At 41.6% G+C, this 71795-nt stretch overlaps 4 protein-coding genes across 6 annotated transcripts; 1 reads left to right on the top strand and 3 right to left on the bottom strand.

The window, feature by feature from the left end:
* The first annotated feature begins 13971 nt into the window (after positions 1-13971).
* Positions 13972-14889, top strand: LOC139911352 (uncharacterized). Its single transcript, XM_071898871.2, has one exon. It carries the CDS (start codon positions 13972-13974, stop codon positions 14887-14889), a length of 918 nt encoding a protein of 305 aa, XP_071754972.2.
* A 4634-nt stretch (positions 14890-19523) lies between these two features.
* On the bottom strand, positions 19524-35125 carry heg1 (heart development protein with EGF-like domains 1). Of its 2 annotated transcripts, none has more exons than XM_071898873.2 (14): positions 34654-35125; positions 29361-30480; positions 28160-28647; positions 26692-26805; positions 25314-25436; positions 24966-25069; positions 24776-24831; positions 23987-24147; positions 23141-23275; positions 22522-22564; positions 22393-22430; positions 22125-22212; positions 20876-21053; positions 19524-20611 (listed from the first exon to the last, which is right to left on the bottom strand). In XM_071898873.2, the coding sequence occupies exons 1-14, from the start codon at positions 34970-34972 to the stop codon at positions 20468-20470; spliced, it is 3111 nt and encodes a 1036-aa protein (XP_071754974.2). In that variant the 5' UTR covers positions 34973-35125; the 3' UTR covers positions 19524-20467. The 2 variants fall into 2 exon arrangements, with proteins under 2 accessions (XP_071754974.2, XP_071754975.2); XM_071898874.2 differs by having other exon boundaries at positions 34678-35125.
* Positions 35126-37605: 2480 nt separating this feature from the next.
* slc12a8 (solute carrier family 12 member 8) lies at positions 37606-58443 on the bottom strand. Its single transcript, XM_071898881.2, has 14 exons — positions 58346-58443; positions 56550-56693; positions 55380-55526; positions 54021-54212; positions 53265-53496; positions 45977-46090; positions 45629-45716; positions 44342-44429; positions 42524-42670; positions 40050-40710; positions 39847-39944; positions 39590-39707; positions 39010-39070; positions 37606-38497 (listed from the first exon to the last, which is right to left on the bottom strand). The coding sequence occupies exons 2-14, from the start codon at positions 56685-56687 to the stop codon at positions 38329-38331; spliced, it is 2253 nt and encodes a 750-aa protein (XP_071754982.2). The 5' UTR covers positions 56688-56693; positions 58346-58443; the 3' UTR covers positions 37606-38328.
* Positions 58444-61543: 3100 nt separating this feature from the next.
* Positions 61544-69327, bottom strand: znf148 (zinc finger protein 148). 2 transcript variants are annotated; one of them, XM_071898877.2, is made up of 7 exons: positions 69255-69327; positions 67027-67401; positions 65747-65878; positions 65433-65556; positions 65084-65167; positions 64873-64991; positions 61544-64223 (listed from the first exon to the last, which is right to left on the bottom strand). In XM_071898877.2, the coding sequence occupies exons 2-7, from the start codon at positions 67375-67377 to the stop codon at positions 62580-62582; spliced, it is 2454 nt and encodes an 817-aa protein (XP_071754978.1). In that variant the 5' UTR covers positions 67378-67401; positions 69255-69327; the 3' UTR covers positions 61544-62579. The 2 variants fall into 2 exon arrangements, with proteins under 2 accessions (XP_071754978.1, XP_071754979.1); XM_071898878.2 differs by having other exon boundaries at positions 65753-65878.
* Positions 69328-71795: the final 2468 nt, after the last annotated feature.

Genomic DNA, 71795 nt, shown 5'->3' with positions numbered 1-71795 from the left:
ATATCAAACTAATTATGATACATCTTTACATACAATCACTCAAGGAGATATAATACTTCTGATCATTCCGGTGTGTTAAATTCCTTGTGTACACACACACACACACACGCATGCACACACACATACACTGTTCACAAGGACCAATACCTTAGAGGCACGCACACACACACACACACACACACACACACACACAGGCACGCACTTCTGTTGAACAGTAATGCTGACTAATACATATTGTGACCCATAGTGGGGGTGTGCAACAACTATAAGCACTTAAAATGTTCTTATCAGTGGACACTTCATGCAAATGGCCTATATATTATTGATAAGCTTTTACTACGACTGCACAGCACTTTATTGTGATCAAATGTGTTTCCTCTTGACGGACATTGTGATACCTTGCACAGATAATTTATAATTGCTTTACTGTCTTAATGTGTCTTGTTATGTTGTCTTGTTTTATGTGTCTTTTATATGGAGCAACTGTATGCAGCATTGTGCCTGAGACTAATTTCCCTTCTCGGACAATAAAGTATATTCTATTCTATTCGATGAGTTTCATTTGTGTCCATGGTTACAAATCACAGCAGTGGCACGCACATATTCATATTTTATACAATTTAACATGTGGCCATGCAAAAACACACTCAAAAACATTTAACTTGCATAAGTGTGCATTTACATAATATGCACACACACACACACAGTTCCATGTCTACACAGGGACATAGGGACATGCATAATTAGTGTGCGACCCAGAATGCTCTTGGTCAAATGGGTTCCCCAGCTCAGTCCAGCTGGATGTCCGATGCAAATGCAAATAAAGTAAGATGCAGTAAAACAACGCCACTGCGACAGAAAACCACCATGACATGACAACCATCAGAGCGAGACATGGTAAGGCTCCGTGTGTGTGTGTGTGTGTGTGTGTGTGTGTGTGTGTGTGTGTGTTGGGAAGAGGGGGGTAGTTAGAAGTAGTCTCTTCGTGAATCGTCGCTGATGAAGGAGGGGTTCCACTGGGCGGGGTAGATGCACGAGTGGCAAGAGCCCGGCAAACTGGTGAACGGGATAAAGGCCGTTTCTCTCCAGGTCCGAGTTACACAACGCAGGCTGGGAGAAAGGAGAGAAAAGAGGGGAAAATGAGGGATGAGAAGTGTCTTTCTCTCACCCGCACTCTCTTTTAAGTGATTCATCATTTGTGTCCATGTACAAGTTAAACTCAGCCTTAACCTAACCAAGAAAGACAGAGGGAGAGAGAGAGAGTGAGAGACAGAGAGATCAAGTCAGCACAGAGAGAGATAGAGGAAAATTGAACATGTTAACCCTACATCCCTCCACTAGTATCAAGAAAATGACACCTGATTTGAGACAATTCTTGAAACAATTTGATTTCCATTGGAAACAAGTGAAATTATGTCACCCCACTGGCAGATTTTTTCACTTGTTTTAAGACAGAACTCTTAAGACTCTATACTGGACTAAATGACTTGTTAAAGGATAAGGCTGGTGTTTTTTAATGCATTGCTTACCGTCAACAAATCCTATGAAAATAACAAAATCAACAATGCGTTTGCTCTACTCCCGTTACTTTCTGACTTCCCACGTTCCCTCTTTAACCTTCAACCCAGAAGCCATTTCAGTCAGCTCCAATTGTAAGCTAAAACTTTTAAATACAGCTCACAAAGACACAGTTTACATTTTAAAAATCGCTAACTGTTACCACGAAAAGTCAGGCTGTTGTAGCAGGGGCATTGTTAGGATTTCAGAACATCCGGGGCTCAGCCCAGAGGAAGTCACAGAACCATAGTAGGGGGGAGAAAATTTTTCAAATTTAAACAGCAAAATGCATCAGTCTGGTGTAATTTGACATGAACATACATGGGTGTAAATGAAGCAGCATAGTAAACAATGTGAGCAGCACTCTGTACAGGCCAACAGTGATACAGTATATTGTAGTCTGTCTGTCTCTCTCCTCAGGCCTGCCTCCTGAATTCTTCTCTTGACACTTATTTGTCTCCTCCTCTCATCTCTCTTTGTCTCTGTCTCCTCCTCTCTCTTGTTCATTTCAGGTTTTGCAAAAAATGAACAGACACAGTTATCAATTAATATATAAAACTTTAAATATATATGATATACAGTATGTGCTCCTCACTCCTCATCTGTCTCTTTACTGTAAAAAAAAAAAATCCAATCCAATCGTAATCCAGTGAGTTATATTTAATCAAAAGTTATATTTCTATATATTTCACTACCTATATCACTATATTACTACAACCTAATAGTGAGCTACTTTGGTTTGTTTGTTACGTATGGAAACGACGGCCTAACGCCGCCGCTGTGTTGTAGTTATTACAGAATCAAATTCAAATGGGAACAAATTCTTCATTATGCCGGGGACTTTTTTCGGTGCTACTTTCCTGAGATCGCAAACGTGTTTACAGCCGGCAACGGCATGGCTCTGTGACGTGTTTTAATCGTTTTTTTAATACAATGGAGTTCTATGGCTGCTGGGACATGGCTGCATTGGGCACCGGCTACATGGACGAGACTTGTTGGCAAAACAAAATCATTGCTGATTTTGTTATTTTCATAGGATTTGTTGACGGTAAGAAATGCATTAAAAAACACCAGCCTTATCCTTAAAGGTGGACATTTTCTGCAGTCTGTTGACTGTTGACATCTTGGCGAACATATTTTACATCTTCTGCATGGTCTGTCCACACAGTAGAGAAAAGATCAAGCAACCTCTGAAGCTTCTCCTGTGGTCCTTGATTTGCTGCACAATTATTTACCTGAATTCACACAAATACATGAAATGAACACGAACTCTGAAACACTGATTTACGTGCTGTGGACAGAATAACTTATTCCACCACAAATTTAATTACATTCAAAAGGTTGGCTAACGGTTAAGTTTAGGCAAGTAAAACAACTTTGGTTAAGGTTTGGGTTAAGGTTATGGTTCTGGTCTGGCTCTAGGAGTTGGCCCCGGTGTCCCATTCCAGGCAAGGTTCCCTAGACCAGGAGCACAAGACTCCTGACAACATTGGTCCTAGGGACACTGAGGCTCAGAAACCCATCCACCACAGTAAGGTTGTGATTCCAGGAGGGGAGACTGCATTTAGAACCTTGGAAATTTTTCAGAAAGCTGCATTTTTTTCCCAAACAAGTAAATGATGGTGTCAATACAATAAAAGTTTACTTGTGCTAAATGCATACAAAGATGTGGCATGGCAAGACAATAAAACTTATTGGGACCGAGCACAACATATCCAGGAGAAGACAAATAAATGGACAGAACAGGACACAGGAGCCACATAATAGCATGAGATCCTTGTCCATTACAATTGACAACACACTAAATGACACAGGTAAGAATAAAATACAGGTCAGGACACATTTTGATATAACCTATATTGTATTTTCAAATAATATTATGCTTCCAGTCAAACTTATTATTTAATGTCTAAACCTCCACGAGAAAATCATTTGATCAATCATCAGTCTGGAAACTTGGACAAATGCTGTAATACGAGTGTTAATGTGTTTCCAGGTGATTTCAGAGCAGAAGCAGAAGCAGAAGTAAATTATTTGCATTTTCCAAGTTGTACTTAATGCAAATACCAAAGGTATGCCACACTGAGCATAGTTTTCCTCATCAGTTCCCCAAATAGTGTACAACTGCAGGCTTTGTTGTTTGCAGCACCACAAAGGAAGAAGACACCAAAGACAGACACAGCCAACAAGATGGAGATAAAGATGGACCCTCTGCTGTGTGTCCTAATTAACGGGCCTCTCATTGTTCTCAACATCTTGGCTAACATATTTTACATCTTCTGCATGGTCTGTCCACACGGCAGAGAAAGGATCAAGCAACCTCTGAAGCTTCTCCTGTGGTCCTTGATTTGCTGTACGATTATTTACCTGATGTCAGTTACTGCGAAGTTCTTCTCTGGGATGGATGGCAATTTTAACCTTGCTGCACATGTGCTCGGGCTCTATACTTTGTCCACTAGTTTAACCTCTTCTGTTTGGCTGAACTTCTACTACTACACCCAGATCGTCCCTGCACAGCGAGCCGTCTTCATCTGGATAAAGAGGAATATCAAATCCATCATCTACTGCATTTTGCTTGCTGAAAGAGTGTTCTCTTTGTTCAGATTTACTGTTACTCTTGTGTGGAATACATCTGATGAATTCAATCACAATGTCACAGTGCCTGGTAATGTGACGCTCATATCTTCATTTCAAACAAAGCTGTACAATGCACATAGGATTTGTTTGTTCATGGAAACGGCTCAGTCCTTTTTCAGTTTGTGTGTTATGGTGGGGTCCAGTGGTGCCACTGTAATCTACCTGCACAGACACATTAGGCGTATGATAGCAAGTGGCACTCCCTGCCCACGGCTCCACAGTCAGATGAGGGTCACCATCACTGGGATCATACAGGGAGTCATCTACCTGCTCTGTGTTGTGTGGATTCTGGTCTATTTGTATTCTAACCATTTCAGTGACTTTATCTTGCACACTGTCATCATCCTGTACATGTCAGTCACAACAGTCAACCTGGGAGTCGGTCAGGCTGTATTCAGACAGAGGGTGGCTGATGTCTGGCTCAATGTGGCAAAGTGCTGTGTAAATGTTAACTGTCTGAACAAGGAGGATGAAAGTCAGACCTGAGGACCAGTACCAGTCCCCAGGATGGACTTGAGATGTCCCTGATTTAGCTGACATATAGGATATTTTCTTAAATAAATCTATGCAGATGTTACTTTGATGTAAACTGACCCTGAACCAGGGAATACTATTGGACACCACAAAGGCAAATAGGAGTAAATGCATTTTGTGTTTAGAAGGTCAAAGGACTTACTAGGGCTTAGACACAAATTACACCTATAAATGTTATTTATTGATTTACAATCTATTACTGTTCCAACAATAACATTGTTAGGAAACTTTTTCTCCGTTACTGGTCTTTGGCTTTTTAGTGCAGCATTGCTCTCCAATGTGTTTATCTACTTTATTCTATGAATTCCTCATTTTGACATTTTAACATTTTTGCAACAGGAAATTGTGTGCCATAGCTTATTAGCTTTAATTCTGTTATTTATCTGCATACTTGGCTGTAAAAAATGATGGCTTTTTGTAACTACTAGGATTTTGTAACACCCCATGTACCCGTTACCTCACCTTAAGTGCAGTAATCCTAAAATCCTAAAATAAAGAAGTTTGTGGGACTGGTCAGTTGTTTAATGTGTGTTTACTGTTCATAGCCTATGGTCCCTTTAAAAACCTGTCCGTCGGTGTGTACTTAAAGACAACGTAAACAAACGTATATTATGGAAACGATGTGTTCATGGTCTGAGCACCTAATAATCTTACTACATTCTAAAAGGCTTAATGTGATAACGGCTTAACGAGGCTAAAAAATATTTAACGTTAAAATGAAATGAAAAGATGGTGGTGAATAATTAGGACAACCTCTCCTTCCCTGCCGCCCCCGCCACTGGGTCCATCATTACAAACGCAGGTTGCACAGCCAAGCTTCATTCAAACCCACAGAACTTTATTTTAAATTCTAGTCAAGATAAGCTTTCCAAACACACCAAATGTGTCATGCTGAATTACAGGGAAATGTGTATAAAATCATGCACAAACATCTAGATTTTTTCCATTTGATGTAATGGTGCAGGCATAAAAACATGGCGTCTTGTATTTTAATATTTCATTCAATATAAGCAGCTAGAGCTTCAAGAAAAAGTTGGAACGAGCAGATACAGAATATGGATGTGACATTGTTGTACAGTTGGGAATTTTTTTTTTTCTAATTTTGAACTTTGATTTCATATTTTTCCTCATCAGTTTTAGGTAAGTAAACCACATTAAGCCACATTAACGCAGTCATTTCCATTCATTTGCAACTGGGTTTGTTGTCAAAGTTTTTTTGACCATGTTACTGATTTATTTTTTATTTGGTTGAAATTTACACCACAGTATCTCCTTGTATCCCCCTGATGCCTGAATTAAATAAGAATTTTCAACAAGTTTCATTTGTATCCATGGTTACAAATCACAGCAGTGGCACGCACATATTCATATTTAAACAATTTAACATGTGGCCATGCAAAAACACACTCTAAAACATTTAAGTGTGCATTTACATAATATGAACACAGACACACACACACACGCACGCACACAGTTCCATGTCTACACAGGGACATAGGGACATGCATAATTAGTGTGCGACCCAGAATGCTCTTGGTCAAATGGGTTCCCCAGCTCAGTCCAGCTGGATGTCCGATGCAAATGCAAATAAAGTAAGATGCAGTAAAACAACGCCACTGCGACAGAAAACCACCATGACATGACAACCATCAGAGCGAGACATGGTAAGATTCTGAGTGTGTGTGTGTGTGTGTGTGTGTGTGTGTGTGTGTGTGTTGGGAAGAGGGGGGTAGTTAGAAGCCTTCGAGAGAAGGGACCACTACTCTTTGCCATCCTTCTCATGTGTCTATACAGGTAGTGCAGCATAGAAAATCTAGAAACCATGATTACACCCAGAGGAAGGTATAGACCTTGATGACAAAGAACCAAACTTCACTTGTGTGGTACAGTTCAGTTCTTGTACTGTTGGTATACCTGGCATTGCTGTCAGTATTCCCAATTACGAACTCTGCAAAATCCACTATAGCACTGAACAAAAAGATCATCCTGTCAAAAAACAAAACCATGTAGATGATGGCTTTGATGTTCTTCATCACCCAGATGAAGAGAGCTCGCTGGACTATCTTGGTGTAGTAATAGAAGTTCAGCCAAACATACACATTGTATATCACAAATCAGTAATAACCCAATGTAAGGTTCAAGGCGTCTGCTCCCCCAAAAAACACACAGTACACTGTAGTGAGGGAGATCAAACAGTTGTGCACCAAACCAGAAATCCCAATGGTATCTTTAAAGGACGTTGTTGCGTTGTGGAAGATCAAGCAACATGCAAAGATTTTTGCCGCAAAGTTGAGAAAGACAAGAGGGCCATTAATGAAAATAAAAGCCAAGTCACTCATTTCAATGTATTTACGTGCTGTTTCTAGTTCAGTAAATTCAAAGTACCAAAGCTCACTCCTAAACATCACCCATATAGGAAACAGGAAACCAATTTAAATGGACCAGAAGAGCCATACCTTGGGCACATGTAAACAGCTGTATCCACAAAGGCAAGGCAAGGCATCAGCGTAGCATAGCCTTCTGTCTGTAGAAATCAATGCACTCTCCCTGACAACAATACTTGGAAAATGGTTGGTGCCAAGCCAATAAACATTTGCTTGTGCTAAATGCATGAAAAGAAGTAGCACGACAAGACGATAAAAACTTATTAGGGCACGACATATCCAAGACATGACAAATAAATGGACAGGATAAGACAAAAAGACAAAGGGCAGGACACAGTAGCCACATAAACACTTCCAGTCAAACTTATTATTTAATGTCTAAACCTCCAGCCTCATGCCAAGAGAAAATAATTTCAGTCAGAGACACTTACATCAAAGGAGACTGGAGCATTTATAGCACAAATGGTTAAATAGTTGTATTTGGTGGAAAAGGCTCTGGTCTTGAGGATGCTCCCCAATGAATCCAAGCAGCATGCAGGGTCCAAAATTAACTTTTTGGCTTACCTGCCAAGGTGGCTGGTAGATGAAAAAATGTACCAGCCAGACAGATTTTTTACCAGCCAAAAATAATAAATTGCTTTTTACTATTGCAATTTGCTATTAGCATGTCATCTTGGTCTCATATGCGATTCTCAATCAATATTATAGTAGTGTGCAGTAATAATAGTAGTAACATTAACTGTATGCAGAAATATTAATTCAACTGTTTCAACACTAAAGTGTAACACATTTGAATTAATAAATTCAGTAGTATTCACCTTTAAGTGCAAGAAGGATCATTTATTAAGGAGTTTGAGAATATAACAATTATAGAGGAATTAACAATAACAAGTAAAAATAAGTAAAGGCCCATTCACATCTAGAACAATAACTATAAAGATAACTATAACTATAAAAAGATTTAAATCGTTATAAGTAAATAGAATGTCTGTGACTATAAAAACATCCAAAACGACAGAGCGATTTTTCTTGCGGTAGAGACAACGATAAAACATTTTCAACCAATCAAACTAAAGTTCTACAAAGAAGGGGTGGGAGAATTCAGTAATTCACTGCAGTGATGGAGCTGCTGCTGAGGAACTGATGACAGAAGTCCAGAGGAACCCAGCGCTGTTTGACAAAGACCACCGCCTCTAAAAATGTTGAAAAGAAACGTGACATCCTGGTCGGGATCGGAACAGCTCTTGGGATTAGCGGTAAAGCTGTTTACTGACCTGGAAGCTAGTTAAATCGCTACCTTTTGCTAGCATGATGCTAAAAAAATAGCATAATCTCTTGGCTAACCTGACCGCAAATGCGCTATTATCCTATGTTTTCAATAGGACCGGGAGGGACCAACAGAGCCCTCCAGTATCCTGTTGAAACCCGTTTAGCCACGGTGACGTTACAGGTGTTTCTCTCAACATGGGCTACAGGAGACTTGAAGCACAATAATGTTATGAAAGCGCCATAAAAGAGCATTATTATCTGCCATCTCCTCTCTCTTTTGCGGCAATGCGTGAACCCAAATCCTTCGGCTATGTCGTTATTTACTTTAGCAAGCGAGTAAAATAAAAGCACGTCGGTAAAGTAATCATGCTCCATTTTTTCTCGGAATATTCGGCGCCGATATCGTTGTAGTGTGAATGGCCTGAAGTTCGCCTGTTTTTTTTCTCTTTCCTGGGGGCTCCACTCCACTCCCACAATAAATCTCCACATGGCTGGGTTTGTTTCAACTGCCCGGATGACAACTGGACCTCACGTACTGTAACAAAAAAATCGTGCGGTTTGATGACTGACGCAATTACGTACTACGCACGACACAGGCAGCACGGCAGATCTAGCAGATTGAAGTGACAGCAAACCAGCAGCTTTCTCCAGTGCGTGTAGGAAATTCATTTTTTTCTACCGGCCAGAGTGGCGGGTGGTCTCCATAATTTACTCGCCAAAGACTAAATTTACTCCAATTTTGGACCCTGCGAGAGATTCTGCGGGGGGACGGAATAAAACATATCATTAATAATATGCAACCAAAATAAAACTTGCACAACCATCGTGTGAACAGATAATAACAGGAGGAGGTTGGGGTGGTGGAAGGTGTTTGTATCAGCAGTGGCATGAATGAACAGCAGTGTGAGCTGGCAGATTATAAAAACTGCCTCAATGACTTGTTTGAATGTGGTTGGTGATGAGAGTCAACTGTTGGATTGGACAGCTGATAGCCAATCAGCTGATAGCGTGCATGACTTCAGTGTTCTGCCTGAACTAACGCAATGCTCCATTTGATCAATCATCAGTCTTGGTCAGTTTATACACTGGCATCTGGAAACTTGGACAAATGCTGTAATGAGTGTTAATCTGTTTCCAGGCAATTTCAGAGCAAAACTAATGCGTTGCTTGGTGAATGAAGTCAATTATTTGCATTTTCCAATTTGTAGTTAATGCAAATACCTCAGATATGCCACACTGAGCTTAGTTTTCCTCATCAGTACCCCAAATAGTGTGCAACTGCAGGCTTTGTTGTTTACAGCACCACAAAGGAAGAAGACGCCAAAGACAGACACAGCCAACAAGATGGAGATAAAGATGGACCCTCTGCTGTGTGTCCTAATTAACGGGCCTCTCGTTGTTCTCAACATCTTGGCTAACCTATTTTACATCTTCTGCATGGTCTGTCCACACGGCAGAGAAAGGATCAAGCAACCTCTGAAGCTTCTCCTGTGGTCCCTGATTTGCTGTACGATTATTTACCTGATATCAGTTATTGCGAAGTTCTTCTCTCGGATGGATGGCAATTTTAAGGTCAACCTTGCTGCATATGTGCTCGGGCTCTATACTTTGTCCACTAGTCTAACCTCTTCTGTTTGGCTGAACTTCTTCTACTACACCCAGATCGTCCCTGCACAGCAAGCCGTCTTCATCTGGATAAAGAGGAATATCAAATCCATCATCTACTGCATTTTGCTTGCTGAAAGAGTGTTCTTTTTGTTCAAATTTACTGTTATCCTTGTGATGAATACATCTGATGAATTCAATCACAATGTCACAGTGCCTGGTAATGTGACGCTCATATCTTCATTTCAAACAAAGCTGTACAATGCACATATGATTTGTTTCATCATGGAAACGGCTCAGTCCTTTTTCAGTTTGTGTGTTATGGTGGGGTCCAGTGGTGCCACTGTAATCTACCTGCACAGACACATTAGGCGTATGATAGCAAGTGGCACTCCCTGCCCACGGCTCCACAGTCAGATGAGGGTCACCATCACTGGGATCATACAGGGAGTCATCTACCTGCTCTGTGTTGTGTGGATTCTGGTCTATTTGTATTCTAACCATTTCAGTGACTTTATCTTGCACACTGTCATCATCCTGTACATGTCAGTCACAACAGTCAACCTGGGAGTCGGTCAGGCTGTATTCAGACAGAGGGCGGCTGATGTCTGGCTCAATGTGGCAAAGTGCTGTGTAAATGTTAACTGTCTGAACAAGGAGGATGAAAGTCAGACCTGAGGACCAGTACCAGTCCCCAGGATGGACTTGAGATGTCCCTGATTTAGCTGACATATAGGATATTTTCTTAAATAAATCTATGCAGATGTTACTTTGATGTAAACTGACCCTGAACCTGGGAATACTATTGGACACCGCAAAGGCAAATAGGAGTAAGTGCATTTTGTGTTTAGAAGGTCAAAGGACTTACTAGGGCTTAGACACAAATTACATCTATAAATGCTATTTATTGATCTACAATCTACTACTGTACCAACAATAACATTGTTAGGAAATTAGATAAACTTTTTCTCCGTTACTGGTCTTTGGCTTTTTAGTGCAGCATTGCTCTCCAATGTGTTTATCTACTTTATTCTATGAATTCCTCATTTTGACATTTTAACATTTTTGCAACAGGAAATTGTGTGCCATAGCTTATTAGCTTTAATTCTGTTATTTATCTGCATACTTGGCTGTAAAAAATGATGGCTTTTTGTAACTACTAGGATTTTGTAACACCCCATGTACCCGTTACCTCACCTTAAGTGCAGTAATCCTAAAATCCTAAAATAAAGAAGTTTGTGGGACTGGTCAGTTGTTTAATGTGTGTTTACTGTTCATAGCCTATGGTCCCTTTAAAAACCTGTCCGTCGGTGTTAGGGCTGGGTATCGGTACTCGATACCTTTAAGGTATCGACCAAAATAACCCAGTACCAAGTAGTATCGAAACTTCTCCAGTCAAACGATACCTGCATTCGATACTTTTTGTACACAGATCTAGAAAAAAATGACTATTTGTATGGTTTTGCTCGCAGCCAATCACCGCAAGCGTTCTTCAATTTAATGCGACGTGTGATTGGCCCACTACCACAGCAGCTACAACCCATACAGTCTGTGGTGGTGAAGTCGAGCGCGGTGTATGTGACGGAGTTGGCAGTTCAGCATGCCGAGATGCCACCAAAACGTAAAAAAAAAGGTATCGAATGAAGTACTCTATTGGTATCGGTATCACTTTAAGGGTACTGGCATTGGTACTGGTATCGTAATTTTTTAAACGATACCCAGCCCTAGTCGGTGTGTACTTAAAGACAACGTAAACAAACGTATATTATGGAAACGATGTGTTCATGGTCTGAGCACCTAATAATCTTACTACATTCTAAAAGGCTTAATGTGATAGCGGCTTAACAAGGCTAAAAAATATTTAACGTTAAAATGAAATGAAAAGATGGTGGTGAATAATTAGGACAACCTCTCCTTCCCTGCCGCCCCCGCCACTGGGTCCATCATTACAAACGCAGGTTGCACAGCCAAGCTTCATTCAAACCCACAGAACTTTATTTTAAATTCTAGTCAAGATAAGCTTTCCAAACACACCAAATGTGTCATGCTGAATTACAGGGAAATGTGTATAAAATCATGCACAAACATCTAGATTTTTTCCATTTGATGTAATGGTGCAGGCATAAAAACATGGCGTCTTGTATTTTAATATTTCATTCAATATAAGCAGCTAGAGCTTCAAGAAAAAGTTGGAACGAGCAAATACAGAATATGGATGTGACATTGTACAGTTGGGAATTTTTTTTTTTTCTAATTTTGAACTTTGATTTCATATTTTTCCTCATCAGTTTTAGGTAAGTAAACCACATCAAGCCACATTAACACAATCATCATTTCCAAGTTTCATTTGTATCCATGGTTACAAATCACAGCAGTGGCACGCACATATTCATATTTAAACAATTTAACATGTGGCCATGCAAACACACTCAAAAACATTTAACTTGCATAAGTGTGCATTTACATAATATGAACACAGACACACACACACACGCACACAGTTCCATGTCTACACAGGGACATAGGGACATGCATAATTAGTGTGCGACCCAGAATGCTCTTGGTCAAATGGGTTCCCCAGCTCAGTCCAGCTGGATGTCCGATGCAAATGCAAATAAAGTAAGATGCAGTAAAACAACGCCACTGCGACAGAAAACCACCATGACATGACAACCATCAGAGCGAGACATGGTAAGATTCTGAGTGTGTGTGTGTGTGTGTGTGTGTGTGTGTGTGTGTGTGTGTGTGTGTGTGTTGGGAAGAGGGGGGTAATTAGAAGCCTTCGAGAGAAGGGACCACTACTCTTTGCCATCCTTCTCATGTGTCTATACAGGTAGTGCAGCATAGAAAATCTAGAAACCCTGATTACACCCAGAGGAAGGTATAGACCTTGATGACAAAGAACCAAACTTCACTTGTGTGGTACAGTTCAGTTCTTGTACTGTTGGTATACCTGGCATTGCTGTCAGTATTCCCAATTACAAACTCTGCAAAATCCACTATAGCACTGAACAAAAAGATCATCCTGTCAAAAAACAAAACCATGTAGATGATGGCTTTGATGTTCTTCATCACCCAGATGAAGAGAGCTCGCTGGACTATCTTGGTGTAGTAATAGAAGTTCAGCCAAACATACACATTGTATATCACAAATCAGTAATAACCCAATGTAAGGTTCAAGGCGTCTGCTCCCCCAAAAAACACACAGTACACTGTAGTGAGGGAGATCAAACAGTTGTGCACCAAACCAGAAATCCCAATGGTATCTTTAAAGGACGTTGTTGCGTTGTGGAAGATCAAGCAACATGCAAAGATTTTTGCCGCAAAGTTGAGAAAGACAAGAGGGCCATTAATGAAAATAAAAGCCAAGTCGTTCATTTCAATGTATTTACATGCTGTTTCTAGTTCAGTAAATTCAAAGTACCAAAGCTCATAAAACTTGCACAACCATCGTGTGAACAGATAATAACAGGAGGAGGTTGGGGTGGTGGAAGGTGTTTGTATCAGCAGTGGCATGAATGAACAGCAGTGTGAGCTGGCAGATTATAAAAACTGCCTCAATGACTTGTTTGAATGTGGTTGGTGATGAGAGTCAACTGTTGGATTGGACAGCTGATAGCCAATCAGCTGATAGCGTGCATGACTTCAGTGTTCTGCCTGAACTAACGCAATGCTCCATTTGATCAATCATCAGTCTTGGTCAGTTTATACACTGGCATCTGGAAACTTGGACAAATGCTGTAATGAGTGTTAATCTGTTTCCAGGCAATTTCAGAGCAAAACTAATGCGTTGCTTGGTGAATGAAGTCTCAATTATTTGCATTTTCCAATTTGTAGTTAATGCAAATACCTCAGATATACCACACTGAGCTTAGTTTTCCTCATCAGTACCCCAAATAGTGTGCAACTGCAGGCTTTGTTGTTTACAGCACCACAAAGGAAGAAGACACCAAAGACAGACACAGCCAACAAGATGGAGATAAAGATGGACCCTCTGCTGTGTGTCCTAATTAACGGGCCTCTCATTGTTCTCAACATCTTGGCTAACCTATTTTACATCTTCTGCATGGTCTGTCCACACGGCAGAGAAAGGATCAAGCAACCTCTGAAGCTTCTCCTGTGGTCCTTGATTTGCTGTACGATTATTTACCTGATATCAGTTACTGCGACGTTCTCCCCTAGGATGGCTCACAATTCGATGGTCAACTATGCGTTCAGGCTCTATACTTGGTCCACTAGTTTAACCTCTTCTGTTTGGCTGAACTTCTTCTTCTACACCCAGATCGTCCCTGCACAGCGAGCCGTCTTCATCTGGATAAAGAGGAATATCAAATCCATCATCTACTGCATTTTGCTTGCTGAAAGAGTGTTCTTTTTGTTCAGATTTACTGTTACTCTTGTAGGAAATCCTACATTTGATGGATCCAATCGCAGTTTCACAACACATGGTAATGTGACGCTCATATCTTCAACTTCATTTCAAACAAAGCTGTACCCTGTGTGTGACATTTGTTTCATCATGGAAATGGCCTACTTCTTTTTCTGTTTGTGTGTTATGGTGGGGTCCAGTGGTGCCACTGTAATCTACCTGCACAGTCACATGAGGCGTATGATAGCAAGTGGCACTCCCTGCCCACGGCTCCACAGTCAGATGAGGGTCACCATCACTGGGATCATACAGGGAGTCATCTACCTGCTCTGTGCTGTGTGGAGTCTGATCTATTTGTTTTCTCAAAAATATTCTAATACCCATTTCAGTGACTGTATATTTTGCACTGTCATCACCCTGTACATGTCAGTCACAACAGTCAACCTGGGAGTCGGTCAGGCTGTATTCAGACGGAGGGCAGCTGATGTCTGGCTCAAAGCAGCTCAATGTGGCAAAGTGCTGTGTAAACGTTAACTGTCTGAACAAGGAGGATGAAAGTCAGACCTGAGGACCAGTACCAGTCCCCAGGATGGACTTGAGATGTCCCTCATTTAGTTGACATATAGGATATTTTCTAATTACGAAAGTGGGAATACTATTGTACACCACAAAGGCAAACAGCCGTAAATGCTTTATGTGTTTTAAAGGTCAATTGACTTTACTATATTTGACTTTAGATTTAGTATCAACACAAATTACACCCATAAATGCTGTTTATTGATCTACAATCCATAGCAGTACCAACAATATTGTCAGGAAATGAGATCAGTAATTTTTCTCAGTTTCACCACTTTCAGTTACTGGTCTTTGGCTTTGTAGGGCAACATTGCTCTCTAATGTGTTTGTTATCTACTTGATTTCTATTAAATCCTCATTTTGACATTTTCAGTTATTAATCTGCATTACTTAAGTCATATTTAATATGCAGTAATCCTAAAATACTGAAAGGAAGATGTTTGTTCACATAGTCAGTTGTTTAATGTGTTTACTGGTCATTATGGAGTGTGCCAATCTAATTATTATAGACTAGTTCAGTGATTAATTATTATTGATTAATTAATAGATACAGTTACATTCACATGAAAATGATGCAATTAAAACAAACTTTCCAAAAAAGTAATAAAATGCTCATTAAATGTGTCAATTAATAATTCCATTTCACTCTTTAAATGATGAAAAACGAATTTCTAAATGGATTTGTAAAATTATTTTTAAAAAGGCATTTAAATTTTACTTTTTGTTATTCCTTTTATTAATGTGTTTTCCTATTCATTGTCCATCGCACAATTCACTTGTCTCCTGCTTTACTGTTTACACTTTCTGTTTGGGCCACACTTTATTTTAGATTTTGAGAACCCCTCTCCAGAGCTGATTCATAATGAGAGGATTAAGCAGGTTCCATCCTACAACTATCTGAGAGTTTATGTAGACTCTATCCTGGACCACACACACTGATTATGTCTGTAGTAAACTGCAACAACGTCTTTATTTTCTTCGTAGATTAAAATACTTCAGAGCAAGCAGGCATATTTTGTTATTATTTTACAGTTCTGTAATTCAAAGCATACTGCATCATTTATCTTAATAAACAATAATAAACATAGAAAATTTGTCTCACAACACTTACTTCCGTCTCTTTCAAATTAATGGTGATAATGTTACGTAACATAACGAGTGTCATGTAACAACCAGTTGTCCAGTCCGGTTCTGGTACACACTACTCTGACTGACCGAATCCACTCTCAAATTCTGTAGTCAATACCTGAATTTTCAGTTAGTGAGTTCGGTTGTAGAATGCGGTTGTCACTCTCCTTAATAACCGAACTGTGTGTGAACGCAACAGGATTAAGCACTCCAATGAGGAGTGACAACTGTATTTAGTTGTAGTGTGTACGTAGCCAGAGTGTGTTCGAAGATTCTGTCCAAGTCAGCAGCTAAACAGCTTTCTGTTCGTGTGCTATTTTGTCAGAAAATCAAACCCGGAAGACAAACAAACACAGATGTCCTGCAGCTTAACACGCTAATTTGACTAACTACAGTCAAACAAATGTTGGGTTACTCTGGCTAACTACAAACTTGTTATGAAGGAGCAGCTATGTGTTTTGTTATTGTTGACTGACACAAAACTTTATTTTTCGCCTTGTTGAGAAGGTTAAAGGTCACGTTCTTAACATCAACATCATGCGACTTTGGAGGGTGTTCATGTGAAATTTCCAAGTAGGAAATTAATTTTTCCGATATGTCTGATAGCTACGGTGACCAGACGTCCCGGTTTGTCTGGGATTGTCCCGGTTTCAAGATGGGTGTCCCGAGTCCCGACAAATATCTGTAAAACACTAAATTGTCCCGGTTTTCACCACAATTAAAATAATAATAATAGTATTATACTTTTTTTCAGCGCTTACATAGACGTTTATCATGTTCTGTCGCGCTCATTATTACCTAACCCAATCAAAAAACAATGTGTGTCAATCAATCAATGTGTCGTTGTCAAGGCTGTTGCTAGCCTATGACGCTTGTGGCTCTGTCTGACAGAATCTGTCAGTACGCTAACGGTTAGCTGTCATGCCGAAGAAAAAGTCGCTCTTTTCTAAAGACCTCCAGAAGGCTTACTCTTTTCTTCATGAAGTAGCCGGCAACGAAAGTGCTACGTTCTGCACACACTGCAAGAGTAACGTTACATTTTCGGTCGCGCACGGTGGAAATGCCGACATAAAAGATCATATTAAGACGGCCAAACATAAGCGGTGGCTACAAGCTAGTAGTAGCACCGGTGCGACCTGCTTCAGCGGGGCAAACGCCGGTGACAGTGATCTGAAACTGGCAGTTTTGAAAGGTATCTGACAATCAATAAATATGTTACATTACACCAGTGCAATCCTTGTGTTTTGTGTTTACTAGTGTTATTATACAGTTTTCAAATAAACTATGTTTTGGTGGATTTTTGGAGACAAAACATCATTTTTTGTTTGCTGAGGCGCTGTCCATGGTGTTGAAAGGTGCAGTCACTAGGTGTGCTAAGCGCTGAAATAATTGTCCCCCATCCTGATGAAAACGCCTATGGTGCGTGTATAAGCGCATACATGTGCGCGTGCATGAACGTGCGGTACACTTAAGGGTCCCGGTTTGGGGGTTTGAAAATGTGGTCACCCTACTGATAGCACATGAACGCACAATATACATACATATACGCATACGATTTGAACCTGCAATAAGCGATTTCAGACCCTGTTACCAATCCTGAAACTAACGCTACATGCAGATTCCTGTGAGACATAATGATATAAACAAATAGCCACACACCGGACCAGCTGTGTTGTTTTCACCTCTTTCCTAAAGATTGTTGTCAAAGTCGGTCCGAGTAATGGCGAATCGATGAAGCGAGCTAGTAAACGTTTTCAACTAGTAAACTTGCTACCTGCCTCTTCACTTGTCATTGTGGGACATGTAACCTTCAGCAGGAGAAAAATCTGACAAAGCGAGACTGGTAACTGGTGATATTTCTCCGTAGGTACGTTTACTTTAGCCATTAGCCTTTATGCACGGTTTGTCTTTAAGGGCTTCCGTCGCCCAGTAGCTTTGCTGTGTGTGTTTACAAAATGTGTTGTGGTTGCTGTCACCCTCTAGTGGTCAGAAAAAATCGCTTAGTGTAGCTTTAAGGTTTCTTTTATCGCAGTCTATTCGAATGCTGAATGTGAAGTCAAGCAAACCCTGCATTCAAGTATGTCAGGTTGCACTTTTCTCTGAGTCAGGAATACGTCACAACTTGGCCGTCAGAGTAGGTTGCATTCACATGCTTTGTGGTCGGAAAATTGGAGACAAGATGGAGGCGAGTCTCTGCTGTTTACACTGCGTATACTGTATACTATACACATTGCCAGTGTGCTAGCGATAGCCTAGCTAGCAAGCAATCTGCGGCTATTTCAGGGGGTTATGAATGTAAATAATATAGGAAATTGCATGCCGTAGCACTAAAGTTGTCAAGGAACATTCATGCCCTTTAAATTTATACTTGTGGTTCATTTTTGTCTTTATTGTATGAAACTTGTTACTGTTCATGTACGACTCTGTGCTCTGTTCAGCCATGTTGGAAAGAGCGACATCACAACTCGGCATCTACTCCAATTTCTCCGACTTGATCATCCAACACAGTAAGGTGTTCGTGTAGCACTTCCTGGTCGGAAACTCGTTCCGACCGTAAATCCGACAGCACTTGAATGCAAGGAAAGTCTTTTCAACAGGCAGTGTGCTACAAGCAATGAGCGCCGTGTGCTCCATTTTGGCATTTCAAAATTACACTACTGGCCTGATGGACACAAAACATGCTACACACATCCAGCTGTCCTTACAAATTACACTGATTGTCCTAATGAGGACGCTATAATTAAAGGTAGCAAATTTGAACCCGTACACCATAAGCCCAACTGACATGAAAGTTGCTATTCAAATCCAGATATCCATATAAATTACACCAATTGGCCTAATGTGGGCCTCATTTTTTAACTCAAACATATGTCAGACACCACTGGTCCAATTTTGACAAAACATGGCGGGATGATCCACCTTGTTACTGACTGCATCATTTGTGAAGGATGACATGTTTCACTTGTTTTACTATAAAGGTGCCTTAGTCCTTATGTATGTACTCAGTCATTGAGAATTCAGCCACCGTTTATCTTTAGTATACAGCCATGTAAGATGGCTTTCAGCTGAAACATTGATTTTAGTAATCCTCCACTAAAGAGACTGTTCTAAGCTTCACTTGAATTTGATGTCTTATTTGTCTTACTGATAACTTAAATGTCAAAGTAATGCCAAAGTACCTTTTTTCCAGTTCTAAATATATTTTTTTTATTTTATTGTATACTTTGTAATATATTTTAATTAATATATTTTAATCCTCCCATTCATCAAAAGATATAAAATGCAATACCACCTTTGCAAAATATGTTTGATTTTGAGGACATTTTGACAGTGAACATTTTCAAAGTAGAGATGCATTTAAACTAATAGTTACACAATGCAAACTGCTTCCACTATCAAATAAAAACTGCAATGATTTGGAAAATGTGGAGTTCATTTTCATTAGACTGGAGCTGGAGACAAACTGCAGTGCAACACTTTTATTTAAATAAACAGGTCTGACTAAAACGCCAGAATTAACATGGTATTCATACACAAAGGAAGAAAATAGTTGCATAAAAATAATATTCCATCGAGAAAATATCAAACTAATTATGATACATCTTTACATACAATCACTCAAGGAGATATAATACTTCTGATCATTCCGGTGTGTTAAATTCCTTGTGTACACACACACACACGCATGCACACACACATACACTGTTCACAAGGACCAATACCTTAGAGGCACGCACACACACACACACACATGCACTTAAAGCCATAAGTTTATCCCGCCTAGGTCACTCAGTGTGTATGTGAGAGACGTCCATTATGCTACATGTCAAAGACATACAGGGAATAAATTAACACAGGCGTCATATTAAGGTCATTCATCATTTTCCATTGGCATTAAAAACACTTTTGTGCATCTAACACCTTCAGTGGTCTGTTAAATTCTTGTTCCATCAATACTCCGTCCTCACCGTATGATCTAAGAAGAAATTAGTCATAGGTCTGGCAGCTATGAGTTTCATTTGTATCCATGGTTACAAATCACAGCAGTGGCACGCACATATTCATATTTAAACAATTTAACATGTGGTCATGCAAAAACACACTCAAAAACATTTCACTTGCATAAGTGTGCATTTACATAATATGAACACACACACACACACACACACACAGTTCCATGTCTACACAGGGACATAGGGACATGCATAATTAGTGTGCGACCCAGAATGCTCTTGGTCAAATGGGTTCCCCAGCTCAGTCCAGCTGGACGTCCGATGCAAATGCAAATAAAGTAAGATGCAGTAAAACAACGCCACTGCGACAGAAAACCACCATGACATGACAACCATCAAAGCGAGACATGGTAAAATTCTGAGTGTGTGTGTGTGTGTTGGGAAGAGGGGGGTAGTTAGAAGTAGTCTCTTCTTCGTGAATCGTCGCTGATGAAGGAGGGGTTCCACTGGGCGGGGTAGATGCACGAGTGGCGAGAGCCCGGCAAACCGGTGAACGGGTACAAGCCATTTCTCTCCAGGTCCGAGTTACGCAACGCAGGCTGGGAGAAAGGAGAGAAAAGAGGAGTTGAATGAGGGATGAGAAGTGTCTTTGTCTCACCCGCACTCTCTTTTAAGTGATTCATCATTTGTGTCCATGTACAAGTTAAACTCAGCCTTAACCTAACCAAGAAAGACAGAGGGAGAGAGAGAGAGTGAGAGACAGAGAGATCAAGTCAGCACAGAGAGAGATAGAGGAAAATTGAACCATGTTAACCCTACATATATTGTAATCTAGCTTTGTACTCTATGTGGCGTCTCCTTACAGAGTAGTAAATGTCGGTCATCTGCAGCAGGTTCTTGGTGCTGCCGTTCTCCTGCATCTCGATGGTCTCCCTGCCCCACTCCATAGACACCCGGTTGCTCTTGGGGAAGTCGGCGTACGGAGACATCTGCAGGTCTCCGCTCTTGAAGATGATCTTGTTGATGTCATTCTTGTCTTTCCTGGGAGACAACGCAACCGTGTCAGTTCACTAAAACCCCAAGCTATTGCAAAGCCCCTGCATTTAACATCATTTGCCACCAAACTTTCAAACCAAAATTATGGGTGACAGGTGGAGCAATGACTGATAACTGACAAGATTTTATTATTTGGTCAGTGTGATAAATAGGTCACCAAACTATCAGCTTAGAGGGAACACTGGTCCTGAATGCTGTTAATTATTTTTGTATGGCTTCCAAGTAAATGACTTGTGACTTTTTGCTTGATCATTGTTCTCCTTTATGATGATAAAAAACCTATAAGATCAAATTTGGTCCCACCATGCCACCCATGATCTAACATCCATGAACTCGTCAATTTAAAATGAGTGGTTCAGAGTGCAAAAGCTGTGTTCTGCATTGTCCAGTTGATTCAGCGTGGTGTATTTTATTTACTAGACATTCAAATTGGCCGACAGTGTGTTACTATGTTATTACATGGGAGTCTCCTGTCCGTTTTCATTGTTCAGCAGTCAAGGACACCATAGTGTTTCACATTAACTGTAAATATCTGAGCAGATACTCCTCAAGATACTCCTCCTGAGCACTCAACATGTTTCATGCATGTGGATTTCAGTTCGTACACTGCAAAAAGTGTCCCTTTTAACAAGAGGTTTCATATTCAAAGTCTTAAAATCTTATTTTACTTAAAACAAGAATCTTCAGTCTCAAAATCCACTTGTTTTCAGTCCAGTTTCAGGAATTTTTGTGTCTATCTTGAAACAAGGTAGAATTAGGCAGATCACTGCACTAGTATAAAAAATGACACCTGATTCGAGACAATTCTTGAAACAATTTGATTTCCATTGGAAACAAGTGAAATTGTGTCACCCCATTGGCAGATTTTTTTTTTAACAAAAAAAATATTTTCAGACTCTATACTGGACTAAATTACTTGTTAAGGTGGATATTTTTTGCAGTGTGTTGAGTCTCGGTGAAGTTGAACTCAAATGCTAGGGAGCTACTGGAGCCTGTCACTGCAGCTGTGCCACTGCATGGCAGATGTGTTATGGTGCTTATTGGCTGTATCCTTACTTGCAGCAAGTGACAATGAGAGCGATGATGAGGATGAGGAGCACGGCGCCCCCTGCAGGCGACACCACCACTGCAATCAGCTTGTAAACTGCAACATCAAGGACAACATGTTAATACTACAACACTACAACCATACATCATGTAAACATCATGTGAACTACAACATCAGCAGGGAATTATTAAATATATATCACACAAAAGCAATTTGCAATTTGAAATTGAGCATGTTATACATTTTGCTTGTTCAGGGATTTTAAATGCCACTTACAATTTCCACAGTTGAACCCTCCAAATCCAAACATGCACCTGAAAAGTGGAAACAAACAATAAAATTTACAATAAGAACAGGACTTTGACACTAAAGGAAAAAGAAATTTAAAAAAAACTCCATGCTTACTGGACACAGGTGCCGTTTTCCAGCTTATAGCCATCCCCGCATTCTGCAACAAAAGATAAGTCAGTCAGAAAACTTCCAGTTACACAAAATGTAACAAGTGTTCAACTGGGACTCGATATGGGAGAGCCAATAGCCAATATTTTGTGGCAATATTTAACATCTTTAACCTCTTCAACCCTGCCGGTCCCACCAGTCGATCCACCATTATCAACGCACAGCCAAGCTATGTTCAAACCCACAGAACTTTATTTTAAATTCTAGTCAAGATCTCAAGGTTTCCAAAGATACCAAATATGTCAGGCTCAATTACAGGGAAATGTATACAAAATGGTGCACATTTGATGTAATGGGGCAGCCATAAAAATATGGCGTGATGAGTTTGAACATTTCACTCAATATGAGCAGCTATAGCTTCAATGAAGCGTTGGAACGAGCGGATACATAATATGTGTGTGACTTTGATGTACAGTATGGAAAAAAAAAATTCTAACTTTGAAATTAGGAAAATCAGAGTTCATGGGGTTAAATTTGCATTTCCTGTAGTTGGTTTGGATTAGATTCTCATTTCTAAGAAAACGCACCGCAGGAATAGGACACACGCAACACACACACAGCTTACCTATGCAGGACAGGTCTTCGGGGTTGTGTTTGTAATAACCTGGCAGACACTGGCAGTAGGCTGTGCCACTGTTGTCTGAGCAGGTGGAGCGCTCCGTATCGCACTGAGCCTTCTGGGCCAGGCACAGACTCTCCACTGGGACACAAATGTGGACAGTATTAGACATGAGTATAACAAGTGGGCTAATTGATCATGAGTGTCTGAAAAGTCTGGAATCATAGGGAAGTAAAGGCATACATTTTATTTCCTTGTTTTCAGACACCCTATATATTTAATGAGTGATACTGGCATATATTTTTCCCTCAGTATAATCACTATAATATTAATGTAGGAACTTACAGTCTGTCTGTAGTACTCAATAGTGAGTTTATAATGACCTTATTGTACTTTATGGTTCTTTTTATCTCCTATGGTATCTTCATAATATTCCTACAATATTCCTATAGGGACTTATAGTGTGTCTGTGCTATTTAGTACTGAGTTCTGGGTTTTTTTTTTAACTCCTTTGATATTATTATAGGGTTTCCTGTGGCTTAATTTTTTGACCTATTACAGGTGCATGGTATTTTGAGGTTTTGCTGTGATATTTGTATAGCATTCTTCAGAAAATGTATGATAGTATTGTTTTTTCACACAGGTAGCTCACTACTTGTGGTGAAACTGTGCCCTCTAGGGGCTTTAAATGTATTCACAATAAATTTTGCAGCAGTAGATATCAGTAGTCTGCCTTCAATAATGTTTAATGTGAGTCTTTTGGAAACAGAAGAAAAGTGCTGAAAAAATATTATAATTTCATTTGATGATGATTATGATGTTGCTGATGAGGAGGAAAACTGATTAAACTACCATGGTAAGTGAGCTGGTGGTGCAGGACCATCCTGCAGTGGGCCGAGGAGGAGCTGCAGTTGCTGATAGACCTCTGGATGCTGTTGAAGACCTCAGCGCTCGTCACTTCGGTGGAGATGGAAAACATGTTGACAGCAGAGATACGCACTCCGTCCTCCTGTCTGTGGGGAGGACAGAGGAGGTCAGAGGTCTATACTGAAAAATGTCCATCTTAAGTCTCATATTCAGTCTTAAAATCTTACTTTTCTGAAACAATTCTGCCAAATAGGTGAGATCATTCCACTTGTTTCCAATGCAGTTTCACTTGCTTCAGGATTTTTTCTAGAAACAAGTGTCAATATCTAGAAACAAGGCTGAATAGGCAGATCACTCCACTAGAGTCAAAAAATGACACTTGATTTAAGAAAATCCGTGAAACAAGTGGATTTGCATTGGAAATGCAAGTGAAATTATCTCACCCTGTAGGCAGAAATACGATTTTCTGACTCAATACTAGATTTACAAAAGAGAAGAGAAGGCCAAAAACCATCAATTCAAGGGGGTAAATATAATCATCATAACTATTTTCTTATGTGATTTTGAAATCCTAACAACAGTAGTAGTCACGGAAGGCTAAGATATTTCAATTCAAAAATTAAAAACAGCTGTCAATTGATGGTACTTGGCCTTTCTAATGCTAAATGACTTGTTAAGATGTCTGTCTGCTGTCAGAGCTTTTATCGGAAAAGTCCACTTGCATTCCTTGTTTATGTACATTGCAATTTCAGATGCAGTGATGCAAGAACTTACTTCTTACTCAGAGTTGAGCGGCTGTAGCCACGCAGAACCGACAACGAGGCATTGAGCTGAGGCAAAGAAAGGAAGAGAGTATAAATCCAGAGTATATTTAACATGTCATGATACACATAAATATGGTGGACATTTTCTCACAAATCAGTTGTTGATATGCAGAGATGCAGCGATGTGGAGCGCCTCTCACCAGCTGAATGATCTCTCTCTGGATCTCATGCAGGGTGGTGCTCTTGAAGATAACAGGGTCATGTGGGAGTCTGTTAACACTGAAGGTTCCCAGAAACGTCTTTGCTAAAGGACAGGGGAAAATGTACTGTCAGACCCAGACTTAAAAAGAAGGACAAGAGGGAACGAACTGGGACAAGGAGGGACTTTCCTGGAAGGAGTAAATATAACAGTTAATATCGAATTTAAGTTTGCGTAGCATTTCCACACCTGTAAAACACTGCAATGTTTGCACAGAGGCATATCTATTGATCAACTGACTGATTGATTGACTGTTGTGATGTATTCCAACAGAATAAAGGAGTTGTACCTCTGGTGCAGGTGCGTCCGTCCTCCAGGTCGAAGCCCAGTGGACATTCACAGCTGAAGGACCCTCGCGTGTTTACACACAAGGACCCGAGGGGGCAGGGGTACCTCTCACACTCATCCGCATCTACACACACACACACACACACACACACACAGGTGCAACTTGTATTATTATACTTGTGAGGGCTTTCATTGACTACATTCCCTAACCCCCAACCCTATTATTAACCCTGGTAGATAGCTCTCTAAGTGCGCATGCTAACGCTTTAGCATACAGTATGTTACGTAACCGTAGACAATTAGCATCGTAAAAGTGAGAAAATGAGCAGCAGCTTTAAGGCTGGATGGTTAGTTAATTTTAATGACAAGCATCTAAACCTGCCAGGCTTGTTTAGGGATTGGTAAAATAGATCAAATTTGAGAAAAAGAATGAACTTTCAACGGTGAGACTTCAAGCGTAACTTGTTTTCTTTACACAGGAAGTGAGCGAAGTTAGCTAGACAGCTAAAGTTCAGTAATGATGAAGATTGAGATTTTGTTTCCAGAAGTTATAAATCTACATAAAAAACAATACCAACTTTGGATTACTTATCTTCATACTTTGGATAATATTAGCCTCCTACAATTACTTAACACACTGTATGTTAACAACTATCTACTGGAGACACAGAGATGATTTTGGTACCAGTCCTCTCGTCAGATATTGAGTAAGGTGAGGACATGGTCCTCATAAGAACAGAAGTGCAAGAACACACACAGCACATCATGAAGGCAGATTGGCTAATGATGGATAAATATAATCCTCCTATCATTTACATTTTAGGCATTTATCTGACTCTCTTATCCAGAGTGACTTACAATGAGTGCAACAATAGACTAAGCTTCAATTCCTTGATCGCCAACATTACAAGCAACCAAAAATGACAATCTTCTTCAATCTTCTCTCAAATAAGAACAAACTGCTTGAAATGAAATACAGTAAGAGCTAAGAAGCTTGAAGTGCTTTGTGATACGTTACAAGCAGATTACAAGCCTGTTAGAAGCAAAGATAAACTTTTCTTACAATATAATGATCAGACAAACATATTCAATTGAATATGTTGTTATTAACTACGCATTCAACCCCCTATTTTATTTTGCATATTTTGTTTATTATATGATACTCTGATTATAATAATCCTGCTTATGAGCACCACTTCAAGTAAAGTGTTACCAGGGATTTTTATTTTAAATCCTAAAGAAAGGTCCTGGCGTAAGTCTTTAAATAAATGTGTGGTGTCTTATATGAACTATTTGAGATTATATTCTTAGGAACATTGTAGCAAACAACCTGGGGTGTTACAATGTTGTTGAGCTGACATGAGGACAGACTAGCTCACCCTGGCTGCAGGTCGGCCCTGTCCATGCCTGCAGACAGTGGCAGGTGAATTCACGGCCTTCGTAGCTCACACACGTCCCTCCGTTCATGCAGGGGTTTGGTGCACAGGGGTTTCCTGGATTTTCGGAGAAGAGAGAATGATTTTAGAGAATGGTTAAAACGAAATAGTAATTCAGTACCTAGTTGTAGGCTGGATATGTTACCTCCATCTGTAAATTTGATTATGTGAATAGTTTACAATGCACATTTACACATCTGGAAACATTTTCTGTATATTTGTTCTCCCACCTGTACACCAATAATGTGAATAGTTTCAACACTTAAAAACGTCAATGAAGACGCTGTATCTGTATTTATTTATCTGTTGTATTTCAATATATTCGATTGGTGTGATTACTTGTATTATCCTGAGTGCTCACTATTTGCCTTATCTATATCTTATCTTATTCTCTGCTGCTGCAACGATGCAATTTCCCCATTGGGATCATTCAAGTTTCATCTAATCTACTCTAATCTAATAAAACCTTATCAAATCTAACCTAATGGAAATGGATGAGAGACATGAGAGGGGGAAGAGAGTAATGAAAATGATCTGAGTCAGGACTTTGAACCCAGGCTACTAGACTCAGATAGTCTAAAAGCAAGACTACTGCAGCGTAATCGGGACGCAAACTGAGTAGTGCTTGTCTCGCAATGTAAGGAGGAGCTGATTCATTTTATGGTGCACATTAGAGAAAGTCCATAGAAGTACATCATGTGCAGATCTACCAACTAAAAGTCAGCCCCTATATTCTACAGACCAGGGAGAACTAGAAATAGTTTTTTGAAAACGGTTAATCTTGAACATACTACTGCACAACTTAACGTTGTACAGTTGTATAGTACAAGACTTGGACATTTCTGCCATCAGTATACAGTATATCAATTTTATCCAAAGTATGATTTGAGTTGTATTGTTGAGTCCACTTTTTCCCAGCTCTGTATGCTTGTGACCTAATCTCTCTGTCTTGTAAATGTTTACCAAATTGTCTGTTGCCCCTGTGTTTTGTGAGTCCTAACATTTTCATATAAATAAATGTGTGTTTTGCTACTCTCCATCACAATATTGATTCAAGCAATAGCCAGTTCATGAAAACTATTACATTTGCTGTTCTAAACACCCGGTGTCTGGTGGGTCTTCCTCAGGAAAAATATTTTTGTGCACAGGAAGTGATGCATTTTACATTTTTGGTTTGTTTTGAATAAATAGAAGAAGTAATGTGTAGTTACCCCCAACCCTCCTCTACCTACCCCTCCACCCCCCCAGCCCAGCAGCAGCAGTACCAGCCCTACCCAGGGGTCGCCCACCCAGGGCACCAGCGACAGCCACCGTGGCTGAACAGACAAAGAACAGAGCGGCACGTATAGAAACTCAAACCACTATCTCAAGGATTACCACTTTAAATGAAGAAAGAGGGTGAACTACTGACTTGGTGGTGCCTTGGTGGGCTGGACTTCAATGGGCGCTGTTGTCACCGCCTGCTCCGTGGTTCCCCTGTCAGTCTGCTTCCCCGTGGTGTGAGGTGTCACGGTGCTCCTGGTCCGGGTGCTGTGGCTGTAGGTGGCGGTGGTGTGCTCGCTGTGGGCCGTTGTGATCCCCGGAGTGGCCGTGCTGGTCTCCTGCTGGAAGGTGGTGACGTCTGTGGGGCTCGCCGCCCCCGTCGAGGGCCCCTGGGTCTGGCTGGGCGACAGGCGCTGAGGGGGGGCCGCCGCGGAAGTCTGCTGGCCCAGGGTGGAGGCTGTGGTGGAGGGCGTAGTGTGCTGGATGGTGCCCTGGGTGGGCGACCCCTGGGTAGGGCTGGCACTGCTGCTGCTGGGCTGGGGGGGTGGAGGGGTAGGTAGAGGAGGGTTGGGTGTGGGGGTGGTGGTGGTAGAGGCAGTGGGTGTGAAGGTCTCCTCCTCCTCTGTTACCTGAGATCTGTTCAGGAGTAAATGAATGAATGTATCTGTGAATCAATCAGTCAATCAATAAAGCAGTCAGACTTGGCTTGTTGATCACTTTTAAAGGAATACGGCAAGTTTTTGGGAGATGGACATGTTGGTCAACATAGACAGAAAATAGACTCTGAAATCAGCCATATGTCCCCGGTAGACCTGTGGCTCCGGTGCTCCATGCTAACACTTTAGCATAGACTATGTTGAGTGATAGTAGGCTACTAGCATTATGTCAAAGGTGAGAAAATGAGAACTTGTAGCTGTTCTAAAGCTAAATGGTAAGTAACCTTAAATGATATGCTGCCAAGTTTGGCAGCTTTGTGTAGGAGATTGGTAGAATTTACATGAAATATGATACAAAAGTAACATACTGTTTTGAACTAGCAGGGACTACTTTCCCTGTTTCCAAAGCAAGTGAAGGTGGTGGGCTATGGTAGACTGTGTACAGCTAAAAGCGGATGAATACATGGTTTCTCAACTGAAATAGTTACAAAAACAAACCTGGCTACATCAGCTATATTGAGTTAATATTACATTTTTAAAATGTATGAATCTACAGGCCAAATAGTAAAAATCATGGACAACTTTTTATTACTAAATGTCACATATCTTCATTTGGATAATGTTGGTGACCTGCTATTACTCAACATAGCGTATGCTAAAGTGTTAGAGTTACATTACAATGTCTAAAGGTACCTGTGTGTAACGGTGACAGGCGTGGTGGTGAGGAAGACCTCGGTAGCCAGCACTGGCCTGTCTGTCTTGGGGATGAAGGGCGACTGACTAGACAGGAACCTGGTCAGAGAATCATCCTGGTCCGTCACACTGGTTCTGACCGTAGGGGGCACTGTGGTCAGACCCAGTCCTGTGCTGGGCTCTGACCCGGTCTGGGATGACACCACTTCTGTTCCTCCCTGGTTCTGGCTGCTGGAGTTCTGAGCTCCAGTAAAAGACTCGGTGGAGGTCCCATCGGTGGAGGTCCCAACGCTGGAGTCCGAACCCTGGATTGTCCCTGAGGTATTGGTAGGACCACTCTCTGGTGAAATGACAGGGGGTGTGGACGAAACCGACACTTCCGATTGGTCAGTACTGTGGCCCGTCACTCTGAGAGGTGGGGTTGAATTGGGAGTCCCTTCCGACGCGAAGGTGGGTTGATGCTGGGTTATGTTAGGCTGTCCCGTTAAAGTGTGGGTTCCCCTAGACACGCCTGGACTCTCAGTCTCAGTCTCAGAAGATGTCCCCCTGGAGTGCGTGAGATGCTGGTCTAAATGCGTCGTATCCCTGTCATCAGCCCTGGTGGACGCGTGACTATCAGTATAGTCTTCAGATCTATCTGTCCCCCCGACCGGGATACCCCGTGTGGAGGGGGGCTGATGGGAATTGGAGTCCTCTGTAAACACGGAGGAGGTGCTGTTGCCGGAGGCGGAGGAGGTGACGGACAGCAGGGTCCTCTCCCCGGCTCGGCTGATGGTGGTGGAGATGTAGGTGCTGTCCGTGTGGACGGGGACCCCCTGGGCCGTCCCAGAGGCTGAGGCCGAGTCTGTGGCCGAGTCTGTGGCATCCCCTAGTCGTAGGGTGCTCTCGGGGCTGTCCCGGGGCAGCCTGGCCTCTTCCGTCACCGTCCAGGGCCTGGGCTCCAGGGAGAGGGCAGGGGAGAAGTCCGGCAGCTGGTCTGGGGTGGGGAGGTCCTCCCAGTCGGTGCTGCTGGCCTCAGTGGTGGCGACGATGGTGGAAATGAGAGGCTCGGTGGACGGGCCGGCCGTCTTCTCTAGTGACCAGCTGCTTGTTTCTGTGAGGGCTTGTGTTTGCTCAGTGGCTGTGGAAAAATGAAACAATAAATAATATTATTACACGGCTCAATTCTGATTGGCCAGTGAACACATTCTGAGGTCTGTTATTTCTGCTTCACATTGAATCACATCACTCCACAGTGAAGAAGTCTGGTCGATTTTATTGATTTCTACTAACTGGTCCTGCTGGTCAATTTTTTTTGGCAGAAGCTTACAAGTTACTTTAGCTTTAAATAAAATCATTTAAAATCAGTATTTCATGTCAAATGATGAATGTCTTTGGTAAATATCTGTGTAATAAGCAGGATAATGTACAGGGAGTCAATGCAACATGTGCAACATGTGGCCACTAGAGGGAACCCAACAGGCTGTGTCTGGCCTATATGGACTGCAGGAGGGGGAAGATGCTGTCAGAAGTAGCTTGCTGCGGATGTAATGATTTTGGGTGGAGAACAATTGGCAGCCGGGCCCGTCTACCCTAACAAAGGCCCGAGGCCCTAAATATGGCGGCAACTGTGTCTGTTGGGAATCGGCCATTTCCTTCCTAAAGCTGAGCGAGCACAAGGCCCTGGTAGAAAACTGTCACTGTGGTTGTGGGCGTCCAGCTAACTATTCATGTCCATTGTGTGTGGAGAGTTTTCACCCTGGCTCATTGTTTGTGTGGAATATAGTTAAGTTGTATGGTGCTAACAGACGTGAAAATGTCAGATGAAAAAAGCAACATTTTGCTTTACAATAGGAATTGCTTATAAAACTTTGTCTAAGACCCACTGTCATACGTACATAAGGCTGTGGCTTCAGTATCAAATTGTGAATCATCTTTTAATCATCCCATTATAGATTACATAACCAGTGTGGAGCTGGCTTTGTTTTCTTAGTTTGGTTGTATTCTAGCTTCATGACAGGCTGACAAGACATTTGTTTGATAATAAGTGTGTGTGAGAAATGAACCTCACCCGAAGTCAGTCAGGCTCTGGGGATAGGGTGTGGGTGTTTCTGTGTGCATGTGTGTGTTTGTATGTGTATGTGTGTTTATGAGGTCTCTTTTTCTGACCTAGGATTTTTCTCTACCTAGCCCTGATGGCTGTGCTGTCTGAGAGCCTGTGAGCTGGCCGGCCTCCAGCAGCCCAGAACTGGAACAACGGCACCCTGAGGATGAGCCTCGGCGCTGGACAGCATCCCAACAGCCAACACATACCAACAAGAAGCCACCATCCAAAACCAATGGAGGGGAGAGTTCATCTGCAGAACAGCCTGTCCGCAGGGAGGCTATGAAGGGAACTGGGCCACTGGCCTCTATTTCTCTCCCTCACTTCCTCTGCATGTGTCTCTCTCAGTCTTTCATTCTCTCTCTCTCTCTCTCTCTCTGGATCCAGTCCGAGCAACCAAACTCAGACTGGAACGTGCTATTGGCACCCGGTGACGGACCCTCCCAGATCCTCTGTTGTTTATCTCTCCGCTCTCCACCATTAACACAAGCTCTGTCAGTGTCTTCCTCTCACATCCGCTATGCTTCAAAAACTCAGCAGCAGGGCTATGGCTGGCATATTAATTTCAAGCAAATGCAATACGTTCAGCATATCAATCAGCAGAGAGGTGATGGTAGCATGTAGGAATGTTATGAAGAGAATGGGTGAGATTCTATTGTTTACAGGCCAAATAGATGGTTATGGCCAACGTTGCTAAACGTGACGCAGACTGTTGAGCTGTGTGTGTGATTCACAGCTTAATTTGTGGGTTTTGTAGTCAGAAGATTGCCAGCTTGAATCCCTGGATGAGGGTGTGGAAAGCGAATCTAGGTGAAATCTGTGTGAATGAAAGGAATGGAAAGTAAAAGAGGAGCACTTTTTCCTTCCTCAGCAGCATCTGTGCCCTTGAGCAAGGCACTTAACCCTCCAGCTGCTTCAGTGGAGTTGCTCACAGGCCAACAGTAGAAGACCGTGGTTGTGCTGGGCAGCTCCCAGTGTGAATGTGAAGCAGGGTGTTGCTGGAAAAGATCATAAAGCTCAGCAGAACCCTCATAACAGTCTGCCAAAATGGCCTTAGGTTATCATTTATACATCGTAAAACTTTGTGTCTGGATGCCTAACAATAGCCGCGGAGTGTTGTGTGTAAATAAAGGCTTGTCCCCAATAAAAGTATGGCAGAATTACTAGAAAGCACTCTAAATTCATACAATAGTCACAGCTTAAAATGTAATTAAAAATCCAAAAATATCACAAAATATATTACAAAAGGAGACGTTGCGTGCAGTGGAAAATGTGATGTGTGTGAAAATGTTTATCTCGTTTGATTCACTTTTGTGGCTTCATTCTGTTTTGATGCTGCAAGACTGATGACTATGTTCTGTTAGCCTACTGCTATGTTACCAATAATAAATCACATTTTCTAATAAAGTAGTTCATTGTTTTGTGTGACTTTGCATGAGAGCAGTAGCAGCGGCAGCAGCAGCAGAAGCAGTAGTGGTAGTCGTAGTCGTAACAGTAGTAGTACTAACAGTAGTAGTAACAGTAGTAGTAATAGTAATATACCAGTCTATAGTAAATTCTATCACTTTTAGGCAGACCAGGTACTGTAGACCTGCCAAAAGAAATAATGCTCTAAAAAAGGCCTGATGCTCTCTTTTGTTAAGGAAAATGAATGCCCATTTAAGTTTAACTGCAATTTAACCACTTGACTATCCTGCTGCCCCTACAAAGATAAGTTTATTTTATTTAATGAAACCACCTGTTCTTGTACCGTTTTCTCTTTGGTTTCTGGATTTCAATACTAAAATCAGACTTGTTAAACCTGTGGTCACAGAACGGCAGTTGTGGTCATGCTTTGAAACATGCTGTCCTGAGACTACATCCTATCAGAAATAAGGGTGACTTGTCACTTCCAACTCAAATGACGAAGGTTTTCTTAGCATGATGGTTGATGTGGGCCTGGTGTGCAGGGACCAGGGTTCAAATCCCACTCCTCCATGTCAAGTGTCAAGGCTTTTTTTTAGTCCACAACAACGCCTCAGGTTATTTCCAAGGAGGAAATGCCCAAAAGTTTTGACATTCAGATCATGATAGGAGCACTAAATACAGGACTGGGTTTCTCACTGTTTATTAGTGATTGGACAAAGTGTATGTAAGTTTATGAAAATGTTCAATGTCAGTTCAACTCACTGATCAATATGAAAAGACATAAACTGATGAATGAGAATAGCTTGTAACAGATGAGGGAACCCCATCAATGTATCTCATGGAATTTATCATTGAAGCTAATTAACATTAACTATAATTGCTGAAGGTTAATCACTTGTTTGATGCTACTTACTATGATGTATACTGTGAATGTAAGTAAAAAAGATTTATGTCAGCCTAAAAGGTTGGGTAAACTATATTCCATAAATTGCGTGGATTTAGTGGGTTTACCGTCTTCTATATCAGAATCAGAGAAGTGAGATTGTAAGCCTTATAAAGACACTTTCACACTATTGCACCACTTCTAAGTGAATGATAACTACTGGAGCAAAAATAAGCAATGCCATTTCTTTTCTTTCAACAACCTGTCTCTAGTGGTACCATGTCTAAGATGAGGAAAGTAATTTGAACTCATTCTGACATGTGGTCTGTGGCAGATAGAGTAGCTTAAGATATTTCTTCTCAATGGGTATTTCCATTTAGAATTCAAGTCATTTAACCAACAGCCTGCAGGCACCAACAGGCAAACTTCACCTTGACTTAGTGAGTGTTTTGTTTCAATCAAATATTCAAGTATTTCATTTGTGTGATGAAGAGATGGATGTTCAACCTACCAAAAAACAAAAAATATGCATCTGTGGCATTCAATAGTGAGTTTATAGTGATTGTAGTTATTGTGCTTAATATATATATTTTTTAATCTCCTATGGTATCACTATAATATTCCTATAACATTCCTATAGTGACTTATGACTGTGGTAGTGAGTTTATAGTGACCTTAATGTACTTTATGGTATTTTTATCTCCTGTGGTATCACTATAATATTCCTATAATACCTCTATAGGGACTTAGAGATTTTCTGTTATGTTTGTATAGTATCATCCTACTACAGTTAATTTTTATATGGGGTGGGAATGGCTCTGAAAAGTAAGACATTTACTTTATTTAGCAGACATTGACACTTTCAAGGGAGGGACATTCTCATACGGGACAATGGGGTTCTAGTTTTCAAACTATCTTACCAGTGTTACTGACAGTCTTCTTACCCAGGCTTCCTGCAGTAGAAGTGTGTGTTTCAGCAGTGTGTGCGCGCAGGAGGTTTCCTCCACTTGGTACTAAACTCTCGCTGGAGTGTGAAGCTGAAGTTGCAGCGGTGAACACTTTGTTTTCCATGGTGCTGAGTTCATCTGTGCCAGCTGAATAATAATATCCTCCCGTTACCGGATCCCCGGTGCTGTTGTTGTTGTTAGTTGGGGTCCACGCACCGAGGGGCCCCGGCAAAGCCAGCAGGAGGACCGACAGAGACAAACCGAGGACGTGATTCAAAAACCACGTTTCCATGATTTTTCAAGACCTGAAAACGGCCGCCGATAGATTCCGAGTAAAGACCGAATAGAGACCGGGGAATCTCCCGGGGCCACCATGGGAAGAGCGCTTCGGCTTTTAATGGAGTCTCATCATAATAAAAAATCCCTCCAAAAATCCATTAGAGATCCGCTGGGTCCGACGGCGGGGAATAGTCGATAGTAGAGTTGAAGCAGAAGCCTGTTATCACAGTGGAGGCGCCTGGGCTCCTCCCACACACACACACACACACACACGCAAGGGCGCACGCGCACACACACACACACACACACACACACACACACACACGTAGGCCTACATACACACACATACACACAGCAGCGATAGCGGTTTCCCACCCAATCCGCTATTCAACACAGTAGTTTATGCTGCCTTCAGGTGCTGTCGGAGAAGTCCAAGTTGAGCTGCACATGAGCGAACCAGCGGAGCGGACTGGAAAAGTGGGAATTTTCTGTTACAGGGGTTTTCAACCATGAAGAGGCCCAAGAGTCTACAGGTTTTAAGTCCAACCAATCGTTACAGCAGCTCATTTCTGTGATTTATCTCTCCTCTCTGGTTGAAGGTGCTAACCAGTGAAGTTTGGTGGTAGCCTATTCTGATACATTTAGGCAGAATACAGCATGGGCTGTAAGTCTTTACCACATTTATATAGTAGCCTAATGTGATACATTTTTCCTACCCAACAGGATGGGATACCCTAGTGTTTTAGTATTTGGTTGATATGAAACTCTGACTCAGACTCTTGGGCCTCTGTCACACAGGGTTCATTGGCTTCTTTGATACCCGACTGAGATGTTACGTTTAGAGGACAACAGCTGATGGTAATAAATAATGTATTTTGTCATTATATGTTACCATTAGGCATTCATTTTTTTACTGTCTATATTGTTCTGCAAGTCACATTGAGATGTTTAATCGTTTATATCTGTTGACTCCAAAGTTGCATTGGCATGAGTGACTGCTTGTCAGACTCAGGAGAGAGTTTTGTGTTGATTAGATGTCACTGATGCCACTGTCCTTTTCCTAATTGTCTGTTTTCTGTCTCTACCTGCTGAGTTACACTGACAAGAGATGACTCGTAAGACTCAGGATAGATTTTCCTATGGGTTTTCTATTTCTATTGATCCAAAAGTCATATTTACATGAGTGATGGCTTGTCAGACTCGGGAGTGAGCATCCCATTGATTATCGATGTCAACCGAGCCCCTCCCTCTTTCCTGATTGGCTGCTATTTGATAACAAAGTCACTGACTGATGGCTTGGTGGGCTCAGGAAAAAGTCCTACTTATTAGTGATGTGATTTAGGCCCCTTCCCTTTTCCTGTTTGGCTGTGTTTTGATCATCTATATCTTTTGATTCTGAAACCACCTTATGATGCGTGATGGCTCATTGGACTTAAATTATGACTTAAACTATTGTCTGCTTTGTCTTTAAAAATCATGCTGCTATTCTCTCATTTATCTTAATTGATTCCATGATTGCCTCAAGATTACTTTCAAGTGTTATTGTAAGAACAGTTGTTACTGATATCACAATGCAACAATTTATAAGGGCTTTACACTGAGTGTTTCATAAAAAAATTACTGAGGACCTTAAGTGCTGTTATAAGATGGGCTCTTGTTTCAATTTATTTCACTGATACAAGATTGGTCCGTGCATAAAGTATAATTCATTTGCAGTTGTTCACGTTGTATAATGAAAAATCCCATACTTCATGCACGGACCAAGATTATATTCCTTCAACTATTTGGAGCCCGCTAATTACATTCTCTGTGTAACTCTCAAACCCAAGGCTAATCAAACCTTGTGTGTGGCACCTACTGCACCCCAAGGCAGTTGCCAAGAAATCAAAACAAAAGGATGAAAGCACACATCAAAACAGCAATGCAGGGGAGCTGGTTTCATAGAGCCAAATAGGTTGCAGCATATCACAAATTACCAGCCTGCTGTGGACATCAAGCTGCCTCATCCAGTCTGTAACACCTCCAAACTGGTGCTACTACTCCACAGCAGCCTTGCAAAGCAGTTTGGATGAGCAGAGGTATGAAGTTACCATGGCGTAAGTTAGCTTGCTAAACCACTAACCCGGCTTGGTGAGACAGGCCCCTAGCAGCTCTGTGGCTTTCACTGAGTGTACCAAGAGTAGAGATGACACCACAAACCGCTCAAACCTGCCTGGTGACAGAGCGGTGAGGAAGAAATCCAGGCCGGACTGAATCTGTGTCTCCATTAACAGCACAAGGAAAATCAAAACGACTCAACAGTACCACAGGAGTGAAGGTGACCTGTCCTAGAGGCATTACCAATTAGAAAACACCTCTCAGAGCTGAATAATACTTTGCTGTGGGGAATTAACAGTATTGAAATACCTTGTATTTGCAAAAACACATACTGTTATTATGTAATTGTAAGGATACAGTTCACTTTGGCATTTTAAATAACACTACAGTCAAACACCTATCGCTAAAGCTGGTTGTAAGTGTTGCACTTTGTGCCACTCTTCAGGTGTTTGAAGAAGAAAAGGAAGTGGTTCTCTCGGCTCTGCAAACTGTTCAGCCGCAAGAACAAAGAGAGACCGACTTGAACACTGTGACACACATTAATCCACATGACATGGACAACATGGATGTATTATTGAAATATATGTAGTAAGGGATACAAATACAGTAAAATGCTCTCACAATCACTGTGGCGTTACTTCTTCCTTCTTCCACAACTGAGTGCTTTAAGCAGATCTTTGGCTAATCACTGCTGTTGCCCCAAAACCACATAATGATTTTCTCCATTTGTAGAGGTAGATGATTTGTAAATGCAGTTTTCATCTGACATGTTTTCCCTCCTGTAAAGCAGGTTGTAACACACACACACACACACACACACACACACATATTGTATATACTGTATATACACACACTATATATTTCTGTGACTGTAATGCTACAATTGAAGTTTGACCCTTATAGTCTATGAGGACAATTCAACCAGTTTTAATTTTTACTTTATTGAAGAAATAGCACTAACAATCCACCTACCTCTGATCTCTCTCTCTCTCTCTCTCTCTCTCTCTCTCACTCACACACACACACACAAACACACACACACACACACACATTGTGCAACTCCAAAGAAGCAGCTGGTCTTTCCCACGGCCACCACAGGAAAATGATCTGAGCCGCTGAATGTTCCTGTTCAGTAGAATATGGGTACAGAATGTGGCCCAGACAGGATAACATGACTCTAAAGCCACTGTCTAAAGGCAAATTGCAAAATCTGCGAAATTGCAGTCCCAGCCTGTCTACCATGACATGTAATTGAGCCAGTGTGTCAGTCAGTCAGTTGAGTGGCGGCGGCACCATCCTATCCGCCTCGATATAGGAGGACTGGTGATAGCGGTGACGAGAGGCGAAGTCGGCGTTCTCCTCCGTCAGCTGCTTGGTTTGCATCCCGACCCCGGACAGTGAGGGCGTCACCACGATCTGGTCCTTGGGAGAACCGTCTCTCCTGAGAGGAAAAGGGATTGGTATGGAGAAATGGGTTTAAGGTGAAGATGTGACCCATTAAATTATCAGCAAATTGTAAATGAAATTATTTACAGGTACAATTCCTCATCTTATACGCTAGGACTTAGTAATAGCAGTGCCAATAGGTCATGAGCTGCATGGAAAATCCGTGCTTCATTAATAATCTGGACAGATTATTTAGGATGTAAGATTCTTGAAAGATTGTCAGAATTGCATAATACAGCACTGTGATCCGAATGTCCAATACTTAACAATGACGGAAAAAGCCCTTTTTCTCATTCCAGGTAACTCAATTGACTACTCTTTATACACAATGCAAATATAAATAGGCATTTTACAGGTTTAAATTACATTTCAAACTCTTAATCAGCTCTCACACATTCTTAATGATGAACTCCATCCAATTTGAGAGTAGTGGAGCAATCTATGCACCAAAGCTATTCTGATTCCAGGCTGGGCATTTTGTAACAGAGTGATAAAATTGACATATACCTGCCAATGCTACTCAGTGTTGATTTGAGCCATGCGAAAAAGCTGAATCGAGCTGCAATTCCTGCAAATACATAAAAAAAAACAAAGACTGTTATAGTGTTGTCCTGGACACGTGCAGAAAATAGTAGATGCACCAAAAAGGCCAAACAGTGTGCAACAAATTAGCTACATTTACTCTGGAAAAGCTGCTTACTGTCTTAGAATGATCTAAAGTAGTATCAGTGCACAGAAACGGAGTAACAGAGCAGGGAAGTATGAACAGCATCTCACTGGCCATGCCACCTGTGAAACAAGTGGTTGACACTTGTAGAGCTCATGCTCAGGACTGTTGAGTCAGAGGGCTGAGGCATGTCGTTATGTGCAGATTGTATAACACACAGTTGCAGGGAATCCCATCCAGCTATTCTAGAAATCCTAAGCCACAACAGCTGCCAGGCAAAGACACTGCAAGTGAAACTCTCACCAGAATGTAGCAAAGAGCACATAAGCCAGTCCACTTTCTCTGGGGATGATAAGTAACGGTTAGACCTAATGATGAAGCCATGCGGTCTCAAAAGAGGAAATGTACTAAGACAGTCACCTATGGGTAGTCCAGGACTTGTTTTCCCAATGTAGAAGTAGAGCAGCAAGGCCACTACTATGTTTGCTAAGGCGTAGACCCACTGAATAACGAACATTATCAGGATGGAGCACAATGCCTGAAAGAAAACAGACAGCGATACATTAATATTATTCATTTACACTTGGACATATTGGCTGAAAATATGACATATTGGAACTACTAAACTACATACTGCTGCCAAAGAAATGATGGATATCTTTTAATGTGTAACTTACACCGATGAGAGCGACCCAGTGGTTGCAGAACTTGGCATAGAATGAATCCGGCATGGGTTTGATTTCCAAGCTCTGGTGCTCTGGTTTACCACCAGCACCTGGGAGATTTAGGAATGGGTCAGATTACTACATAAAACGCGACCACAAAGAACCTCTGTGATCTCTACTCTCCGGTCTAGTGTGTCACGGGTAAAGCTGTTCACCTGTGTTGTGGCTGTGCGGCCCAGCGGACTGATCCAGCTCGACACGGCTCAGTTTAGGAGGGGACTTGACTTGAGGGTCTTCTCCAACCCCGGGCCCCAGTTCCCCGGGTCCACGCTGGACCTCGGCCTCCTCTTCCGGGGGAGCTGAGCCCGTCTCCTGGCCTGACACATTGCTGTTCAGGTCCAAACCGAAGCTGTCCATCAGCATCTGCTTGGCAGGAACCTTGGTCTTCCTGCTCTTGCATCTGCTGCTCAGCTCTTGCGTGGAAGAGATCTTCTCAGCCCCAGCGTCTCCATTTGGGACAGGGGGAAAAATCCGGTCCATGTCTTTAGTGAACTCCAACAGAGTGCCTTTACCCTGCGGACTCTTGCCTCCGCTCCCATAGTTCTGGTGGGTGACCTCCAGCAGCGGCCTGGAGCTCTGCCTGATCGGCCTCCGCTGGCTCCTCCCGGCCAGGAGCAGGGCGTCCCTCCTCTCCTTGGTCTGGAGCTGGTAAGTCATGGCCACACTGAAGTAGGAGTAGTCGATGAAGCTGTAGGTGAGCATGAAGTTGATGGTGACGATGGGGGCCAGCACGTTGACCCGGCCGATGAAGATGAAGGCCATGGTCAGCAGGCTGGTCAGACAGATAGCTGCCACTGGGGTCTTGTTAGGGCCTTTCTGTTTTAGTGCGAGGGAGAGTGGGAGAGAGAGTCATGTAATGGCAAACAAAAAGGTGATTAAAGCTGCACACATTTTTATGTAAGAATACATAAAAATGTCAGCCATCTTATCAGCCTAAATCACAAAGTGGAGCTGAAACAGCAGTAAGCAGCACTCCGTCCAGAGAAAGCTGAACTCACCAACATTAGATATTTTCCTCGTCCCTTTGGTATCCTTTGGCATAAAGCATCACATACTGGCTAGGTTGATAAATAGGAGCGTGCTGTGTGCAGTTAACTTAACACACATCACGTTACAGGATTTCTGGGTATTGAAGTGTTTTTAAATACACCATTATAAACAAAAACAAATTATAATTTCAGAAAAGCATTACTGTAGTTTATGCTTTTTGCTGAGCTTTATTCTACAAATAAAAAGGTGTGTAAACTGAGTTTAGGTGGGTTTACCCTCCACTACACCCCTGGACAGAGAGACAAAGAGAGCACGGAGTGTCGGTGGTAAATCATTAGGTATAACTGAAACACCAGCTATAACAAGAGTACAATAACAATACACCAACAATAACCCTTTTTCTTTACTTGGGAAAAATCTTTCTAATTCATAGTTTGTTAACCAGCTTGCTTTCACTGCTCCAGTCCCATCATAGAGCTAAAGGAGCGCCGCTGTGTGCCTGGCGGGCCTCCAGCCTCACCAGGGCCGGGCCCCGCCTGTCGCCCTTCCTGCGTTTGTTCTGAGGCTTTGATTTGGGCCAAGATGTCTAGGGCCTCATTCCAGCCCGCTGAGAGAGGTCAGACGCTGCTGCCGCCCGGGGAAGTCTGAGGAAAATTGGAGGTGGCTGGGGTCGGGACGCGAACGTGACTGTATGCGTGTGTGAGTGAGTGTGTGTGTGTGTTTGTGTAGCAGCAGTGTGTCATAAGTCATCGCTGTAATGCACTCGGTCCCCTCGCTTCTATAGAGTGGAGACGGCCACTCTATAATTAGGCAGTCCTCTAACCGTTTCCCATTGAGTCCACCCACCACACCCCCTATACATCCAGGCCAGGCACTCTGATATGCTTACATGCGCACCAATACCCCCATTACTGGGAGTAATCAGCTTAAGGCAATATTTCAATTACAATGTTTACATGGCTCAAAGTAATGTGATTTCTCTAGTAACCCAGTTTATATGGATTTATTTAATAATCAGTCTGCACTGTGCCATGTTGTTTCCTTTGCTATTTCTGTATTTTCTCTGTGTCTGTCTCTGTTTTGTTTTCTTGTTTTATCTTGTTTCATACTGTATTGCATCATTTTGTTTTGTGATTGATTAGTTAGATCTAGGTAGGCCCGTTCTCTTTGAGACATGCTTTAATGATGAAGGATGAAGGGCTTTGTAAATAAACTTGACATGTAAATACAACTTTTGGGTTACCATGTCTGAACCCCCCCCCCCCCAAAAAAAAAAAAAAAAAAAAGATTTACTAAGGCCTTTACATGTCCAAATAAATAAAAAGAAAGATTAAGCAGAAATCTAGGTCTGTTAATCGGGTTCTGCTTACTCTGATTATCACCTTACTCCCATTAAGATAATCAGATGAAGGCAATACACCGACTACTGAAATATAAATGCCTTTATCGGGTTAAGATTGAATTATTAGTGTGCCTGTAAACATATTAAGTGGCTCAGTGCTGGATGTAGTGTGTGACAGTTCTCATTTAGCCATGGGGGTTGAAAGTGCAAGTGTATGGGAGCGCGCAAACACACACCATCACTAAGTAATCGGAATGTACATGCTCATGTTGTTCATTGCTCTATCCACCCACCCACCCCTTTTCCCAGGAAGGCCAGGGCGGGGATGACCCTCTCTTGGGCGATGCACTGGAGGATCCTGGGTGCTCCGTACAGGCCGCCCATGCAGGAAGCCAGGGAGGAGATGTAGAGGCCCAGCAGAAAGAGGAAACCCACCAAGGAGACCTGGAGGAAGAGGGAAAACAAACAGAGGGTGGGAGAGGAACACAGCGACTACACCCAGTTCAGTTCCGCTGCAGCCAGCCCCTTATGAAAACAATGTGGGCCGACCACTGATGGAGAAGTAAGGGACGCTGAAAAGATTCGATGATCGGTTAAAGCCAATTATGATTTTACTTGAGGCCCAGCATGAGGTGGTAATAGTATGGATTTATTAGTGTTTTGTAGTCATATCCACACACCAATTGGCAATGTCATATAAAACTGCTATATTTCTTAAAAACCTTATATCTAAAAACTATTTTAAAAAGTACATTCAGTCTACATTGCTGTGTAAGATATTTATGTTCAGTAACCTCAATAGACCCAGTTACATGATCTACTAGTAATTAAAAACACTCAAAAACGTTGAGAAATAGGTTAAGAGCTGTCTTGGGCCAGGAAATTAATGTAGCTGCCCTTAAAAGCGCCACCCACTGAGGTGGGCTGTTAGGTTGATTTGTACCCATCACACACACAGATGCACAATCCCTGACCCATTTCATCCATTTCTTCCCTCTCATAACTTCTGGCATTGCATGGGAAAGATCTGATAATGACTGTTGTTTATAAGTAATTCAGTAACTTCAGTTTGAGTACATTTTAAATTAGCAAGTAGAATTAAGTAGAATTTCAGTCCTGTAATTTTACTTCTACTTAAGTAAAATTTCAGCAAAGTAGCAGTATTTCTACTTGACTAGGAGATTTTGATACTCTTATAACAAGTTATAGTTATAGGTATCAAGGGTAGCGCTGATGTTCCCTGGAAAGAACCATGAAATTATGTATTAGTTATATAGAAAATGTAAGCAGCCTGGTGGAGTCGATAAGATACTGTACATTTCTAAAAGAATTTTGGATCCTGGAAAGAACTGCAAAAAAAATAATAGGCAGAGGTCAATTATCAGAAGTCATTATTCATATAATTATATAATATAGTTATTTGTTGAATTCTTCATTTTAATTAATTTCTAATTTTTAACTATAACTACTACTATTTAACTATAACTACAACATAATTTCATGGTTCTGTCTTGGAAACAACAGATTTTCCGTATAATTATTACCTCCGTCAAGGAGGTTATGTTTTCGGTGCCGTTTGTTTGTCTGTTAGCAGGATTACGGAAAAACTACTGGCCCGATTTTCATGAAACTTCGTGGAAGGGTGTAGCATGGGCCAAGGAAGAACCCATTAAATTTTGGAGCGGATCCGGATCCGACTCACGAACAAGCAATAATAGCACGAACCTTGGCGGAGGTCTGCGCTCTCCGAGTGCCCTTCTAGTTAGTACATAATTTCATGGTTCTTTCCAGGAAACTTCCTAAGAAATGAACAGTTCCTTTCTAGGAAATTATTAGGAAATTGCGAGCCCAGAAAATAAAGTGTTACCGTATCAGGTATCAGGTTTCAGTTACAGGTACTAGATCTTTCTGAAAAGCTTACAGAACCTACAGATAGCCAGGGATTGGACATAGTGTGACCTTTGGATGGCATTACAAACGGGGATATGCATTAACCACACAACATCAACAAGAGGAGCTTGTCATTGTGGGGAATCCCTCCTGGTAGAGAGGGACAGGCCCTTAGAGGGAAGGATGGAAAGAGAGACAGAGACAGAGAGAGAAGGAGGAGGTTACCTTTTCCGCTATCAAGAAGTCATAGCGCAGTGCTTCTCTGGTGCAGATGGCCCCCAGGAGGAAGACAAAGACCAGATACAGGAACCACCTGTGGGTCACCAACAGTACACCACACAGCATTATCAACTGGTCCTCTCTCACTATTAATAGGAGAATTGTGTCAACGCAAATCCACACCCGAGTGACTGATATGGGTCAAACTGGAACTCTGGGTTTGTCTGTTCTGCACAATGGAAGGGCAGAGGTTACCCTTTTAAGATTATGCCACTGATTGGTCTGACTGCACCACACAAGTAAAACGAAACACATTTGGAAAGCACCTTTTAGGATTAATCATATTCCAAGGGAAAGAACTTTGGGGGCGTTTCATTTGAAAACTTGAACGATGTGGTCAAGTTGAATAGAAGGAGAAATGTATGTTGCAATCTTGTAATAGTGGTGTGATATGGAATTGTGCAACAGGCATGAACATGAAGCTAAAGTACAAAAAAGTGGTTCTGTAGCTCAATGGGTAGAGCAAGGCATACTTTTACTGTCGCTCAGTCTATACTTTAACAGTTGTTTAGTCTGGGTACTTTTACTACATTTTAGTCTTTATTTTTCACTGTAGTTCCGTCAGTATATTACTTTTACTGTAGTTCAATCTGTATGCTTTTACTGTAGTTGTAGTCTGTGTAGCTTATTCTGTAGTTTACTGTAGTGTTTTTGTTCATTACTGTATTGTCATAGCTACAGTTTATTTTAGCTTTTGCATCGTTTAGTGTAGCATTTATGTCGTAGTGTAGCGCTTTTGTTGATTAGTGTAGGGTTTGTGTTGTTTGGTGTAGCATTTGTGTCATTTAGTGTAGCGTTTGTGTCATTTAGTGTAACTTTTGTGTCATTAAGTGTAGCGTTTGTGTCATTTAGTGTAACTTTTGTGTCATTAAGTGTAGCATTTGTGTCATTTAGTGTAACGTTTGTGTCATTAAGTGTAGCGTTTGTGTCATTTAGTGTAACGTTTGTGTCATTAAGTGTAGCGTTTGTATCATTTAGTGTAACGTTTGTGTCATTTAGTGTAACGTTTGTGTCATTAAGTGTAGCGTTTGTATCATTTAGTGTAACGTTTGTGTCATTTAGTGTAACGTTTGTGTCATTAAGTGTAGCGTTTGTATCATTTAGTGTAACGTTTGTGTCATTAAGTGTAGCGTTTGTATCATTTAGTGTAGCGTTTGTGTCATTTAGTGTAACATTTGTGTCATTTAGTGTAACGTTTGTGTCATTTAGTGTAGCGTTTGTGTCATTTCTTACGAGGTGAAGACAGCTGCTAACGTTCCGACAGGGATGTTGTTTTCAGGCCGCTGAAGGTCTGAGCTCATGTTGAAGCCTGCCATAACTCCTACACACACACACACACACACACACAGACACACACACACACACACACACACCACAAATAATTCATATAACATACAATACGGGGATGCGTTAGGTGTAATGCAGGAATTCAAAAGTTTGAGTATTGAGTTAATCTTAAAGAACAATATGTATTCTGGTATACCAGTGCTATGCTGATAACCTTGAGTGACCTGTAATCGAAGCTTCTTATGTAATATAAGATCAAGTGGAGATCAAGTAGAGATGATGGGGGCAGCTCACCTGTGGCAGCGGGGAAGAAGACCCCAAAGACGGTGAAAAAGTTTTCCCCTGTGCTGTAGTCCGGCATCATGTTCCTGCCAAGCAGCTCGGCCGAATAACCAATGAAGCCATGCTCTGACAGAAGAAGCAACAGTACACAAATAACAAAGCACATCAACATCAATACTTAAGGTTAGACCTATATGGGATTTTGAAGGCCAATACTCATACCAATATTTTTGGATTGAGGCTGCCGATTGCTGATATTTTGTGTCAATGTTCAGTTGACCATTTTCATGTTGACCAAAGTTGACCATTTTTATGTCAAGTCGATTCTATTTGTATAGCCCTTAATCACAGTTACAATCTCAAAGGGCTTCACAACACCCACATGATGAAAACAATGAATGAAAACAGCATTTGTCAGGGTGGAAAAGCCTCTGAAACAGCATTCAGACCATCATGGAACATCAATAGAATTGAAAACCATGCTAATGAAATTCTTTTACATGTGTTAGCAGCTCCTTAAGGCAGAGTGAGGCAGGTTTCACTGCAGGTTTTACAGACTGAAGCTGTGGAGTAAAATCCTCCCACATCACACTGGAATGATTTCTCTGGTCAGACATCTGATACAAAAATAATAAAATAAAAACAACATATTCACTAGCTGTGGTCAGGGAGGAACCTCCATCATATCTGAGGTGGACGACACCGATATTCACCAGCCGATATTCGATTTACAATAAAAGGTCAATATCAGACAGATACATCAGTCTAACCCCTGTGAAAAGGGCCAGAGGTGTGTTCATACATAAGCACTATAACGGGCCTCCTTCAAGCAGTATGAGATGTCACCCTGGTGCTTTTGGAAAGCTGGACATGAGAGCCATCAGCTGGTGGAAGAAAAATAGATTAATACTGGGATGTTGTCATCAGAGTGGTCAGAGTTTGTTCAAGAAAAAAAACTGGTGGAGTTGTAAATGAGAAAATGTGGATGACTGCTTAAGATGAAAGTAGAGGAAAAATGTACACTGGTATTTGTGAGGTGCAGGACCAAAAGACTGCACACTCTACATAAATCTATAAAAACCCCAGTGTTTCCCCACCAATGAAGTGCTGCATTTTGTCCTTCTCAGCAATCAAAATTCTTTTAAAATTAGATCTACAATAATATCGCAAGTTGCTTTTTTTGGCCACAACCATTTCATAACAGCTATTATTAGCTTCTAAAAGTGGTTTTTACCAGGAAAGAGCTACCAGACACTGGGTGTTTAGAACAGCAAATGTAAAAGCTTTCATTAACTAATCACTATTGTGTTATATCAGTGATAGAGAGCAGCAAAATTAAGATTTATTTATATAAAAATGTAATGGATTACTACTTTAAACAAGTGAAAAATCTGCTGATGAGGTGACAAACAGGTAAAAATGTAATGGAAAGTCAAATTATCTCACCCCATTGGTAGATGTTTTCTCTTGTTTACAGGAAAACAAGATTTTAACACTCAATACTAGACTAAAAGACTAAATGACTAATTTGGATTTTTTTTTCAGTATCGAATGGAGGTGTTGCTGATGCAATAATCTCTTTGCGGCTTTCAGATCTCACCATGACTCAAAGGTCTTCCCAAAAAATACAAACGCCAAACAAAAAAAAGTTATAAACTACATTGGCTGTCCAATACTAACCAACATTAGTGGCACGAATAAGTAGCGCTATCCTGTGCTTCCAGACTGGGCCTTTAAAAATGTGCAGCCTAATGACAGTACAGGTCAGTCCAGTCGAGACCAGTACGGAGAGAGTACAGGGAAAGACAGGTCTGCACTGGTGGGGGGTCATTTAACCCAGCGAGCCAAATCTGAAGGACCCGCCTATGTTACAACACCGGACATTTCCCCCTTGGTTATCTTGCGATGGGAAAGAATGTGTTCTCTCAGATTAATGACATGTTTATCCAAAAGGAAGTCACCACCCTTTTCAGAAGCTCAGCAGCTTCCAAGTCTGACTGAAAGAATGAGAGAGAGCGAGAGAGGGAGACAGGGAGAGAGAGAGAGAGAGAGAGAGAGAGTGAGCATGCTCATTTTTGTCTTTTGTTTTAGAAATGCATGACAAAAGCCAAACCCAAAAGGGCTGGACGTAGTTATTCCAACCAAGCTTTTCTTGCTATCCACATGTTCTCTAGGGTCGAAATGTAAGGAGGCTGTAAAAACCCAGACTAGGAGCCCAAACCCTTGTCCACCCTGTGACCTGATGAGACCACCCTCTATCCAAACAATCAGAATGTAACTAAGCCAGGGCAGTCAGTGTCCATGTCTGCACCGCGGGCTCCCCACCCTCTATATAACATCACGCTCCAACACCCGACCAAGCCTGACTCACACAGCGCTCAGCACTGAGCTCTCTCCGAGTGTGAAGCTGAGGGTGTTCACTTATTTATAAGACAAAACGATTTCTGTGAACATGGATGGAATGTTTGGTTACACTGACAACGTTTAAGCATTTGATCTCTCATGAATAAAGGAGAAAAGAGAAAAGCCTGGTTATTCTTTGGATTATACTGGGCTGATATTGGTAAAAATCGGATATCAGCCAGTCATTGTCGTCCACCTCTGATATGATGGAGGTTTCTCCTTGACCACAGCTAGTGATGATGTTTTTATGATTACTATTATTTTAATATCAGATGTCTGACCAGAGAAATCATTCCAGTCAGGGCCGGATCATGGTCCCTCGAGGCCCCTGGGCACATGTCTTTGGAGCCCCCCCAGTGGCAGACCCATTATACTACGTTAAACAATAAGGGCGCTTCGGCTTAAAAAAAGATTAGCAGGATTGGTAGGAGGGGCAACACAATGGCGCAGTGGTTAGAGCTGTTGCGTCGCAGCAAGGAAATCTGGGTTTGACCCCGGCCCGGGTTCTCTCTGTGTGGAGTTTGCACATTCTCCCCGTGTTTACATGGGTTTCCTCCCACAGTCCAAAGATGTGCAAGTTAGGTAAATTGATCAAGCCAAACTGAGTGGGAGTGTGAATGTGAGAGTGACGTCTGATCTGCCCCAGTTTTTTCCTTACGACAAATAGGAAGTGAGAGTCCTGCCTCTTGCTACGTATTGACCTTTTCTGGCCAGGCTTTCCTATATGGGTGTCATTCTTACCTTCCTCCTCGCAAAATCATCCACTAGTTCATCAAAGTCTAGCTGTCTGACAAGGTCTGATTCTATAGACATAAATGACAATGAGTTATTAGCATTATTTTCTTTGTGCTGTTTTCTCAAGAGTATTTTTTCATGATCTTAAGAAAAGGAAAAATAACGATAATGCTAGCTAGCTATTAGCAACCTGGCAATTAGCAAACCGAGTGTTAAACCTTCTATGCCTGCCTGTTGTGTCATTTTTAAGCATAATTTTTATTTATAGGTGCAAACCAGCTGATGTCATGGAGTGACCAGTGGGCATTTTATAACAGGAGTGCATAAAAATGATCCAAAATAAAAAATGAAGACTCCATACCTTTTTATTTCTATTCTTTGTCTCGTTGCCTTGCACTATGAAGACACACACCCCCACTTATCATATATCATTCAATTCTGCTTGATCTCCGGCAAAGAGTATGTACAGTATGTGCCGAGGTGTCAGGGGGCCCTAGTGGTCAGCTCGCACTGTATGTGCTGACTGCCGAGGTGTCGGAGGGCCCTAGTGGTCAGCTTGTGCTGTATGTGGCGAGGGGCCGGGGGGCCCTAGTGGTCAGCTTGCGCTGTATGTGGCGAGGGGCCGGGGGGCCCTAGTGGTCAGCTTGCGCTGTATGTGCTGGTTCAACATCCTTTGGCAGTATCGGGCCACAGGGCCTGAGGCTTCGGAGGCCCCTGGCCCCTAATGCACCTGATTATTAGACAATACAGTGGTGAGAGCATCCATATTTTACTTGCTAGTCAGACAATATGTCTGACTAGCAAGTGTACATAGAGAATGGGCCTCCTTTTCCAGCTCAGCATTCCACTGATACAGACTGGAATGTGTAGTCCCATTACATGAGCTTCCGAGGCCTCTCTCTCTAACTCTCTGACATCTTAGTCCCCCATGGAAATAGACTATCACACATAAAATGCGGCACACAGAATCCAGAACAGACCATGATGCTACAGAGGAGCGGCAGATCCCATTCAGATGATTGAGAACGCCATACTGTAGTGAGGATCACAGGAAGAGATGATGTGGCGGTCTCTGGAGTAGCAGCAGGCCTCAGATCTCAGTTCCGGCCTCCTCTCTTTGTCATTGTCCAAAAATGTGGGTGAGTCTGGTTAACACCCTAAACCCCAGACCCGCGAAGCACATAACGGCTTCCTGTTCTGCGGGGAATAGGCTTCAATTGGAGGGACAGAGAGAGGCGTGCCTGGTCGTATTTCATCTGTGCACCATAGTTGGATGGTTTTGTGGTTGAACACTTTGGTTGCGAGAGACAATACCTTGGCAGTTTTACTGACCAAAATAAGCCATGATCTCCAGAGTGTACACTCAAGACAAGAAAAAACTACACTTGGCAGATGGTTTTTCCTCCCGTCAGGGGTAATAACGGTCCTCTCTGAACTGTCTAACATGTTGTGGCCACGCACTTTTTCGGTTCCAACTCCACCTGCCACAGCACTGCAGGAAGGACTTGTCATAATCAATCACTTAACAGCTCCTTGTGGCTGGGGAGATGAGGAAGCCAGATCACTCGAACATCAACTGACAGTTCATATACATAATAACACACCTAAATCCTTCCACTCATAATGATATTACCACACAGCGGTCAGTAGGTCAGGGTTTTGTTGAATTGCATCACTGGAGAGATAGAGAAGTTCGGTAGATGTTTTGATAGGATATGGTAGATGGCTGCCAACTCATGCCTCAGCTATGGTGGTGATGATGAGGGTTCGACTGACATGGGTTTTTGAAGGTCAACGTTTTTGGATTGAAGCTGTTGATAGCCGATATTTTGATATTCAATATCTTTAAATTTGACCATTTTCATGCCAAAGAAGTACAAAAAATACAACTGTTTTTCCAGTTTCCCACAGAATTTTATTCTTGTCAGGTTGGAAAAGCATCTGAAACCACATTCTGACCACAGGACACTAAAACTCTCCATTGAAACCCAGAATGATGAGAACAAAAATAATTAGACTGCATCAGATCATATTGGAGGTGCACGACATTAATAAAAGACCAATAATTGCCTGATATACTGGCAAACCAATACATCGGTCTAGCCCTAGTTTTGATAGAGGATACCACCTGGCTGCCAAGAAATGCCTTAGCTATGTCAACAATGTGCTGTGGTCTCTGAAACCTTCCACTGTGACGGCCTTGACAAGTCTGATTAGAGGTGTTATCGTATTATAAACGTGTGTTTGGCGGTGGCTCCTTTTCCTCCTTGCTGTTCTGGCAGGTAACCAGGATGTGCCTCGGCGTCCAGTGAGCGGAGGCTAGACGAGGCTGTTTCAGCGAGCTAGGGGACCGGCTGGCCCTCTGCCAACCATGAGGTCACCACAACACACACAGCAGCTCTTAATTGGAAAAACCTGGGCTGTGCATTATGGCTGGTTCTCCCACAAACCCTCAGGAACTGCAAATCGGCCGGTGCCAGCTGTGCTATGAAGAAGACTGGAGGGGTGGGAGGGGTGAGAGAGGTGGGATGAAGGGCTGGTTTTAGAGACGCGGGGGTAAATGGAGTACTAAAGTTTAATGTCGCCAAACTAACTACCGCCCAGCACTGGTCGACTTGCCGTGCATGAGCTCCTTGTGTTTTGCTGGGAGAGAGAAAGAAAAGGGACACTTGTGTGTATCTTTTCTCCATGTGATATGTATTTTTATTGTGGGTGTGCTCTACTTTTTCATGCGTCTAGCTTTAGTATTGTTTTTATGCAAAGTAAATTGAGTTCCCTTGTGTCTGAAATGTGCTATCCAAATAAAGTTTGACTTGACTTGACTTCTGGAACACTTTGCTCTTCCCTCTGGACAGGACGTTGATAATCAGTGAGAACAGGAAATGTGGGGAAGGACTTCCTGAAGGCCAGCAAAAGAATACAATCTACTGAAAAAAAAAAAAAAAAAAAGGGCGACAATGTTTCCTCACCAGAAAAAGTTCTTCTGGGTAAACATACCACAGGTCTCAGACTTGGCCTAAGCTACCACAGCAGCAACAAAACAGGCCTTTACAGCAGTTTGTGACGGAAGTCTAGCAGTCTGCTGTTCCAATAGACTTCCATCGTTCACTAGATCTTTAAACACAACAACCAGAATTATTAAGGATTTTAAGAAGCCCTACCTATTAAGGATCTAAGCGGGCAAAAACAAGTTAACAGGCATGAGGAAAATGGGTTGAATATGCAACAAAAACATAGTTACACAGACACCAGTCTCACAGATGAGAGAGCTCTAGAGGTCTAGTCTTGGTAGAATACATTCAGTAATATAGGTGATGCCACAGTGACACCTACTGGCTGAAACAGCTAACTGACATTTACAATTCGAGTCAACAGTCAGAGTCCTGAGAGTGCTGCACTAAAGAGACTTACATATTCACTTTAGTCCAGCGCACTGTGACGGTAGACTTTATGGATTCATATGATTCATAAACAATTATCTCTGATAAACCTCTCTCCTTAGCTGTTTTCTTTTCCTAACACTCAGTCTTACATACTACTCTTTGGCCAGGAATATTGTGTATTGACTGTTGCACATGTTGTAGTCAAGTTGTTCTGGATAAAATGTAAATTGCAAATGTAAACACATCTGGCTGCACAATAACACTAACCCCAATAATAATGCAACTCAACCATAAATGTGGCTCATGTCGTCATAAAGTACAACTTTTTTGTTCCTATTTTTGTGGGGAATATAATGCTCACATTCTTCCCCTGACTAGGATTAGACCAACAATGGTTTGCGAATGTACTGGGCTGATATTGGCCTTTTATTACAAGTCAGATATCAGCCAGTCAGTGTCATCCACCTCTGATATGATGGAGGTTATTATTTTAATTTCAGATGTGTCAGTCTGTAAAACTTGTAATGAAACCTTCCTCACTCTGCCTTAAGGAGCTGCTAACCTACATAAAAAAAAATCATTAGTATTTCAGTGGAGAGTTTTAGTGTCCCATGATGGTCTAAATGCTGTTTCAGAGCCTTTTCCACCCTGAGAAGAATAATATTTTGGGGCAAGTGCTGAATCCTCGGTTCCATATGGGTCTAACCCCACCCATGACTCTGTTTCTTTGCCCCTTCACCCTTCACCCCTCACCCCTATACCCATCATCCCAGCCCTACCTGGATCAAGGTGGGTGAATGTGCCGATGACAAAGTCCAGCGTGGAGACGGCCAGCACGGCCAGCAGCAGTAGCTGGAGTCGGACGATCCACTTGACGCCGGCCAGGTTGATGCCGAGCAGCGCCAGGAGCACTGCCGCCGACATGCCACGCACCGCCCACTGGCTCTGGAGATTCAGGAGCTCCGCCACCGACTCCGAGAAACCTGTGACGTACATGGCCCCGGCCACGCACTACGGGATGGGAGGTGGGACGACAAGGGAGGTAAGGTGGGTGGGACGGAAATAAATCCTGAGTGTATGGGATCTGTTACACACATAACAACTGTGTTACAGCCATTGGCATGCATGTGTACTTGAGTGTCCATGCAAACACACACCGACATCCACAAACTTGACGATAACACATATTACATTCCACACAAGTATGCCTAAATGTGTTTAATTATTATTGTTTTAGCGCCCTATGATCTAAATGCTGTTTCAGAGGCTTTTCCACCCTGACAAGAATAAAATTCTGTGGGACACTGGACATTTTTTTGTACTTTTTTGGCAAATTTAAAGATATTAAATACTGGCACAAATTGTCAGCTATCGGCAGTTTAAGCTTCAATCTAAAAAAAAATGGTATCTGGCTTCAAAGACATATCAGTCAAACTCTAATTGGAAGTACGGATATTTTACACTTGTACAGTCAAACACACACACACACACACACACACACACACACACACACACACACACACACACACTCTCACCTGTCCAAACACATAGAGGAGGCCCACGGTGCCGCCCACCCTGCCTCCCAGGACGGTAGAGATCATGGAGTAGACTCCTCCACTCCCAATGCCACAGCGCTCACACACTCCGATGCCCGACATCACCGTTACCAAGGCAACCAGCACGACCACGGAGACCAGGAGCATCCCAAGCAACACACCTGTGTTCCCCTGGATGATGCCATCAGGCGAAATGGAGACAAAATATAAAAAATCTTCCCTTTGCTGTTTCACTCCTTTCTTTGGTTTGCTATTTATTGACAAAAGTGGATGTAGTGTAGTGGATCAGTTTTCTGTCAATGAAAACAGACAGCAGTGCACTTGCACATTGTCACTTTTTCTGTTCTTATGGTAACTACATCTGGAGTTTTTGATAAACTGCAAATCTGCACCTCCTGTACTTAAGTTATCTACAGCTGTAAATTAAAAGGTGTATAGTTTTTACATACACGTTCTGTACATATGTATGGCCTTCTGTATACCTGCTAATACAAATACAATGCACATTTTGCACATCCTGTATACATGCGGTAAATTCTTGCATTTTCTCATCCATTATATATTGCATACATGTTGACATTTTAATACGTTTTCATTCATTTTCGTGAATACGTATATTTCACATTTAGTGTATTTTCATATCATACATATTTTTCCATTCCTTTCTTTGTCTCAGTATGTTCTACTGCTGTTGTTTCTAGAACATATCTTTTTTTTTATTCTTACAGTTCTAGTTAATACACTATCGGTTGCATTATGTTTAATACCCCTGTTTGCTCTATTTTTATTTACACCCTATTTTTCTATACTGTATCCTATTACTATGTGTATTGCTGCAACGTCCGCATTTCCCCACTGGGATTATTAAACTTTCATTTTATTAACCCCATTCTCTGCTTTGTAGTAAAAGTAGTTAGGATAAGCTAGGAAAGGACTCTCGTTACTCATGTTGTACTGGTGCCAGAGACCTTGTGGTGAGGTCAGGCCTATCAACACGAGGACAAAATGTGTCCTGAGCGAGAGTCTTTCCCATGGCACAGCAAAAATAACATCAAAAAATTTCAACACGGCAGCAGCCAGATGAGAAAGGCCACATTTTTTCCCCCAACAGTATAAATAAGCCCTATTGACACTCAGCCATAATCAAACAAGGTCCTTTGAATCTTTATCTACATATTTTACATCTAGGTATTTAGCTGACAGTCTTATCCAGAGTGACTTACAGTAAGTCCAACAGAAGAATAAGCTTCAATGTAAGATTTAACACACCGAAGCTCTAGGATAACAATAGACATCTCATGTGTCTATACCATAGACTGGGGTTAGATCTATACTCACCACCAGGTAGCCGGTGCGGAGGAAGAGCACCACGCCGAAGATGTTGATCATGCAGGTGGTGAAGACGCCGTCCCAGGTGCCGAACAGCACCGGCTCCCAAACAAACAGCTTGACCCTCCACCATGGCTGGCTAGGCCGCTGGAGGCCCTGAACACAGAAACACAACACAAGGTTTAAAGGTGCTACGTGCAGCACTTTAACATCAACTAAATCATCACCACATTCATTCTGACACATTAGTATTATCGTCGTAAACAAACAAGACCATCGGCAAGACGACTGGCGGCCTCTACTGGCCTCTACACTGCATTTTACATTGTGTGGCACCGGGTCGGATTTAGCAGGAAATCTGCTGGATTGCTTTATGGCACAAAACAGGAAGAGGGCGCTGTTCTTCCAGAGTTTCTGGCAATGGCAAATAGTGGAAGGAGTGAAAGGTTGATGGAAAAATCACTTCCAACATGTTTATCCTCTTCAGTAAAGCCAAAGAGAAAACCCCTGACAGAGGAAGCACACAAGGTGAAGAGGAAGAGTGGCAGATTTGCGTCAGGAAGCAACAGAGTTTATGGGAAATGTGGTCTTATTTTTAAGGAACACTAGCCTAACCAACACCACTGGCATGAGATAGAGGCTACCAGTCGTCTCGACTATGGTCTCATTTGTTTAAGGGAATTATACCAAGATATCACACTTAATTTGAAAGTGATACATTCGTGTTTAAAATTGCTACCCGTAGCACCTTTAACATAATAATATCCTATATGCCATGTGGTGCAAGCATTTTATCCAAAGTGCCTTATCAGTACTGTAAGCCAATGAAAAACCAATGGAAAACAGACCCTTAACCCTGACACTGTTAATGCCACATTCTACCCACTGAGCAACATGTGATGATATGGTTTGATGGGGCATGAAAGGGCGTGGCATTCCCCTTGCTCCCCCTTTATTTTAAAGAAAACTTAAGTTAACATACTTCCCTGCAACCCTCTTAAAATCTGAATCAATCAACCACTGGACACCAAGCCAGAAAATCCTTAAACTATAGGAACTCAACCCATTTTGTCATTAACAATACTCAGCTACCCCTCAATTCTATCACCCTGAAATTGGGATATATTAAAACTGACCAGGCGATTAGGAATGAGATTGATAGTGACAAAGATATTCTACCTGTGCGTCTTCGTGGAAGAGATCACGGGTGTGTGTGTTTGTGGTGGTGTCAGTGCCTCCTCCCAGCTTCAACAGTCCTGTCCCATCATCCTTCAGGTCATACCTGTGCACAGTCCAACCTATGGGCAGGGTATCCATGGCAACCTACAGGTGGGATGGGATGTATTACCTCACTTACTGTCTCTCTGCTAAAGAAAAAAATCCCTTCTCTCTTTCTTCTTGGCTCATAATCTATTTATTTTCCAGCACTAGCACGTTGCTCTTTGGATTGTTATGGGCACAGGAAAACTATAAGGTCCTGACAACTGCCCTCCTTATTTTTGGTTGTCTCTAATGTAGGTGATCTAGCAGTTGAAGCTTACTCTACTGTTGCACTCATTGTAACTCACTCTGGATAACAGCGTCAGCAAATGTCTAAAAAGTCAATGTAAATGTAAATCTAATAGAAAAGTGTCATAGCCTGCAGGCTTACATAAAGTCATACAATCTGGCACTGAATAGACAAAATTTCCTTGAAGAAGGTAACACGCTCCAAGCTTATTCATTAACCTTTCACAGCATTATTGGAAAAAATACAGTATGAAAATAATTCACCTTCAGGTCTAAATTTATCCATCTCTATTCACAACAAAGTTTTACTCTGCTTAGAGGGAAGCTGCAGATTATTTCCCTTCTGAACAAAAAGACAAGACAAAGCTGAAGCTATAGGTGTCACATCCCGGTTAAACAGAGGTGTGCCCATATTCTACCCGGTGGCCACCCGGATACAGCAGAGGGTGTGCTGGTTACTTAACAGCTAAGCTAGCAGGCGCCTGCAGAGAAAACTTCACCCAGAGTGGAAGGCTGACATTTTACTGATATTAAATATATAAATAAGCCGTGGTTTAGTGATTTTAGAATAGCTAGGAGGCGTTGTAGGCAAGGCTATAATAGGCCTACTAATTAAATATTCTTATTTCTCTAGTTGTTGAATAGCAATGTTAGCTAAACAAAGTGGTTGCTGGCGACACATAACTTTTTTTTGTGCAATAATATTTAACTAAATGAACAGTTGGCGGTCACAGGTGTGTGTTAATCTCAACTATAATTTTTGTAAACATTGGTTCGCGGATTCTCAGTGGACCAATAGTTCACCTAATTTAACCTAAATCTATTGATTTAGACGTAGTAAAATATAACCGTTGCACTTCACCTGTGGTGTCCTGCTCAGTGCGACTGACAACACTACAACAGGCTAACCTACCCGACCCCGGTAACGTGCCTTTCTCAGGTATGGAGAAGTCACGCCAAACTAATTTTTTTTTAAAAACTGTCAATTTCACGTGTCATTGCTCGTCAGCAAAGTACATACCTCATAAAATATTATTCAAGATCTTTTCTGAATTATTCGGAGGCACTCTTTATTTCGGCAAAACCCAATACCACAAACAGCACATATTTCAATACAATTTCAATTTAAGCCTTCTCACAATCTTCTCCCACCACAACACACCGCGGCTGGCGGTAGCGAGCAGAGTGAACCAATTACCATATAACAGTTGGAATTTCATCGAAATAAGTGCTGCTTGGTGGATTGTATGTATGCCGTATTGATGACTGGTTCCAGACGATTCAAAAGGTCTCGAGTCATATTTCATGGGGTATGTACTTTTGTCGATAAGCAAGCATATAGTAAATTACCACATTTTCTAAATGGAATTCGGCGTGATGTCTCCACCCGGGAGAACGGCACGGGTAGGGGCCAAGCCAAAATTAAGGATGCATTCCCACACTTTCCCCACAAAACACTTCCTTACCTTTCACAAAGTACCATATCATTCCAGGTCGAGGAGAAAGAAAAAAGCAGTGTCCCAAAATGACAAATCAATTCTAAAACTGTAATTGTAATTCCATGATCAACTCAATATGGGCAAGGTTCCCAGCCCCTGCTTTTACAATGCTACGTGTGCACGAAGACGTCAGCAGCCAGCAGGTAGATGTGTTGGCACCTGTAACCTTCCAGGGTGTGTTACTGCCCTGCTGTGTTAGCTTTGGCAAGCCTGCCAGTGGGCAAGATTGAGTAGGTCTAATGATTAACGTCATTTGTGGGATAGCAGAAAATTAGAATATTCATATTATTCCCATTATTTCTTTATTATTGGTATTATAATTATTCTTCCCTAACCTTCTGTGGACTCCCAACTATTTCTATTTTAATGCATTATTACCTCCGCCATGGAGGTTATGTTTCCGCCCTTGTTTTGTTTGTCAGCAGTGTATCTCAAACTCTTCCATGAAATTTGGTAGACAGATGGGCCTTGGGCCAAGGAACAATTGATTCGATTTTGGGGGTGATCTGGGACATCTGCCATTAGACAATAATTTTTTAGCCACAACTATGAAACTAACAGAGTTACAGACTTGATCCCAAATCCCAAGGGTATTTGCAGGGTCAAGCAATCAATTCAACTAAAGATTTAAGTGATATGATGCTCTCCTTCAATTTATTCCTTGGACTTCATTTGGATGGAATGTGAATGTCAAACACCTGAATAGGCTTTGCATATCAAAAACAACTGAAAGTCAAAAATACTGTGAATTATTTTATTTATAAGGACATGACACACAACAATCAAAACAACGATTTAATCCGGTCGTTTACAAATCATAATATATTGCAAAAATCTAATCATATGGGCTACTTTTACTGAAATTAATCAGCTACAATTAAAGCTGCACATTAATATTCATAAAACAAGTTCACTCGACCCAACAAGTTAGAGACCATGCAAATAAACCTTACTGTCTAACTTATGATCAGTTCCCCCAGTGGAGCAGTAGGGCTTCCTTCTCAAGTTCTTTAAAAGTATGAAAATACCAGAGTCAAGTCCGACTCGAGAGGATTCCTGTCCATATTTGAAAGATCTTGACACATCTATGAATCATACAGAGATAAATGAGGGTAGCAATAGTGACTGCATATGATATACATATCAGTGCCTTATGCAACATGTTTCAAAAATAGTTTTTATCAAAAAGTTCATCATTCACACATTTTTTTTTACACAAAACAAAGATTTTTTTCTCCAGCTTATACAAGGACACTTATGGCCAGGTTATGGTTAATAGTTACTTAAAAACAGGAAAAAAAAAATACCATGGATTGTAGTACTGCTCATATAATTTGATTATTTTCCACCAACAATATTTTGCATTTTAAATTGCCGATTTGAATTTAAAGTCACAACAAAGAACTTAAAGGTTACAATTACCAAAGCAGAAATATTAATCTGCACTGTGCTTTTAAAAAGTGCTTACATCTGAATAGGTAGCTAGTGGAGTATTTCAATCACACATATAATTTCATAGGGGGAGGGACTTTAAATGCTTTTCATCATCAACATAACAGTTGTAGAAAACAGCCTATCAACATACATGATCGACTGCACATAATTTGCGAGGGATTCATAATTCACTGATTTTTTTTTTTTCAAACTAACCAAACTGTGAAAAATTGACAATTTAATATTGATAACCATGGTGAGATATATACAACTCTCTGAAAGCCACACTTTTGACTGCAAGTGAAGCGGGTTCATTGTCGATCTGAGAAATGTTGGGAAAAAAAAAAAAAACTGCATTAATGTGCACTCCACTGACAAAAAGTGTCTCTTGCACAAGCCTTGTCACTCTACTGACAAATACCAGTATTTCTCAGAACATAAAAATGCACAATGTGAAAAATATACAAGATATTTACAGCAGGATCATTTCTATACATTCTAGGAGGAATGTTCAAAGAGGAAAAATTAGCTATTTGATTTAGAATATGGGTGCTGTCTGTCCCTGATTGTCAGTAGAATTGTAACAAGTAAAGAGGGAGCTGAACTTCAATGTCAAAACCTAATTTGATGGTACACATAAAATCAGTGTTTTTGAACAATAGCACCAAAAGCAAGACATCACACGCACATAAAAAAAATCAACAACGTAATGTCTGACAGTATCGTAGAAAGCTCACTTGACCTTTTGTTTTTAAAACCGCATAGTTTCCTCAAGGCCTGAACAAATGTGGCTTACCACTGAATTCTAGTTTGTAAATAAGAAAGAATCAATTATCAAAACTACAGACATCTGAAACATGATTCTGCACTCATATACACATACTGCAGGACAGTCCATTAAAATACCATATTTTATAACCACAGATATTATGCTGAGAATTTGTCTTGGTGCTATTTCTTGCCTCTCACAAGAGGTCAGTCCTGGATACTTAAAATACTAAAATATGATGAACAACCAAGATGAAAAGAAGTTCCTAGTTAGATCTTAATTTAAGATTACAGAGTGAATAGACTGATAGCTTATGTGTTTAATATTGTGCAAGTGAAATTACTAGCCTTAGAGCATCGACTAAGTAAAAAGAAAGACATACATAGGAATGGGCATAGGAAAGGCTGGAATATAAAAAAAAATAGGCACAGATGCAAAACTAATGAAACTGGAAAAGCAAATACCTATTTCCACATTTATATTTGACCATACAGCATGGTTAAACTTTGACTTTCAATCACAATACAATGGGTTGTCTTCACCTGTTTGTGTCCCTAAATAAACCCATGCTTCCAAGGAGGGAAAACAAACAAACCACTGCAAATCGGTGGTGACAAGAGCTATAACATTAAGTGACTAAAGCATGGAGTTGGGGGGTTGGGGGGCAGTTACACCAAATTTCTTTTAAAGCAAATCTGATACAAGTATTTCTACTAATGGATCAGTCATCATCTCAGACATCTCATTTAATAGAAAAAATGCCTATTAAGTAAAAGCATTACTGCCAATTCTACTGTGAGAGTACATACATTCCCCTTTAATGACAAATGTGCAAATTATATGCACAGATTAAGCGCAATCCAGGTTAGTAATTTCATTACAACTCGCTTACTGTAGTAACAGGAAATGAGCATTATTCTGCAACCATTAAGTGTATGAGAACTGCAATTTTTGCAAAAAAAAAAAGTTTTAATCTATTAAAGCCCAATTTCCCTAAGAGCCTAGACTATTAAGCCTTTTCATTAGATAGCCTAACCTTTCATCACTAGGTGAAAAAAGTCTAATCTGTGCCAACATATCCTGCCACAAAGGCAGGAAATGAACACACACAATGTTAAATGTGAAAATAGCAATAGAAATCAAATTCTAAGAAACACATAATTAGGTCTATATTATTCTTATTGGCCACCACAGCAACCAAATTAAAGCCAATCTGTGAATCAAAAATATACTGGAATCCATACCAGATAAATACAATCAGAAAAATCTCTCCTATACCATTCATTAAGCACATCCTGTAGCAACACCTGCTTCAGGTGACGGCAAATAAAGTGACTTCAACATAAGACGAAGAATCAATCATGATGTCGTAATCATGTTTCCGTTTGAAGAGGCAATTTGACATGCGTGTTTAACAGTTGGAATAAAAAGTGTCTCGGAATGAACTTGAAATTAATTTCAGTTGCTTCTGCTTAGTTTCTTACCAGATAAACAGCAAGGGGAGGTAGCAAACAGCAAAAAGGCATAGGCTACATATATAGGCCTACATTTTAGTAAGTGGAAAATATTGCATTAAGCAGCAACAATGACTTGATCAAATTTTTGTGCAAGGAATTGTTAGGTAAAAATGATTGACAATAAACACAAAATTTAAATACAAATAATCTATGGCAATGATATGAGAGAACATTCCACTATATCCCTTGCATTACGCTTTGGTCGCTAATGTCTTGATGTACATTCTTCTTTGAATGGAGCATGAAATATACCCATGCACCATTCAAATTCTTTTTTTAGGGGGGATGCTAATTATGCTTTTTCCATTTCCATTATTCCCATTCTGTAAAGTTAAACTTACCAGAAAAAGAAAGAAAAAAAAGTAACAATGCTTTGAGCAAGAGCACACATTTGCAATGGGACATGTTTTGGCAGAACAGAGGACATGGGATATAAAGTGCCACTGAAATGATTACAGGTATGAATCCTTTTCCCCTCTCCTCAGCCAAAGGTTTCACTGGATGAAACGTCAGGGGAGGGGTTGAGTTGAGACCTGGTCTCAGTGACTGTAACTAAGGGGAACTCTGAGAAGTCTGTGCTGTGTCCTCGAAGACTAACTTGTCCATTGGCAATAGTGAACTGTGAAGAGGCTCCCGACCTCGATGTCTGGAAATGAGATCTGAAGTTCTGATCAAAGGTGCTGATTTGAAAAGTCTGCAGCATCCCTTGTGAAGAGTCTGACTTTTTGGAGGGCGAGACCTGTTCCAGAAAGTCTTCCTCGGCTGGGGACACCGCAGAGGGAGGGGTGGTCTCATCACCTGAAAACGAAAATGAGTGCTGGGAGTCCCCCACCAGCAATCCAAAGTGAGGTTTCTCTAAAGTGGACCTTAGCGGAGAGCTCATCCCTGATTTGAACCTGCTGGGGGAAGGGAACTGTTTCTCCGTGGAGAACAGAGGCTGCCCGGCTAGGGTGGGGCTCTCGGAGACCAGGCTGAGGCTCTGGCTGCTCAGGTAGCTGTCGTTCTGGCTGGTCCTCTCCAGGGCTTGCTGGAGGAACTTGGAGTACTCTTGCAAGAGGCTGACCTTCTCAGTAGGCGGCTGAGTCTGGGCGCTGGAGGCTCCCAGGCTCTCCACAGGGCTGCTGTCTGAGACATCCGAGGAGTTGATGGATATGCTCGAGGTCACCTCCGTGTCTGCCACACTGAAGGAGATGTCCGACTGCCCGTTAGTTTTGTTGGAGTAGTGGTCCAACAGAGTCTGGAGAACCTCGTCTGGCAACACGTTCTTGTCATGGGTTGCCTTAATCTCCGTGTTGATGGGCTGGGGTTCCAGGATGGTGGCAGGGACAGTTTCATCAATGACAGTTGACACCACAGTTTGTGTAACAGACGGCTGAGAAGAGATGCTGCTTGTGTTGAGGGCATAATCCCGATTGTTGTTGGCCATTGCAGCCTGTAGATAACGTTTCTTCTTGAGGAACTGCATGGCGTCATCATAGTTTGTGCTGCTGGCTGCTGGCTTGGTTGGTCCTCCTTGAAGAGTTTCAACTGGCTCAAGTTCAGTGTTGCTCTCCACGTCCAAAAGGCCTTGTTTGTCCACAATCTCAAAGGTGTACCGAGTGACCTTACTGTTTTCCTCAAAGGAAGACAAAGGGGACAGGCTGGGAGGGGGTTGTTCACTGGACTGCTTAAGACTCCTCTTGGGGACCTTCTTCAGGACCAGTTTAGGAGGAGGAATCTCTTCAGATGACACCTCTCCCTCTTGGTGGCGGCTAGCTGATTCTTCAGGAAGTTCCACGGAGTAGTCTGCTATCACATACTCATGTTTGACTTTGGAGGAGACGGCATAGAGAGGTAGACATTCAATTTTGCTCTGTCTCTGCTCCTCTTTTTCCTCTGTTCCCAAGACAGCAACAGTGTGCCCTTCCATTTGGGCAGCAGTGGAAGCGGCTGAGCTCTGCAACTTGTCTGAACACTTCTGACGCTTTTTCTTGGGCAGTGAACACTCTTTGGCAGGAAAGGAGAGGCCTAGCGAGTCAGTTTCATGCAAAGATCCAACTTTCCCAGCTGCCTTGTTGGCCTTCCTCTCTCTGTTCTCATGACACATTCGCCTGTGCTTTAAAACCCGGTCTGTTCTGGAGAAGTACTGTGGAAATAAGAATGAACATTGTTTCTATTGTAGCAGCTTACAGACACCATGTAATGAAAAACTTAAGTTGTTAAGCTTTGTAGTTACCCGTAACGTATGCCAAGGAGGCAATACAGACCAAAAAAGAAAAAATGCATTCACAAACTTTATGCCAACAAGAAATATGCACTCAAAACATCCAAGAACTTACTTTTTTTCCATTCTGCGTATAAACTCTGTGAATGGTAGCTTACTCAGCCTGCACTCAGGGAAGTGATATTTTGATTGACATCTTGCTTGAGGTGCTGAGCTGGGTGCTCATTTCTCAGGTAACAATGCTACTGTTTTCCAAAAAGGCACAATGTTCCCAGTAAACTGAAATTGGTTTGACTGCAATCACATTTCATCACTGCCTCTTTAATTTTTATTGCCACCTCCTCAAATACTTATCAGCAGCTACTATTGGGCCTTTGGCTAGTATTTTCATCAACTCTTAAACTCTCAACTGAATTTCAAGTCCTGTCTATATATAGAGCCACTTAATAGTCTGAGTTCTAATTTCCATTTTATGGTGTCTTTAAGTACTACAACACGGATTTAGCTCCTTATTAAACTGTCCTCTAGCTTCAGATGCAGTAATTTACTAGTAAACAGAAACACGGCTTACCTGGTGACAGTAGTCACACTGGTAGGGCTTCTCTCCACTGTGGGTCCTCTTGTGTCTCTCCATGTGATACTTCTGGATGAACCTCATCCCACACTCATCACAGCGAAAGGGCTTCTCACCTAGGCAAAGAGACAAAAAGAGAAAAAAATATAATCCGTGGAAGACTAAAAAAGTGAGACATGGCTATTGATGTCCTTCATCCTTCACTCACCAGTATGGATCTTTTCGTGTCTCTGGAGCAAATATTTCTGAATGAAGCGCATGTCACACTGGCTGCACTGAAATGGCTTCTCACCTGGTGAACCAGATTGAATAATACATTAACCTCAGCATATGAATAACAATGCAGACATTGTGTTTAATATGACACTCAAAGTAGCTTTGCAGTATTATTTTTTCTTGCATTGTTCCCCTTTAGCTTGACAATTCATCTCTTGATCTTTGAAACCTAGCTTCACTTATGAAGGAATTTGTACATCATCACCATAATATCTAATTTCAAGCAAAGAAGTTAATAGTATGTCAGTATATATTCTGTAATGTTAACGTGTAATTCATACCAGTGTGGATGAAGACATGTCTCTGCAGATGGTAGTTGGTTCGGAATGCAGCGTTACAGTGAACACAAACGTGACACTTGGGGTTTTGGAGGCCCAATGATCCATCGTCATTGATAGTGAGAATCTATCATAGGAGAGGAAAAAAGAATAAAAAATAAAGATAATAGCCTTTGTTTGTCTCTTATAGCTGTCACTATGGAAATTCATACATTTTCTGAAATAATGCTCTTCACACTCACACGTGCATTGCAGGCCATCTCCACCATTAACCTACTTATTTAAAATTGCTGAATATCATTAAGAACTTTTCTCACTTGCACCTTAGCTGGCGAGCGTTGCTTCCTCTTCTTCTTCTTGGGACACACCATCAGGTCCTTAGCTTGCTTCTTGTCCTTCTTCATCTGGACCAGTGGCTCAGACAGCTTCAGCTCCTGCTTGATGTTCAACTGTGAAAGCAGGACCATGGATAGGGAGACACTTTTGTCATTACAAACAAAGCAGCTGGCCTATTTCCAAACCGCTCCCCTCGAATGCCGACAACTTTCAACATTCTACACCTTAGGCGGACAAGCATTTGATTCAGATGTGAGCTTTTTTTCCTCTATTTTTCTAGGTGGGGGGAATAAAATGGTGAATGGGGCATGTGCATGGAGTACATACACTAATGATTGAATGTATCCTGAGAGGCTGGAGGAAGTATTTTTCTTATCGAATTTTCTAAACCAAACCAGAACATTGCAAAATGTCTCCTGTGATTCAAGCTGTGTGGGCAACCGCATGATTGTCTCAACACAAAGAAAAATAACCTAGTTCCAAGGTTTCAGCACCAGCAAGAGAATAATAGGTATTGTTCAATGACTATCTGCCATACTCATCTGATGACAGAATATGATTAACATTTATTAACTTTGATCATTTGGCTAACATTAATTATCAAAGGTTAAGTCAGTTAGCTGCGGGGAGGGGGTGACATTATGGTATTAAACTGATAAGATCTTCTTGCTTCTCCGAAATACCTGAAGCTGACATTTAATCTTAATCTGCAGTGCATGAACAGTGTTGTTTATGAATGCTGTTGTTTTCAATGACCACCTTTGGGGTGGAATGGGGTTTCTCCGTCTAGCATTGATGTCATACATTCTTGCATATACCACTGTACTCAACTCAAAATGTTGGATACATCTATCCATGGCAAACTGTAGGCATTTTAAATGCCTCTTGACAATATTAAATCAGTCTGTTTTTGAAAGTTTTATTGCCTCTTTGGCAATCCCACTGGCAAACACCATTGTTTTGCAACCTGACACTATGCCAAGTAGGACTGTTTGTCTGAAATGCAATAGCTATTAATAGCGGTGAGGGGTGGGATTCAGTGATGGGTCAATCCTTGGTTGATTTATGAGTGTTCAAAGGACTGATATGGCTGAACTGATGTTATGTGGGATGGTATGACCAAAAGATATAATCTTGAAAATTCATTGAGAGTATGATTATGTGGAGACTGGGTATTGTATCCATAAGAATCATCTAATCAAAATACCGCTGAATAGATAGTTTCAAACAAGGACCACTACTAAACCAGCATGAAACTCACTGGCATATGGAGCGAGCAGGGCAACTTATTGGAGAGTTTAAGGGGGAAATGCACTCCCACCTCTCCTCCTCCCTCTCCTCCTCCTCCATCATTCTTTGTCATCTCCTCCTGCATCATCAGTTGCTCCGGAGGGACCAAGTCATGTGTAACCAGTGAGCTTCCGGTCAAGTCCTCATCTTCGTCTTCATCGTCGTCGTCCTCGGCCAACAGAGGGTGGTTGGCCAGTGACCGTTCTCCCAGGGTCATCACCACCAGGCCCCCTCCACTCCCCAGCCCGACCCTCCCTCCTCCATCTACTCCTCCACTGCTGCATTTCAGCAGCATGCCCTCCAACTTGTCATCAATGTTCATCTTTATTTAGACTGGTTCTTGAGTCTGTGAAAGGACAGAGAGAGAGAGAGAGGGACAGAGATGACTGAACAATGATTGAAGGCCAAATATCAATCACTCTCAATGCTGACACCAAGTTATGTCCTATAGTTCTGACAGGTTCTATTCTCCCATTCACTCCATACAAAGATTTGACAGTTTATTATTGCCTTGCTTATTGGCAAATGCACATACCTTGTAGAACATTATTTAATATGCTCCAGGAGTAGTTAGGAGCCACTCTTAAATTCGGCATGTATCCAATCCACCATGCAACACATTTACTGAATAATATTTCCACTTTTATAACTGGTTCGCCTATTATTCCCATAATCTTTTCCCACCATAATATAACATGGAGGGAGATATTTTATTATAATGCGCTGCCTGATTTATCATCTATACGCCGAAATTATCAGAGGACCCTATCGATTCGTAACAGGTCTTAAGTCATGTTCTATGAGGTATGTACGTTTGCCGATAGGCAAGGCAGCATCATATTGACAGAATTTGACTGATGTTTGGCGTGACGTGCTCTCCAAGCAAAGGGAGCGGAACGTATCAGGACTAAATGTCAATCATTCACAATGTGGACACCAAGTTATTTCTAATAGGCCTACCAAAAAGAAAGCTAGAAAATTAGGTTTTCTAGTTAGCTAACCAATGAGAGATTTTACTGCAACATTACCCCAACATTGCCTGTTACTTTGCATTACACTCAAACAAATACAGCTCTGCATTACTTGGTCTTGGAACGGTTGCTAACGTAGCGCTAGCGGACCATTTTACAATAGTTTGAGACGGTCAACTAGTTAGACCCATGGGCCAGTGGGTGAAGTATTTGTATCGGCTAAAAACACCCACTGCAGCAGCCACTCAGTGTCATGTGTGACCACACTCATACAGTCACTAAAGTGGGTTAAGTCCAAGTATCTACCTAGCTAGCTACGCTTGTCAAAGAAGCTTCGTAACGGTAGCTACATTACTGCTGAAGTGCGATCGGAAGTAAGGCAGTTTGCCCTTCAAAGTAAAAGACTAAGATTGTCACTCCAACATAGTCTCAAAACACTCAGTGGAAACATTACAATAAATATGGAGTTAAATTCCAGCTGTTTAATACGTATTTTGTGTAAAATGTCCATTCCACAGCAATGGCACAATGCAAGATGCTGTAAGTACAGGACTGCAAAAAATACATAAAGGTATTCTCAAACCAACCTTCAAGATACATCTTACATGGGTGTCTACTGCAAAATCAAATAACCTATTTCAGTAGCATATTCGCATAGAAGGGGGGCTCCCAATGCCATACAGGCCCATGCCATATGCCGCATACGTGTACTATGTTCTACCGTATAAACATTAAAACATACGTGCGTCAATAAGTGTTTTATTTTGAAGGCTGAGGCCGGAAGTTGTATTTTTATTTTTGCTACATTGACAGGGCTTGTCAAAGGCCTGTTTGAGCTAGTTTGTTAGCTGCTAGCAACTTGCTGCAAAAATGGTCCGTCTTTGACTAGTGTTAATGTCTGATATTATAATATTCAATTGACATTCATTTTCCTAAGTTATGTCATGTCATATGCTTTAACCAACAAACTATTCCACCTCAGATTAAACGCGATACATGGCAAAACACACAACTTGTTTGTACATTTCACGAAACTTATCTGGCGAGCTAGTTAGCTTTCGGGCTAGCGCTTGGAGCTTCCTCAGCCATTCTGGTCAATAGGCCACAATGTTGTAGCTGGCTAGTTAAGCTAACGTTCGCTAACTAGCTAGCTCGCTAACAAGAGAAACAATACCGTGCGCCTCGGTGGTAGTTATGCTATATGTAAGCCAATATTGTTTTGTCTTACCTGCTATGCGTCTTAATCGTTAAATCCGTTTAGTTGTCATGATTGTTATGCAAGACTGTACTGTGTAATGATGATGTGCGGAATAGTCAAATACAACATCACATCTGATGAGCCAAGGCAAGAAAACTCCTATTTGTCGCCATCTAGTGGCCAACAATAGACATTCGCTAATGGGGTGAATAGTGCGCTCCTTCTCAACATTAGTACTGCTAGTACTACTGGGCTGCTACTACTACTACTGCTACTTCTTGTACTATTGTTACTAGCCTACTGTAGGCCTACTACTACACTTACTACTACTGCTATTACCACTAATACTGCTAGTCTACCACTACTACTACTACTAATAATCTTTATTTATAAAGCACTTATCAAAACAGTGCAAAGTGATTTACAAGATAAATAGACCCAAATAAAGCCGCTATGGAGAAATTGTTTCTTTTTCATGCAGTCCTCTCTTCGTTGTCTTCTAAAATTAGGCTTATACATTTTGACAGCCTTTAAATCACACAGATCAGACTAATTATATATATATATATATATACATATATATATGTATATATATATATATATATATATATATATATATATATATATATAAGTCAGTGTTTTTTTGCTTCCTAAACTGGGGAGTCAGTTAGGAATGACGAAGTGAGCCACTCACCATACCTTAGTATAACTGAGTCCAAGTTTGATCTTGTCGTTTTTATCATTATAATGGAGAGCAAAGATCGGGCCAGAAATTTATTAGCAAGCCATATCTAAAAATGTCACATTGGGGGAACATTCAGGACCAATGTTCCCTCTAAGCTGATTGTTTGGTGGCCTAATAATTTATCATATTGACCATATAATAATATCTTGTCATTGCTCCACTTGGTCCCCAGAAATCTAGTCTGCCTATATGAGTGAGTTTGAAGTTTTGGTGGTAAATGATATTAGTAGGGACTTTGCCATAGGGTTTAGTGAACCGATACCCATGATGTACCTGTCTTCTAAGCCTAGTACAGGCAATTCTTTGCATGTAAGTCTATGAACAGTGGGACATCTCATAGTCAGCTAAATATGATTTCCGATCATGTAATAAAATCCATGTAGAAATTAAAAGTCATCAATCGCAGTTTCATGCAGGCATAGTGAAAAACGGGTGTGATGGGGTGTTTGGGGATAAAGTGATATATGGCTCAATTTCTGTGCGTAAATGATAGTCTGAAACCACAAACGTTTGTGGGGTTATAATGACCGGGCCAGTTGCCAAAGTGTGAGAGATGTGTCCTCCTTCTGTTAGGTGTATATAGACTACCTGTAATGGTAAAACATTTGGGAAAACAAAGTTAATTTAATATAGGCCTAAGGATAATGTTGTAATGTTTCATAATGGCCTGGTTATCCAAATCTACCGTCTAAGTGCAAAAATAGCAGCAGTGCTACCATCCATTCCAACTGACCATCATTAAGCTTGTCTCAATAGAATAGAATAGAAGAGAATATGTGGACGGTCCCTTAGGAAAAATCCCTATAATATTCCTATTGGGAGTTGTGTCTATGGTACTCAATAGTGAGTTTATAATGACCTTGCCGTATTTAAATTTCTTTTTTTCTTTTATCTCCAATCACTATAATATTCCTATAATATTACTATAGGGACTTAAAAGATTTCTCTCTCCTCTGTCATTTATTATGCGATCAGGCTACTTTAGTTCTTTTTCGCAAAGGGGTGCGTTATGGCGATAATAATGACAAGCTTATAATTATAATATATCATAATTATGGCGATAATAACCTAATTTAAAGCGCACTCCAAGTGGAAACGGGCTTCAAAGCAGCAGTCCTGCAGCTCTGCGCTTGTGTTCGTCCTTCGGCTAACTGCTCTGCCACAAAATGGGACGTTGAGGGTCGTGATAAGATGATAGCCTATCCTGCCGAGCACTCTCTCCCTCTCTCTCTCTCTCTCTCTCTCTCTCTCTCTCACACACACACACACACACACACACACACACACACACACACACACACACACACACACACACACTGACACTCCGCCGTGAGGAATACTAATCAACCTGTTTGCCGACCCGAGCGCAGCAGCGCGGCGCGCAACTTAGGACTTCTCCATTCTGTCTGGAGAAACGTCTGTCTGCTGGATGTGATCTTCCTGCGTTTCCTCGGGCTTTGTGCGTGTGTTTTTTTTAATGCAACCTTCTTTGAACGAACCGCGTCGGTCATCTCTCCTTCCCCCCCCCTCCTGTCTCTGTCTTTTCGGCGCCTCTGATGAGCGACAGGCTATGGGAGAGAGTGGATCCGGGGACAGATAGCCCACTCCTGCGCTCCGCTTAGGAAGGGAAGCCCCCTACGCTTTGCGCGCCCGTATAGCCGGTGCATATATCCGCGTCGGGAGAGTGCGTGTGCGTGTGCGTCGCGCTCTAAATGTGTGCGTGCGTGCACGAGAAAGCCCCGGGCTCCATCCTCAACAGTTGCCACCGGAGCGGAGGAGAGGAGCGGAGGAGAGAGAGATAGGAGGGAGGATAGCAGACTGAGGAC

This window comes from Centroberyx gerrardi, chromosome 10 (assembly GCF_048128805.1).
Source record: "Centroberyx gerrardi isolate f3 chromosome 10, fCenGer3.hap1.cur.20231027, whole genome shotgun sequence".
NCBI classification, from domain to species: domain Eukaryota; kingdom Metazoa; phylum Chordata; class Actinopteri; order Beryciformes; family Berycidae; genus Centroberyx; species Centroberyx gerrardi.
Note: the sequence above shows the minus strand (reverse complement) of the source record. Positions and strands in the feature narration are given on the sequence as shown.

What these genes read in the sequence shown, in the direction of transcription:
- heg1 (XM_071898873.2), bottom strand. Translation starts at nt 34,972, where the DNA reads ATGGAAACGTGGTTTTTGAATCACGTCCTCGGTTTGTCTCTGTCGGTC. An exon ending in GAAGACTGTCAGTAACACTG is followed by an intron (nt 30,481 to 34,653) that starts GTAAGATAGTTT and finishes ATTTTTCCACAG; the next exon opens with CCACTGAGCAAACACAAGCC. An exon ending in CGCTCAACTCTGAGTAAGAA is followed by an intron (nt 24,148 to 24,775) that starts GTAAGTTCTTGC and finishes TCCTCCCCACAG; the next exon opens with ACAGGAGGACGGAGTGCGTA.
- znf148 (XM_071898877.2), bottom strand. Translation starts at nt 67,377, where the DNA reads ATGAACATTGATGACAAGTTGGAGGGCATGCTGCTGAAATGCAGCAGT. An exon ending in ACACGAAAAGATCCATACTG is followed by an intron (nt 64,992 to 65,083) that starts GTGAGTGAAGGA and finishes CTCTTTGCCTAG; the next exon opens with GTGAGAAGCCCTTTCGCTGT. An exon ending in AGTGTGACTACTGTCACCAG is followed by an intron (nt 64,224 to 64,872) that starts GTAAGCCGTGTT and finishes TTATTTCCACAG; the next exon opens with TACTTCTCCAGAACAGACCG.
- LOC139911352 (XM_071898871.2), top strand. Translation starts at nt 13,972, where the DNA reads ATGGACCCTCTGCTGTGTGTCCTAATTAACGGGCCTCTCATTGTTCTC.
- slc12a8 (XM_071898881.2), bottom strand. Translation starts at nt 56,687, where the DNA reads ATGGATACCCTGCCCATAGGTTGGACTGTGCACAGGTATGACCTGAAG. An exon ending in TCTTCCACGAAGACGCACAG is followed by an intron (nt 55,527 to 56,549) that starts GTAGAATATCTT and finishes TTCTGTGTTCAG; the next exon opens with GGCCTCCAGCGGCCTAGCCA. An exon ending in AAGTCCTGGACTACCCATAG is followed by an intron (nt 39,071 to 39,589) that starts GTGACTGTCTTA and finishes ATGTATTTGCAG; the next exon opens with GAATTGCAGCTCGATTCAGC.